This window comes from Toxorhynchites rutilus, chromosome 2 (assembly GCF_029784135.1).
Source record: "Toxorhynchites rutilus septentrionalis strain SRP chromosome 2, ASM2978413v1, whole genome shotgun sequence".
Lineage (NCBI taxonomy): Eukaryota > Metazoa > Arthropoda > Insecta > Diptera > Culicidae > Toxorhynchites > Toxorhynchites rutilus.
In genome coordinates this window covers 266657626-266727464 of record NC_073745.1, presented here as the reverse complement: position 1 = coordinate 266727464, position 69839 = coordinate 266657626, and the positions used below count along the sequence as shown (strand labels likewise).

General features: G+C 38.5%; 5 protein-coding genes and 1 long non-coding RNA gene across 14 annotated transcripts in view; 5 read left to right on the top strand and 1 right to left on the bottom strand.

Annotated features, from left to right (window-relative positions):
- The first annotated feature begins 12776 nt into the window (after nt 1–12776).
- On the top strand, nt 12777–14540 carry LOC129771015 (nuclear pore complex protein Nup98-Nup96-like). Of its 3 annotated transcripts, none has more exons than XM_055774248.1 (3): nt 12777–12939; nt 13877–13989; nt 14061–14540. In XM_055774248.1, exons 2-3 carry the CDS (start codon nt 13984–13986, stop codon nt 14337–14339), a joined length of 285 nt encoding a protein of 94 aa, XP_055630223.1. In that variant the 5' UTR covers nt 12777–12939; nt 13877–13983; the 3' UTR covers nt 14340–14540. The 3 variants fall into 3 exon arrangements, with proteins under 3 accessions (XP_055630223.1, XP_055630224.1, XP_055630222.1); XM_055774249.1 differs by having other exon boundaries at nt 12777–12943; XM_055774247.1 differs by lacking the exon at nt 12777–12939 and having other exon boundaries at nt 13864–13989.
- Nucleotides 14541–16578: 2038 nt separating this feature from the next.
- Nucleotides 16579–17844, top strand: LOC129770700 (uncharacterized). Its single transcript, XR_008742180.1, has 4 exons — nt 16579–16755; nt 16823–16929; nt 16987–17413; nt 17482–17844. It is a non-coding gene; the product is annotated as an uncharacterized LOC129770700 (long non-coding RNA).
- Nucleotides 17845–19721: 1877 nt separating this feature from the next.
- On the top strand, nt 19722–20559 carry LOC129769439 (FAD-linked sulfhydryl oxidase ALR). Its single transcript, XM_055771718.1, has 2 exons — nt 19722–20212; nt 20271–20559. The coding sequence occupies exons 1-2, from the start codon at nt 19848–19850 to the stop codon at nt 20431–20433; spliced, it is 528 nt and encodes a 175-aa protein (XP_055627693.1). The 5' UTR covers nt 19722–19847; the 3' UTR covers nt 20434–20559.
- Nucleotides 20560–30574: 10015 nt separating this feature from the next.
- LOC129766868 (uncharacterized) lies at nt 30575–31714 on the bottom strand. Its single transcript, XM_055767470.1, has one exon. It carries the CDS (start codon nt 31712–31714, stop codon nt 30575–30577), a length of 1140 nt encoding a protein of 379 aa, XP_055623445.1.
- Nucleotides 31715–33503: 1789 nt separating this feature from the next.
- LOC129766189 (centromere-associated protein E) lies at nt 33504–61283 on the top strand. Of its 6 annotated transcripts, none has more exons than XM_055766699.1 (8): nt 33504–33783; nt 43192–43551; nt 44012–45476; nt 47690–47848; nt 49852–53967; nt 54033–54313; nt 59461–60104; nt 60664–61283. In XM_055766699.1, the coding sequence occupies exons 2-8, from the start codon at nt 43413–43415 to the stop codon at nt 60787–60789; spliced, it is 6930 nt and encodes a 2309-aa protein (XP_055622674.1). In that variant the 5' UTR covers nt 33504–33783; nt 43192–43412; the 3' UTR covers nt 60790–61283. The 6 variants fall into 6 exon arrangements, with proteins under 6 accessions (XP_055622674.1, XP_055622672.1, XP_055622671.1 ...); XM_055766697.1 differs by having other exon boundaries at nt 43085–43551; XM_055766696.1 differs by having other exon boundaries at nt 33504–33831.
- Nucleotides 61284–68787: 7504 nt separating this feature from the next.
- LOC129771124 (FAS-associated factor 1) overlaps nt 68788–69839 on the top strand; it is a 17142-nt gene continuing 16090 nt past the window's right edge. Inside the window, exon 1 of one of the 2 annotated variants that reach the window (XM_055774486.1) lies at nt 68788–69253. In XM_055774486.1, coding sequence (XP_055630461.1) covers nt 69215–69253 — 39 coding nt within the window. In that variant the 5' untranslated portion in view covers nt 68788–69214. The remainder of the gene's footprint in view (nt 69254–69839) is intronic. The other variant, XM_055774487.1, reaches the window with a different exon arrangement.

Genomic DNA, 69839 nt, shown 5'->3' with positions numbered 1-69839 from the left:
TTTGTTTTGGAAACGATTATATTATAGATATGGGTATTTAAAAGACTTATTTTATCCTTTTAAAGCATATTTTTGAGATTGTCTATTTGAAAATATGCAATAATCATTGAATTCGCACCAACCAAATGTTACGATTCATTAAAATAGAAATTTGAAAAATCCGATATTTTATAATATTTGGCAGCTCTGGCATCTTCATGTCATGGCTTCGTTTTTGGACGACGAAGAAGAGTAAGAAGCCAGTTGTCTGGTCTTGTCTTAGATACCACGTAGACAATATTGAGGGGAAGGATGGTATCAAAATGTCCACGCTTGCCCACGGAGAGGGAGGAGGGAGTATAGACTATGTCCACGTGGACATCAAGAATAAATATTTTTTTCGAATATAATCACCGATACATTCTAAATTAAAAAAAACTGTTCCGTATTCAAGAATTTTGAAACTCCGCCCAACCTGAGTATTCCGTAATCATCAATAAACTGATTTAGTTGTCTGAGAGTACTCCATATATTTTACTAAATCATTGGATTCCTTCACTGAAATCCATATTCTGAAAAAAAAACTCACGTAAACTCCAATGTAACATTTTCGTCAAATCGAGAAGACCCGAACATTATTCCGCGAATTGTCTTAAAAGCAATCGATCTTTATCGCTACTTTCACCACTAGCAGTCAAGAATAACTCTGAAAAACCAATCGTAACTGTTGTTCCGTGATTTCAGATTAAAGTTGAAGTCTCGGAGCGAAAAATGTTACAACGGACGTGTCGACTGCTCGCGTTTGCACATTTATTACGTTGCGCGACCTGAAGGAAACAAAAACTCAAAACGACCGAAGTAGGACTTCGTGTTGTTTTTGACTGCTTTGTTACTTCGGACGTTTCGGGCGTCTGAGGAAAGTGGAGTCCGAAGTAACAGCCGGGTGCTTAAATTCCTAATCTAAACATGGATATTTTTTGTATCGGCGTTAAAAAGATGAAGAAGATAGATACGTGAACGATTGTTTTTGTAATGCATTCAATGATTGAAAACTAATAGCGTGCACACATTAACTCGATTTGTTTACATTTGTTACATAGGACATTTTCAAAAGTTACGCGAGAATTCCATAACGGTTGAGTTTTCATGATATTACGAATATGGTTTTTTCATCAAATATAATTTTCTATAGATTTTTTTTTTCTAGCTCGAGAACAGTTAGTGTTAGAATAAAAATGTCTGTATAGTTTTTCATGCAGAATTACGTGTAAAATCAATTTCTTGTATTACTTTTCTCGAAAAGTTACAATTTTTCAAAGTATTGGAATTTCATCAATTCCTAGGATTTAATATTTACATTTGCGTAAGATAATCCATGCCCCACTAGTCGTCATAATTTCCTATGATCCTCTTATCTCTCTATGCTAAAAATCTTTTGTTTACATCGAGTACCATTATCTATTATCCATAGAAACTGCGTATTAATTCGGGGTCAAATTCACTAGACATTTAAATTCGTACAAAAGAAGTGTAAATTATTGCATGTGGTTGGAGAAAGTATTTAGTATGATTCCTTACTGTGGTGGCTGAGAGCAGACAAACGATCGCAAAGGGTTAATGAATTGCAGAATGATCGATAAGGATTTAAAAAATAATAAAATATTTTACTACACTTTGAATACCCTCTGAAAATTCTCCGAACTACGGCGGAAAATGTTTTGTATTGCGCTACCGACTAAAGGTGAATCGGAGATCCAGAGTGAAGATGAATCGGCATTTGCTGTGATCAATCATATTCTGGAGTGGGCAAAGATCTGCACTCAACAAAAAAAAAGACCAGAATGCGGCATCGAAAATTTTGAGTGGGTTTTGTAACGCTGTAACTCTGTCATAAAACGATGCATTTGTCAAAGCAATAACTGGGTCTTGTATAAAACATTTCAAAACTGCTCGTCGATTTGCTATGCGATCGTTATGTCATGAAATATGCATAATCCAAAATGAAAGGATAATTTTTCATTCGATTTCCAGATGGAATAAGTACACTTCTGAAATGAAGCTGAAAACTCAAATTAACATTATTGTATAAATGTATTATATGTGATATCAACACATTTCATTGCAAGTGTTTAAGAAATCCTGAACTAAAATTGTGTTTGAAAATAATTTTAAACCATTCGATTGGCGTTTGCAATCAAAATTAGTAAAGTTCAAGATCAATCTTTGAAGTTGTGTAGTTTATATTCAGATGCGGATTGTTCCTCAGCTGGTCAACTTTACATTACGAGTTTCCGTGTTGGCAAACTAGATAGCCTGCATATGTTCACTGATAATGGAAAAACAAAAAAAAATCTTGTTTACTCAAAAGTATTTCAAAATTAAATGAAACATGTACTTTGTCATGATACTTATTTCTCTACCGTACAACAACAATGAGCCACAGCAAAGCTGGTACAGCAGGGTACAGCTAAAAATATTTGAAATGAAATTTGAAATAAAATAAAAATGTTTACGTGGACAAAGGGGGGGTAGGGGTATGGAAATGTCCATTCTTATCCATGCAGGGGGAATCTAAAATCGACCCAACAAGAATTATACTGATGTCAATTCATTTATCAATTATTTTACACATCAATCTTCTTCCCATCTCGTTTGTCTCGTACGAATGAATTAATGTGTTAATGGGACGTTAACGATACCCAACAAGTATGCTTTTCACGTAGTATAACTTACTGTTGTGATCTTACGATGAACTAAATACAATTGTTAGTTGTACTTTAACACAGCATTTATTGCAATAACTTGGAAAGAATATCAAGCATAAATTTTTCTGTTTATCCGGTTCTTAGCAACGGCTCCAGAATGACAAACTGTCAAACACATATAATGCACAGGGTGTCACATCTCCCTTTCTTTTAAGAATCCGAAGGTTCCCCATTTACAACATAATCATCTAGCTTTATTGGTCGTCGACAGATACGTTTTGGTCGTTGTTCCAGGCGGCTGTCCTCAGGCGTATCCACGGGTATGTTATCCTGGTGAGATTCCTGTGGGAGAGAACAATGTTCCGATGACTGAATTGGCTCTTCTAACGAGTTAGTTATTTTCTTTAAATATGATGAATTCCGATCGTAAAATTTTCCTGTTTCCTCATTCCGTATAGTCACCCGAGATCCCTTCTTTTTGACGACTTCATACTCTGTAGGGTTGTATGTTGTAGATAGCTTATTATATGGTGTTAAATTTTGCATGATGGCCTTATCCCCTTCCTTGATAAACGATTCTCTTGTTTTCCTGTTGGCGTTCTCCCTTTGACATGCTTCATATTTCAGAGACCAATCCTTATCTTTAAAATCTTCACTCGGTGAAGCCGTCTCAATGTCTTTTAAAGACGGTATCTTGGTTCTTATAGTTCGACCCATAAGTAGCTCAGAGGGGGTCTTCCCGGTGACTGAATGGGGTGTTGAATAATACATCATCAAGTATTCTTCTAGATCTTTTCTCCAATCACGTTTAAGTGCATAGCTATTTTTGTAATCTTTTCAGCAGTGACCGGTTTTGCCTTTAGACCTCTCCATTCTGCTGCGGCCAATATGAAGTAGAATAATTAAGAAAACCCCCGTTCTGCTTACAAAAATCCCCAAAATCTGCCTTGCGTTGTCGAGTGTAATAGTGCGTGGAAAACCGAATCGTTGAAAAATTCGTTTCAATCTGTCGACCGTACCTTTTGCAGTAATTTGTCTCATCACTTACACTTCTTTATACCGACTGTAATAATCAATAATGACTAATAAATATTCTCCATTCGGTAAAGGGCCCAAAAAATCAATTGCTACATGCGTCCATGGCTCGAGGGGTAACGCGAGGGGTAACGGTCTTCGAACCATCGGTTCTGGCTTCTGTGGCAATCCAACTAAACGGCAACCTTCACATATAGCGATCCACCTGGAAATTTCTTTGTACATTCCGGGCCACCAGATTATGTCCCGCAATCTCCGTTTCATTGCAGATTCCCTCGGGTGTCCTTCGTGCGCTAGTTGTAAGAATCGTTTTCTAAGGCCTATTGGAATCACCATTTTATTACCCCTTACAATTAGTTGTCCAACCAGTCCAAGCTCATTATGGAAGGGTTCGTACGATTTAAGCCCCATGTTTTTCCAAACCCCACTGCGAAGAGCTTCTCTTACCATCATCAATTCTCGATCATTGGCCGTAGCGTTTTCTATTTCGTTGATGTCTATTGCAGTAGATTCCATTATTGCAAGTATGAGGAATTTTTCATCAGATTCCACATTCTCGGTCGGAGTGATATGGTGTTCAGTCAATCTAGAAAAAGGATCGGCAACATTTGCAGAGCTTTTCCGATATTTAACGTCAAATGTCAATGACTGCAATCGCATATTCAACGTCACTGATCATATCTTTCATTTTTAGGAAAGCTGCCCGATGAATGTCAGTCCAATGGAACTTTACGGCATTATTTATCAACGAACGAAGAGGTGCTGAAATTGTACCAAGGTCAGGCAGGAATCTTCCGACATAAGTAGCCAATCCAAAAAAACTCCAAAGTTCCTCGGTATCTTTTGGGGTCCGAAATGATTTCAGTGCTTCGAATTTGCTCTCCGCTGGTCGAATCCCTCGACTGGAGATATGATGGCCAAGGAAATCCAGTTTGGTTACTTTAAAAAGACATTTTTTCATATTGAGCAGCACATCATGATGTTTGAGAACCTGCATCACTTTGTTCAAACACCGATCGTGCTCTGTTTCGTCAGCACCGAACACAATTAGGTCATCGATGAAACTAATACAGATGATTCAAGCTGATTTATTTTCTCCTCGATTCTCCAAAGTAAAGCAATAGGTGGTCTTCTGGCATGTTGAGCTACCGGAGTCATAGACGTATCGATCGGAATGCGAAGTTTGATCCCCTTCATTTTCGGAAATGGGGTGCAGCTGTTGACCTTTATTAAAATCATTGAATACATTCATGATGGAACCAAGAACATAAATACAGAAAAAAAATCTTACCGTGAATATACTACTTTCTTGAGTCGGAGGCCCCAGTCTCAAAACGTTTAATTTTCGTGCAGTTTACTTACCGAGTAAGGGTTGATTTCCATTCTTTATTACGTAGAATCGTGCCTCCCCGTTTGCCTGATGGTCGACAAAATTTACTTCAATCGTTGCATCGAACATGCCAACTACATCCATTGGTTTGCAGTCTTTCCCGTATCCATGGAACTTATAATCTACCTGCTTCGTCGCATTTCGAATGGCTATCCTTGTGGCTTGTGCTTTCAGTCTATCCCAGGTGACGTCATCGATTATATTTTTGTTACATCCAGAATCGATAAGAGCCTGCACCATTATTCCACCAACTTTCAACCAAATAAACTCATCTCTATCACCGATTGAAAAAATGAAACTCTGCAATCCTTCTTCTTCATTCTTGGGTTCTTTTTCGTCCACAGGCATTGTTCTAATCCTTTGGGGAGCCCTCTTCATAGTTCTGTTAAAAGCTTCAACGGTCGATCCTTTGACATACAGCGTTTTACATTTTTTCTCGAAGTGACCAATACGCTTGCACTGGTTACATGATTTATCTCGAGCGGGACAAACTCTATCATTCGCCAAATGTCTCTTTCGACCGCAACGAGAACATTCCATAGTCGCTCGATTCGATAATGGCGTATACATTCGATTGACTTCTCCTGGATTCGTTGGATGCGACATTCCTGACGGACCGGCGGCCACCATTTGGCTCGCTTGACATTTAACAGACTGGTGAGATGCAACGATTTTAAATACTTCATCCAAAGAGAATTGATCTTTCTGCAGTAGTTTTTCTTTCAGATCGGGCGGAGCAAGGAGTGTAATCTTATCGATTACGCAAATGTCACGAGTTTCCTGCTGTTTTTTTTCCAAAATTACACTTATACGCCTGTTCTTACGCTGTCAGCTTGAATTTCTCCAAATTTTCTCCATTTTCAGGCTTCAACATCCAAAAAACATTCCTTTCCATTGACTCGTGGTGTTTGGAGGCAAAATACTCGTCTAGTTTTTCATAGAAACATTATGTTCTTCATCCTCTACAACATCTGCTTCTGAAATAGCTTGGAAAATATCTTGTACGTCGGGTCCTGCTTTTGCCAGTAAGAAAAACTTCAACTTTGTTTTGTTCTTTTCGTCACTGGCAGCTACGACATACTCAAAATTTCTCTTCCATCTAATCCATTGTCATCTTATTTCGTTCTGAGGTAAGGATTTGAAAAGAAATAGTACGATCTCCCATCGATCCATTATTCTGAAAAAAAACGAAGCTTTTTTCCATTCACTTCTCTTTGAATCTGATATGATACTCGTGTCATATCATAAAAGACTCCTTTTTTTGCTCCTCTCAACATACTAGTTTCTTTATTCAAACGGCATTGAAGCCACATTCTCCGGTATTAAAACCATGTTTCCGGCATTCAAGCCAACGGCATCTAAGCCACTGTTTTCCGGCATTGAGGCCTTTCCTAATAGGACTCGATTATCATAAATAAAACACTTAACCTACCTTAATTTTCGTGTAACTGAAATTCAACCGAATAAATGGATTTCGAATCATGGATTTCGTATCCTATTCTCGTCACCACTGTTGTGATCTTATCGGTACGATGAACTAAATACAATTGTTAGTTGTACTTTAACACAGCATTTATTGCAATAACTTGGAAAGAATAACAAGCCTAAATTTTTCTGTTTATCCGGTTCCTAACAACGGCTCCAGAATGACAAACTGTCAAACACATATAATGCACACAGGGTGTCACACTTATAGCGAATTCGTTTTTAAAACTGAGTCAGTGCCACACTGACTCTGTAATAAAAAAAACGTTTTCAGTTTCACGAATGTGGTGGTTTGTTGGTGTGCGTTATATAGTCTGATTTGTTGACGTGGGACTACGTCTAACCGGAGTATATGGGGGGTAAAATGAAAACCTAAACACAGAACATGCAGGAAAAAATGAAAGATTCCGAATGCTTATAACTCGAACATTTCTTGCTGGATCGTAAAGATGTTTGCATCAATTGATAGGGAATATTTCTACGTTTCTATCGCAATTAATAGAATGTTATTTTTCATTAGATAATCAATTGAATAATTGTAAAATGTTAAGCGTTATCTAAATGCCCTAACTGCCTCATTTTGATTGGCCCGATCTACGGTTTCCCTAACACAGCCATCAAAACCAAGTAGCCTTGGGGAAATCGGCATTGTAAATACATGAAAGTATGGTGACTTTTGTTCTCACCGAAATGAGTTCCCTAACACAGACTTCAAAACCAAGCAGCGTTGGAGAGATCGGCATTGCAAATACATGAAAGTCGGGGGTATTTTTGTTTCGATTGAAATGTGTTTCCCTAACAAAGACTTGAAATACATGGAGCTTAAGGAAATTGGCATTGCAAATACATGCAAATCGGGGGCATTTTTGTTCCGACTGAAATGTATTTCCCTAACACAGACTTCAAATCCATGGAGCGTGGAGAAATCGGCATTGCAAATACATGTAAGTCAGGGGGTATTTTTGTTCCGGCTGAAATGTGTTTCCCCAACACAGAACCAAGGTGTTTGGGGAAATTGGCATTGCAAATTCGTGCAAGTTGGGGGCCTTTTTATTCCGACTGAAATGTGTTTGCCTAACACAGACTTCTAAACCAAGATATCTGGGGAAATCGGCACAGCAAATAAATGCAAACTGCGAGTACTTTTGCACTCGCTTGCCTTTGTGCGAGTGCCTGAAGTTCATCAAATCAAGCAAATTCGCGATTCGAGAAATACGTACACTTGAGAGATGTAAACTTCAGAAGGAAACGTAAAATAAAATAATCGTTTGATAATTCTTGATGATTCATATTTTTTCCTAGGCATCATACCAAACGTAAAAAGGACTGTCATTAAATTTACTTGTAACAAAGAACATAACCTACCACAATGCATGAAATGACCTTATATGGAATTATTCAATATTTTTACTCACAAAGCATATATTGATTTCAATTGAATTCGGGAATTGTTTCATTCTATTAAAAATTCAATCAATACAAACGAATGATTGCTACACTAAGGTAGTCCCACGTCAACCTTGCGGTTATGTCATAGATATAACCCACCCATTTTTTTTATATTTGCGACAACAAATGTACAGTGTCGACGTCTGGTGGCGATATTAATGCTTGGGAGGTAAATTATTCTCTATCAGATCAGAAAGGCCAAGTGTAAAAATATAAAAGTTTGAATGAAAATTTTTACTTCATATTGTTTGATTACCTAACACATGTAGTTCTGACACTCACTTAACCATTTGTCGATGCATTTCCTGTTTGTTCCATAAATAATTACTATTATAATATAATATCATCATTAGACACAGTTTTCGTTTAATATGTTTCTGCGATATCGGAAAAAAACCTCTTATTTCATCACATAAAATAAATATTCGATACGTTAAAGTAAATTTCTTTCATAATTTTTATTTTGAAAGCAGGTTTATTCCACCTGAATATCCATCATTGTTTTCGCCTCCCAATGAAAGCACACATAGCTTAATGCCGTCTACTCGAATATACTCTTCAAAATCAGAATCCGAATTGGATTACGATTCCAATAATACGAAAGCAAAAGCAGCAGGTTTTCCATTTTCATAGTCTTTATTTTTAGATTTTCCAAAACAACACTCGGAACGTGACAGTTCAGTATAGTTGTATTGGTGAACCCGAGTGCCAACCCGTGAAACATCTCAGTGCGAAACAGCTTTCGCGGCGAACTAGTGCGACACTGAGTGCGAAACTGAGTGAATTACATACAAACGTACAAACATTACGCTATTACAAACAAGACTGATTCCACATATCCACACTACCGCTGCCTTCAGTTTTCGAAAATCTACGTATCTGAAAATCTGGTATCTGAAAGCATGGAACATGAAGTAACGAAAACTCTATGGATGCGAATGATATGTATCCACATCGTAGGCGGCTCCCATTTGCGCTTAATTAAATGCATTACGCTATACAATATGGAACAAATAGAGTTTGAGACTATGCTGTAAATGTCGTATTTTTATTAAACAGAAAATGAAAATTTCATATTTATATTCAAATATCCAAAGAATTTTGTTCTGTTTCACAAAAGAAACTTTAAAGTTCAGAAAACCCAATTTCGTCTTGTAGCGTCATGGAAAACAATAATTGAATAAATTAACCGGAAAAGCATTATTAGAAATACAACAACTGGTATCTGCCTAGAACTCAGCTGACAACGAAACCAGAAAAGCCAAGCCTACCATATGCCAGGAATCAATCGAAACCGATTCTTGGTGCTAGATAGCGCCAATTCTAGGAAACAACCCTTCGGTATGGAACTGATGTCACCATCTGGCTAAGGTATTTTCGAGCCATTGGATATACCCAGCAAACATTAAGTCGTATGAATAGCTATAATTGGAGGCGATATACATACAACCAAGACACATTTGTATGATATATGATGCAGATAACTAGCATATACACACAAAAGTGGAGGCGATATACGTATATGCCATATTTTGTACGCATATAAAGCCGTATATAACGATATGCGATGCTTTTTGGACTGATATGCGATTTGATACGACAACGTTACCACTCAATCCATCGATGACATGGAAAATCGTGTTTTTGCATTTTATGCGATTTTTGATATATATGATCGATATTTTGATTGATATTTTATGCGATTGTGATTTGATACGAAATTATATGTGACTTATCATGTGCAAAGTTATACGATTTAATGTTTGCTGGGTAGTGTAGGATACTCGCTTTTAATAGAATCCCAAATATCCAAAGCACTTGAGTCTTGTGTTACAATCCTTTGATACCGAAAATGTCGAAGATCTCCGGATCTACCTCCAGAGGTATTAGCCCAGCAAACATTAAATCGTATAATTTTGCACGTGCCAAGTCTTACAATAAATCAGAATAAATCATAATCGCATATAATATCAATCAAAGTATGTATCGTGTATATTTGAAATCGCATAAAATGTCAAAACTCGATTTTATATGCCATTTTCAAATTAAGTCGCAATTCGGTATAATAAACATCAATTTTATTATGTACATTGTCGTAAAACATATTTAATCCGCATCATATGCGTATATTAAGCTGATGCAGTTTGTGTGTCGTATAAGCGTATAATTTAAATCGATTCAGTACTGTAGTAAATCGTGTTGCATGCTGAGGAAAATCATGAAACAGTAAATCATATTAGATCCTAATAAAGAACATATTACATCATATTGAAATGTCAGTGAAATGCTGACGCACTCGAAAGTTTTAACTTCTGTTGAATTAAATTTCAGATAGCTGGTGGATGATAATCCAGACGACCGGAATTCGAACCCACATCGCAGCAGTTTTCACCAAACATCAATCTGTGCCATTTTAAACATTCATATTCCACTCCCAACACAAGTCAATCAAACAATTGTTATTTCTACAAACATAAATACTCATATATAAAAATGGCGATTCGTAGGCTATAATATACATTTCACGAAAATATTTTGAGCCATTTGTTTTTTTCTATGTCTGTAATAAATCGTATATGAGTATGGCAAAAGTCGTATTTGGTGCTTTGACAATTCATGATTATATTCATATTAGATCGCAATTCAATTCAACATAATCGCTATTATAGCCGGTCAAAGTTGCATATTCATCCAAACAAATTCGGTAAGCATTTGCCATGTATGTATATGGCCTCCACTTTTGCATGCATATGCCAGTTAGGCGCATTATATGCCAACCAAATTTTAGGGCATATGATGTTATATATACGCTCGTTATGCGGTTTAATGTTTGCTGGGAGATTCTTGTTTATAAAAGAAAGATATTGAAATAGTTAGTCACGTCCACGTAGTTCTGACTTTAACTAAACGATTTTCCTATCAATTTCATAGTATTTCCGTTAAACGTTATTACAGTAATTTACATTTTATGTGACATTTTGCTAATTGGAGGAACCTGTAATGCGACACGTTTAATTGGACATTTTTAGTTCTAATTGGACATTTTTGTAAACATTGAGCTCGGGGCCCAAATTATGGACGTCGACACTGCACCACTTTCATCGCAAATGTCCAATTACAGGTCAAAATTACCCCCAATGCGACACTGAGTGGTGCTTCGGCATACTGTATTATATAAAAAATATCAGACATAATGTCCGTTCATTATTTACATAAAATATTTGATTTAGAAAAATTGATTTGCATTCATAATTTTTATTTCAAAAGTGGTTTTATTCCACCAAAATATTAATAACCATTCCCTTTTTATACAAACCAAACATAAAGCTAGAATAAGAGTGAGTTTTTGAATCATTTAACACTATTGGCGATCTAACGTACAAATCTACACCTAGGCAGCGCTGTGGTGAAAGTGATGATGGTTTTAAATTTTGCCATGTGAGCTTATGGAAGGTTTGTAGTTCTTTCCATAAATTACAATGTTATAATCATAAAAGATTATTTGATTGCGATGAGTTTGTAAGAAATTTAATTCTGCGCAATTTTATATATAACATGTTATTTATTTATCAGTAGTGAAAACTATAAAAATGTTGACAATGGTTGAATTAAAGAAGGAAATTCGAGAGCACAATCAAACACAAGTAGAAAAATGTACGATTCCTGCATGTGAGAACTACCTTGGAAAGCCCGGAAATAAAATATACGTGATTTGTTTTTGAGTTTTAGGTTACATTAGCATCTTTTCTTAGTTCAAAAACAAAATCCAGATGTCTCACCGATCGTTTACGTTTTGCGTTAGATCGCCAATGAAGAAAACTTTAAAGTTTGAATACGATTTTCTTATATTTATTTTCAAGGGAATTGTTTATTAGCTCCCAAAACTATGGTTATTCATCAGTTGAGTTGCCATATGCAACAACTAGAACTGCGACACGTTTTCGGACGTTCGACAGATTTCAATGAAAGATTCCGGGTCAATTTGTCTTCAAGTAGGATTCAATGTTTGTTTGAGGCTTGTTGTATTCGAACGACATCTGGAACAGGCCTTAGGCCGATTACACATTATCCGGTTTCTGCCGGACCGGTCTGAAACCCAAATGGCAAATTTCAACCGTACCAACCTCTTTACGGCGCCGTGATGCAGCGGTCTACTGCGACTGCAATGTCCGGTGACCGGACAAGCATTATACGCGATGACAGTAGTATTGTATCGACATCTGGTGGAGACATCAGTTTGGGAAAGCAAATCATTCTCTATAACATTCTCAGACCATAAGACAGTTTTAAGTTGTTCAAGCTTTGAATGAAAATTTTCACTTCAAATTATTTGATTACTCAAAACACGTGGAACTGATTCTTACTTAATTATGTTTGTATAACGTTCTTGATGTTTTCACCAAAACTTATAATTATAATATGAAATCACTATCAAACACAATTCTTGTTCAGGGTTTTTTCACTACTTGCGAAAGAACGTATTGCTATATTACATAAAATATATTTATTACAAAAAATGTTTATTTTCATTCATAATTTTTATTTTGTATATGTGTTAATTGCACCTAAAAATTTATTTTTACTGCCACTTCCCAAAAGCAAAACACGAAACTAAATATCATCAACGCGAATTGACAGTTGTTTGTCATGTTTGTTAGTATTAGTACGATTCAGGCAATTTTTCGTCCCATGTATTAGTATGTGTGTGCTATTGACGTTTGTTTTTTTTGAAATCATTTCAAAAGTTGCAAGTGATATGGATGCCGAAAATTATATTTCGCTTTATTTCGCTGCTGTAGAACAAGTGAAGTGATGCAAATTTCTGCTCAAAGCGAAGCAATGGTCTCAGGCGCACGAGGTCATCATGGAGTGTTTTGCCATGGATTGTGTTCAACGGTGGGTAATTTTTTTTTTTTTATCCAAAATATATATTTTTATTAAGGCTCATATGGCGTCAACCTGACGGGGCCGGGAGTTCAATATTTCGACAATGTTTGCCTTATAACTATGTTAGTAATATGTAACCGATTACTCGCGGTTAGTATTACAAGTGTTTTCGTAATTGTGATGTTGCTGTCTTCAATGATCTGCACCTGTGCCCGACACGGGATACTTCCTATTGGGATGCAGCTGACCATTAATCAGCAACGCCCCCCTAGTCTGTACCCCATATCTAGCGTGGTGCGTCTTTCTCGACTCAAGGAATCCAGGATAGAATGGCGGCGCAATCATCAGCTCGTGTAGAGTTGTCATGAGCGGTACAACCTTTGGCTCTTGTTGAATGATCAGTGGACTGCACAACCTTCGGCCCGTGTATCTGTAAAGAGTGTGTGTATGTATTGCCGCGACTAAGTAAAAGTTTATCGATCGGATAGGAGGGATATGAAACGGGGACACAACGAAGGAAATATCATTAAACGTTGACATCGGTGTTTCTGAGGAACAGGTATAGATGAAGCAGAAGATCTGGATCACGGCTAGCTAAGATATCCCGGACGGGGATATCCGATTGTCTGCCTTTTGCTCTCAGTGCTCTAGAGAGCTGAGAGCGAGCAGCATGGAACCGGATACACGACCAGACAATATGCTCGATGTCGTGGTAGCCATCGCCACAATCACAAAGATTGTTTGCTGCGAGCCCAATTCGATAGAGATGCGCGTTTAGGTTGTAGTGATTGGACATAAGCCGAGATATCACGCGAATGAAATCACGACCGACATTCAATCCCTTAAACCAAGCTTTCGTCGAAACCTTAGGGATAATCGGTGGGTAATGTCAGCGACAAATTATTCATAATTCATTGATTAACTTCTGTTTTTGTTTTGCTCACAGAAAACTTCCATCATTTAAATTCGATACTGAACGAGTTCTAGAATGTCAAACAAATTTTCAACTGTTCCATCAAGGGGCAGATTTCGAGCGACTTCATCCAGCTGAATATGAAGGTGAGTGTTTGTTAACTTGAACACACCAAAATAGTTTCTCTTCTAATATTCTTATTCGGTATTTCATACAGTTCAACCTGACCCGGAACGCGATCGACGAAGAGGTGGTCAAAGCTTGGCTCGAGGAATTCAAGACCAAACTGTCCGATCTGTGCTCGGTGATCAAGATGTTTCCCTGCCCGACGCTGAAGCATCGACTCTGTCAGAACGCAATCACCCAGCTATTGGTCATCCGCTATGCGTTGATGCAAAATGCGCTCGAGGAATACGTCCTTCTGCCCCAGGAATACGTCCTCGAGAAATTGCGGCTGAGCGCGTTTCTGGACGAGGATCCGCGGAAGCAGCGATGAATAGCGTTTGAAAGAAATGTATGATGTAATTTTAATCGCAAAGCAATATTACTACAATGCTGAAACAAAAAAAAAACACTCTAGAATAAATGGATGGGTACACATCCTTTCGTACGCAAATTTCATGATGATCACAGGAAGTGAACAGATAATACATATAAATAAGTAGTGCCCCTGGCTTGTTAGGCAATGTTATTATAATTGGCTCATAAAAAATTGTTCATTTTTATCTAACTATCTGAGACTGTTAAAAAAGTATGTGGCAATAGAGCGTGTGAAATAAATCATGCTGTTTGTGTATGATTAGAAATAAAATAAATTAGTGAGTGAATGAGTACACAGCAACTGGACAAAAGTTAGTTTTTGTAATACTGTTGATGACAGCCAAGTCTTTTGTCCTGTAAGTTTTTCATGTTCATTTATCATTGCAAATTTACGTTGCCGTCGTTGTGAGAATCATTGTAAAACGAGATGCGCCTAAGATGAACGTGTGCGCTCTGCAAATTACGGAAAAGGTTTGCGAACGTATTTTGAACGCTTTGACCGCTCTGACGGCACTTATCGGTAAAAACACCGTCCTGATGTGCGCCTGCGAGGCCTGCACTCACTTTGGCCGTGCCAAACTTCGACATTCATATGTACTTTCCAAGAAACGCAAATTTGAGCAGGCTCGTGGTTGCAGCAGCAGCTGTGGTTTCAAGATTTTTCATATGCAATCTGTTCATGACCCATCCCCAAAAGGCACATCATGAGAGGGTGCTCACAAACAATGGTGGGAATTCAGAAAACACGGGTTCGATCAGCTCGGTGCAGCTGTACCACAGGTAATAAGAACAAGGTACAGATGCTTGATCTTCGCTCACTCATATGCGATCGGAAGCGAAAGATGCGCAAGGGAATTGGGGAGTTCACCGCTGCCGATAGCGATCGAGAACATCGCACAGATATGCGATCAGCAAAGCGTAAGCGGAAATGATTTTATTATTCTGCCGAGCAGATACGTCCGAATCGTTCACTATGGAATCAACAATAAATTAAATATTTTATCGGATGTTTTGTTAAATGAATACAAGTTGTAATGTTGTGAAACTGTACATTATGAATATAAGTTTTATATACCTAGTGTTTTCATGTGAATATATGTAGTTCTACCAGAACTGTATTTTGAATGAAGAGAAGGATTCTTTGATGTTTGTGCCGGTTGTTCCGCCGTTTTGTATTTACTGTCGACATTGCGTGGAGTGCAGTTCAATTTTTTGTTCGCCGAAAGCAACTTGTGGTGGGGAAAATAATTTCCCCATACAATGTTGGCAGCTGGAAATTGTGGGCTGTCGAATTGAGCCAGCCACCTAACAGCAATCAGTTGTATGTAGCAGAAATATTTGCAGCAATGTTCACCTGTCAAACCACTGTATAAACAAATGCATGTATGTGTATGTGAAAGATGTACGGTTTTGTATAGCGCGAGGTCTCTTTCACATTGTTATCCGGTTATCCGTCCAAACCCAGCGGCGCTTTTTGAAACCGGTCCGGCAGAAACCGGATAATGTGTAATCGCCCTTAGGCCGATTACACATTATCCGGTTTCAGCCGGACCGGCAAATTTCCTAAATGGCAAATTTCGACCGTACCAACCTCTTTACGGCGCCGTGATGCAGCCGTCTACTGCTACTACAATGTCCGGCGACCGGACAAGAATGATACGCGATGACAGTAGCACCGTGTCGACGTCTGGTGGAGACTTCGGTTTGGGAAAGCAAATCATTCTCTATACGCTTAGCAGATCTTAAGACAGTTTTAAGTTGTTTAAATTTTTAATGAAAATTTCTACTTTATGTTATTTGATTACGTAAAACCCGTAGTACTGATTCTTAATTAACCATTTTTGTATAATTTTCTTGACATTTTCACTAAAACTCATTGTAATATGAAATCAGTATCAAACACAATTATTCTTCAGGGCGTTTTCCCCACTTGCAAAAGAAGGTGTTACTCTATTACATAAAGAACATATTTCATAAGAAGAAGTTATTTTTCATTCATACTTTTATTTTTAAAACATGTGTTTACTGTACCTGAAAATCCATTATCACTATCATTTCCCAAAAGCGGAACACGAAACTCCATGCCATCAACGCGAATTGACAGTTGTTTGTCATGTCTGTTAGTATTAGTACAATTCAGGCAATTTTTATCCCCTTGAATGTGTGTGTGCTATTGACGTTTGTTTGTTGATTTTGAAATCAATTCAGAATTTACAAGTGATATGGATGTCGAAATTTTCATTTCGCTTCTTCGGCAACGATCTGTGCTGCGGAACAAATTCGGTGATACAAGTTGCTGCACGAAGGTAAGCAATGGTCACAGGCGCACGAGATCATCATGGAGCATATTGCCGTGGACTGTGTTATCAACGGTGGGTGGTGTCTTTCGACAAATTGAACGAGTTCTTAAATTAACTTCCGTTTTTGTTTTGTTCACAGATTCGCTACTGAACGAGTTCGATGATGTCAAACAAATTTCCAACTGGTTAATCAAGGGGCATGTTTTGAGTGAGCTTATCGAGACTTTATGAGGAGTTTAGTTTGTGGTAATTTGAGCACACCAAAAATAGCTCTCTCCTAATATTAAATTCTTATTCTTTCAGACAATTTGACCTGACTCGAGACGCGATCGACTACGAGGTGGACGTGGCTCGGCTCGAGGATCTCAAGCCCTAAATGTCCGATCTGTGATCGGTGATCGAGATGTTTCCCTGTCCGACGCCGAAGCATCGGTTCTGTCAGAGCGAAATCACCCAATATATCTGAGTCGGACATTTTTAAATAGCTGTGCGTAGATTCACGCTCGAGTAGCTACTCCTGCCCCAGGAGTACGTGCTCGATAAATTGCGGTATATTCTGAGCGCGTTTCTGGGCGAGGACCTGCGTAAACAGCAATGAGACAGAGTTCGAAGGAAAATTATGACGTTATTTTTATCATAAAGATTGTCAGTGCAATGGTGAAATAAAGAAAAAACACAAAAATATGGGCACACAATACATATAAATAACTTCATCGAGCTGATTGTGAAGGTGAGTTTTTGTTGATTTGGACACACCAAAATAGTTCCCTCTTCTAATATTCTTATTTGGTATTCCAGACAGTTCGACCTGACCCGGAACACGATCGACGATGAGGTGGCCGCAACTCGGCTCGAAGAACTCCAACCCAAACTGTCCGATCTGTGCTCGGTGATCAAGATGTCCCGGCGCTGAAGTATCGGTTCTGTTAGAACTAAATCACCCAGCTGTTGGCATATATATGATTTGGCCATTCTTCGCCCACGATCCGATGTGCGTTGATGCGAAATGTGCTCCAGAAGCTGTCCCTGCCCCAGTTGAACGTGTTCCAGGAATTGCACACATGCTCAGCGTGTTTCTGGACGAAGATCTGCGGAAGCAACAATGAGATAGTGTTTGAAGGGAAATTATGTTTTTTCAATTAATTTATTTGTAAGGCTCAATCGCGTGTGAAATAAATTATGCTATTTGTGTATGTTTGAAAATAAAATAATTTAGCGTACGAATAAGTACACCGCAACTGGACCAAAATTAGTTTTTGTAATACTGTTGATGACACCTATGTGTTTTGTCCAGTAAGTTTTTCATTTTTATCATTACAAATTTACATTGCCGCTGTTGTGGGAACTGTTGTAGATATATTATATATTATGTAGATATTGGCCATATGTGGCCAAGATAAACGTGTGTGTGTGTGCTGAGCGAATTACGGAAAATGCTCGTAAACGTATTCTGAAGTGGGCGTAAGAACACCGTCCTGATGCAGGGTGCGCGTAATGTCCTGGTTTGCCACACTCCAACATTCGGCCGTCTTTTCCAAGGGACGCAAATACGAGAAAGCTCGTAGTTGCCGCAGCAGCTGTGGTTTCAATATTTTTCGTATACAGTGGAACCCCGACTATCCACGAGCGGATGATAGTTTGCCTCATACAAACGTCTTAGATACAAACTAATGTCGTATCCAGACCATTCACCATTCCGCCGTCATCGCGGATATTTGCAGCAATGTTTATCTGTCATTCCGCTATATAAATGAATGCATGTATGTGTATGTGAAAGATGTACGGTTTTGTGTAGCGTGAGGTCTCTTTTACATTGTTATCCGGTTATCCGTCCAAACCCAGCGGCGCTTTTTGAAACCGGATAATGTGTAATCGCCCTTAGCCTTCATGGCACGCCATCCTGAGCAATCCAACGGATTAGAATTTGGGTTCCGGATATATGAATCCTACGATTGAACTAGTGATGCACTGCCATGAGAAAATACTATGTATTTTCAAAACAATTGAATAGATATTTTGAAGAAGACTTATGAAATATCTGGCCGAGCTAGAGATTATGGTTGGGATTAGCAGGGATATTAGAAACAGTTATGTTCAATTGTATGATAGCATAAGGTTTATCACTATCTACACTGGAGAAAAACATTAGTAGATGCAGCTACTAAATCTTTAGTAACCGAAACATTGGTAAAATATACACATTTTTTGTACAGATTACCAAATCTTTGTAAAACTAATATCAAATGCAATGTACATCCCTACCAACGATTCGTACATTTTACTTCATAGCATGAGTAACCTTGAGTATTTTCATGCTTAGCAACTGTGTGCGTGCATTCGCCATTTCTCTAGTGGAAGTGGAGCGGTTTGGAGGTAAACATTTTGTTTTTGTTGATTCATTGTACCTTAATATTTCTTTTTTTTCAGCTTCTAATCGTAGAAAACAAATTGCACTAAGCAATCAGCTGAACCAAACTACCAGCGCCGATTCGGACAACATCGTCTTGGATGAGGAGCAGCAGCACCTGCGTAGATCTTCGGTGTTGGCCCAACTGCCGCTCACAACAAACTTCTGCGAAAATGAAAAACTGCAAAGGTTTGTGTGATTATTAATATTAGAATATTAACAAGAATAAAATTATTTGAAAACAGCTTTCGAAAAAGATTTATTATTCGACAAAAATCGTTATTGCTTTGATTATCCCTTTACAAATGAGGGCCAACATCTTCATTGATATTGCCCCAAAATTGAGCCAACATTGCACCTACAAACCGTGATTTTGCTTGAAATTTGTGTCTATCAATTTGTTTTTGTAGAATGTACTAATCATTAGTAGGGTAGAAAATGACTAGCGAATTGGTAATATTTACCAAAAAATTTGTCATATTTACTAATTATTTCTCTTAGTGTAGTGAAGAATGCTATGTTTTCACCATGAAAAAAAAAGTAAGTCGTTGTGTACTAATTTGTTTTTTTTTTGTAGTATCGCATTCATGGACCCCCCCATGTATTCATACAACGAGAAATATTTCACCAGAGACATTTGAATTACATCACCTTTCATTCAAAATAAATCAAAACATTCCTACACGGTGCTGGTCGTATTTTTCCGGTTTAGACGAAATCAAAATCCAAATTCATTCCGTTTATTACCGGGTTCCAAATGCCAAGTGTTGAAACTCCCCAGTCCTCAGCGAAAGAAACAGCTCCTTGTCGGACGTGTATCGATTTCAAATCATGGTCCAAGCAACAACGGAAAGCATTATCCACGACATCGAAACCATCAGATGTAACCCAAACCACCAACTCCAAAGCACAATCCTCCGATACCTCAAAAAACGAATCCCCAGCGCACTGCCCATTAGATAAGGAACGATTGGGCCGCTACACCTGGGGTTTATTGCACACGATGGCAGCCTATTTCCCAGATAATCCAACCATAGAGGAACAAAGCAACGTGAGGCATTTTTTCAACGCGTTTGCCAAAGTCTACCCGTGCGAATACTGCGCGAAAGATTTTCAAAATGAGTAAGCAAGTAAATCGTGATAATTGATCCTATTTATCGTTTCCTCGGTTGTCTTCCAGATTGAAAGATTCACCGCCAGAGACGAAATCCCAGCATACGCTTTCACAATGGCTTTGTAGGATACATAATAAAGTGAACCGTAAGCTTGGCAAGCCAGAGTTTGACTGCACGAATGTTAATGAACGTTGGCGTGATGGTCCCGCGGATGGATCTTGTGATTAGAACTGCGAGGCGAGGATCTAGTTTGTGTGATAATGTAAATAAAGCGACGGAGCATAAATTCACGTTTGTTTGATTCAATAACAATATATTTGAATAACAAGTTATTAAATATTTTCTGCTATTCTACTCCAAGGAATTTTCAAGGTAAACATTTTAAGAATATACAGTAGTCATTCGCTAACTGGGCCGACAAGGAAAATGTCAGAAAAAAACCGAGGGGAACTTCAATGTATTGTTTGATTAAAGTTTACAGCATTGGACTTGATACTCCGAATTTGAGAAGCGACAATAATGGATTTTCATGTGTAATTAACCAGCTTTAAAAATAAGAATTGTGAATGAAAATTAACTTTTCCCAATCAGATTAGGGACAGAAATATCATGAGTTTGGGCACCCCCTTCGACACCGTGAACAAACGTGGACATCTTTTATACTCCATACTCTGTCATCCACGTGGAGATTCTATCATATTTGAAAAATCAAAATAAAGTAGAATCTCACCTAAATTCATTTTTGGGTTTGTTCCTATTTTTTATGCTATGTTTTTATGGATAAAAATGTTAATTTAGTTAAGCAGTTTTCCATCTATGTTGTGGTTTTATCGCTAAAATCCATATAAAAAAAAAAGTTGTGAATCTATTCTCGAGCATTGTTTATTATTAACCGACGTAAACTGGCCGAGCTGTTTGTTTTCAAAAAAATTAGGCAATGAAATCAAGGGTTATTGTTATTGCAATCTCGGAAGAAAGCAGTAGTGATATAAAAAAAATTATATCGATACCATCCCGCGGTTCTGAAAATGTCGTGTTGTGTTATGTAGTGTTGGCTTATTTAACACACGAATTGCGGCTCAAACTTATAGACGATAATCAGTGCCCAATTTCTGACGACCTTGAGTTAGGTTGGAACTAACTAAGGTTTAGAAACGAATTCCTTATTAGAAATCCGGACAGCAGCCCCGCGGAGATGGTGGTGAGTTGGAAAGAAGAAGAAGAGCCCAGTAAGCAAAGTTAAGCAGGCCTTGGGAAGAATAGGTGTAGCCCGGGATTGGAAAACTGCAGCCGTGGACCAAGTTATTTTTTTCCTTTTACACCCATACCTCGCTTTATGGCCTAGACAGGTTCCACGAAACTTGACCGCAAAGCGAAAAGCCGTATAAGGGATAAATTATTATAACAAAAATTCATACAAATTCAATCGGATCGGTTCCAAATTTGTTAAATATGTAACGTGGTTTATTATTCAAATTGCATTTTTTAAAAATATTTTCGTTTAACTAAAAAATACCTACATAGTAAGTAGGGTAACACGGGGTGATTTGGTCATATGGGGTGATTTGGACCACCCCTTTATCTCAAAAATTACGGCTCAACTTGGATTTTTTATAATGTCATTTCCTTCTATTGTTGAACCGTATGTACCTAAAGTAAAAAAACTTTGGTAAAACTTCACACAAGTAGAGGGAAATGGTAGCATAAACATAACGTCAAAAAATGTGATTTTTCCGATAGTGGTTTTAAGGTTTTTCCCGCTAATTAAACAAACTTTTCGTGTATTGTGCAGTAAAGTTCTGTTCGCCTACAGAAGAAAAACAATTTGATGTAGCGAAATTGTAATTTTGATAACAATAAATGAAATTAATTGCATTTTAATTTTTGCGTGTTGTGTGGGGTGACATGGACACGTTTCTGTGGGGTGATTTGGTCCTACAGGTTTGAGACTTTTCTTTGGTCTAATTGATTCCAGATGCCACTGAATTACAAAAAGAGGATGGACAGAAAACGTTGGAAGAAGGAGGAGCTTGAAAGAGCAACACAGGCCATCGAGAACGAATTTTCATTGACCAAGCATCAACAGTGTTTGAAAATGCTCGACCAACAGTGAAAAGATTCATGCAGAATTCAAGATGGTGGCAACCCAATTTTTCTGGTCTGGAATCTGGCCAAGACACCTGGTATCGATCCCAAAACATTGTTACTGATTGTAACATTATCCCAAAATACTTTACATAAACATAAGTATGTTTTTTTCGATAAAATACACACTGGACCAAATCACCCCACAGACGGTCCAAATCACCTCGCATCAAATTTTAATGTCCAAAAATCATCTCTTTTATTTTATGATGTATTTCGTAGATTGAAGCTTTGTATAATAATTAAACATTATTTATTGAGAGAAAACAAGTGTAGCTCAGTATACAATGTGACATTTTTTATTTAGACCGTATTGGTTTGGAAATATTAGGCAATTTGCTTAGGTGGTCCGAATTCCCCCCTTTTCCCTTTTACATTTGTGCATAAAATAATAACAGACTCAAAAAACCAACATTTTCCACGCCGACAGCTTCGAGAAGTCGCACGCGCTCTGTGTACGTTCCCGTTAGCGTGATCGGATACCGTTAGTGCAGTTGTTTTTTCCCGCATTGGTGCTTATTGGTGTCGCGCGTGAATTAAAAATAGTTTCCGCGATAGCATAAGCAGAAGAAAAACTCGCCTCAGCTAAGACTATCAAATCAGCTGAATTTTGGTTTTCACCAAATCATCGCCATTACTATTGGCATCGGATAGCAGTGTTCAATCAGTGTGATTCGACGCTCACTGACGAAAACGTGAAGAAGCACTTCTTGGTAGTGGTGGTGTTGGATTACGATCTCTCTTGTGCCGAGCGTCCAGCACGCGATCAACCGAACGACAAGTTCAGCTGCACCGGTGGGTGCGTTTAGGTATTTAAGAATTATTAGTTTTTAAGATTGGATAGTTTTAAAATTTGAAAAAAAAAATATTGTTTTTTTTAACTGCCGCATAATCATGGCAGAAGCAGGAAGAGAGTTTCCTGATATGGAAACCTCTGACTCCGAAACTAACACCCCTTCAGTTGTGCAAACGGCAGGAGGAAAATCGCTCAAGCGAAATACCACTTCGGAAGATGTTACTTCCGAAGAAGAGTCATCCCACCTCAAGAAGCCCCCCTCGAAAAAACTCGCAACCCTCGCAACTCGCAACTTCTCAATCCCCGGAACCATCCACTTTACCTCAACCCCCGATCTCGCATCCCTTATCTGTTGCTTCCGATCCCCCTCAACCATCCACCTCCTCTTCCCCCTCTATCGCCAACGTTCCCGCTCAACCATCGACCTCGTCTTCCCCCTCCGCTGTCTCCGCTCCTGAGGCACCTGATAATGGCTCGTGGGTTGTTTTCTTCCGGCCCAAACCAAACGGGAAATCGCTCAATGCTCAATTCAGATCATGAAAGATCTGTCAAAAAATTATTCCTCCGTGGTCGAAATTCGCAAAGTTAGACCGAACAAACTGCGTGTTGTCGTGGCTGATCGGAAGCAAGCTAACGAGATTGTTGTCGACAAGCGGTTCATTTTAGAATATCGCACATACGTGCCCTGCCATAACGTAGAAATCTCGGGGGTGATTACAGAAACGGGTCTGACGAGCGAATTAATAAAAAACGGAGATGGCAGATTTAAAAAGCTTCCTTCGATGCTAGTTAAAATTTTGGACTGCCATCAACTAGGTAAAGTTTACCAGGATGGGGAAAAAGCAAAATTCACGCCGTCCGACTCGTTTCGAGTAACTTTTGCTGGTTCCACCCTCCCTGACTACGTTATGGTGGACAAATTGAGGCTTCCAGTACGACTCTTCGTGCCAAAGCCCATGACTTGCAACAAATGCAAGTCAGTTGGTCATACAGCAGATTATTGCGCCAACAAGGAGCGCTATGCCATTTGCGGAGAGCAACATGTGGGGAAATCCTGCAGTGCGACTGAGCATAAGTGTCCTTATTGTGGGGGATCCCCACACGTGCTCTCAGCTTGTGAAACTTACAAGAGTCGCTGGGAGAAACAGAAGCGCTCTTTAAAGGAACGCTCGAAACGCACTTTTGCGGAAATTTTAAAGGGCGCTTCTCCACAGGCCCTACAGCAACAACATCCAATCTCCTCCCACAATATCTTTTCCACGTTGCCAGTTGACGAAATGGAAGCGGACACAGCTAACGGGGGCACACCGTTTATTTCCCAAGGGAATCCCCGGCGCAAAAATGTGACCACTCCCAAAATTCAATCACAAGTCCCTCCGGTGATATCCCTTGTTAGCTTGCCTAAAAAATCGAATGCAGCGGACAAGCAAACTCAGGTTCCTCCTGGCTTCCGTGGGAATAGTTCATCTTCGAACGACCCAGCACTCGAGGGGACATCAAAAACCCCAACTGTCCCTATTTTTCCGTCCAGCTCAACTCCCCAATCGGGATTTATAAAGTTGACTGACCTTGTGGCTCAAATCTTCACGTGTTTTAATGTTTCCGACTCCATCAGAACCATTGTCATCTCAATGCTTCCAGTATTAAAGACAATTTTGCAACAATTGATGCAAACATGGCCCCTCCTTGCAATGATTATCTCTCTTGATGTCTAATTCAAATAGAGAGGTCGGAGATATCACTGTTTTACAGTGGAATTGTCGTAGTCTTATCCCTAAGTTGGATACATTCAAATTTTTAATTCATAAGTTCAATTGTGATGTTTTTGCTTTGTCCGAAACTTGGCTTTCTTCGCGAGATGATCTATCTTTCCACGATTTTAATATTATACGCTTGGACCGTGTTGACAGATACGGAGGGGTACTATTGGGGATCAATAAGTGCCACTCATTTTGTCGAATTAACCTTCCACCTATTGGAGGGATTGAAGCTGTTGCTTGTCATGCAAACATCAGAGGCAAAGACCTCTGTATTGTCAGCTTGTATTGGCCTCCGAGAGCTGCGGTTAGCCGCAAACAACTTGTTGACATGTGCTCACTCCTTCCTGAGCCACGATTGATCTTGGGAGACTTCAACTCTCACGGAACTGCCTGGGGGGAACAGTACGACGACAATCGTTCATTGTTGATATATGACCTTTGTAACAGCTTCAATATGACCGTTTTGAACACTGGGGAAACAACACGTGTACCTAAACCTCCTGCTAACCCAAGTGCTCTTGACCTCTCGCTTTGCTCGAATTCACTATCGTTAGATTGCAAGTGGAATGTAATCCAGGACCCCAACGGTAGTGATCACTTGCCAATCAAAATTTCCATCACCATTGGGTCGAATTCTTCTGAATCTATAAACATGGCATATGACCTCACAAGACACATTGACTGGAAAAAATATGCGGACGCGATTGCTCTAGCCATCAATTCCAGAGATGGTTTACCTCCATTGGAGGAGTATAACTTCCTTTCTCGTTTGATCTATGACAGCGCGGTTCGCGCTCAAACGAAATCCATCCCAGGTTCCACTATTCGTCGAAGGCCTCCCAATCTATGGTGGGATAGCATATGTTCCAAGCTTTATGTAGAAAAATCGAATGCATTTAAAGCTTTTCGGAAACGTGGAACCCCTGAAAATTTTCAAACATATTTAGCCCTTGAAGATCATTTTAAAAACTTAATCAAAGGGAAAAAACGTGCTTATTGGCGAAATTTCGTGGGAGGTTTGTCACGAGAAACGTCAATGAAAAAATTATGGAAAGTGGCTCGAAACATGAGAAATCGCTCTTCAACGAATGAAAGCGAAGAATATTCACATCGATGGATTTTTAATTTTGCACGGAAGGTTTGTCCTGATTCCGCTCCTGTGCAAAAAATTGTTCGAGATATATCACAAGATAGGTGCGATCTTGATTCCGAGTTTTCGATGGTAGAATTCTCTCTTGCTCTCCTTTCATGTAACAATTCTGCTCCGGGATCGGATAGAATTAAGTTCAACTTGCTGAAAAACCTCCCTGATGTGGCGAAACATCGCTTGTTGAATTTATTCAATCGGTTTCTGGAGCATAATATTGTTCCAGATGATTGGAGACAAGTACGAGTTATTGCTATTCAAAAACCCGGAAAACCCGCGTCCGACTTCAATTCGTACCGCCCAATAGCAATGCTGTCTTGTATACGGAAATTGTTGGAGAAAATGATCTTGTTTCGCCTTGATCGATGGGTTGAAACGAATGGCCTACTCTCAGATACACAATATGGGTTCCGCAGGGGCAAGGGGACGAATGATTGTCTTGCGTTGCTTTCTTCAGAAATTCAAATGGCTTACGCCGAAAAAAAACAAATGGCTTCAGTATTCTTGGACATAAAGGGGGCCTTTGATTCAGTTTCAATAGAGGTCCTGTCAGACAAATTACACTCTCGGGGTCTGCCGCCTCTATTGAATAATATGTTATATAACTTGCTTTGTGAGAAACATTTGAATTTTTCTCACGGGGATTCGACAGTAAGTCGGGTCTCCTACATGGGGCTCCCCCAGGGCTCATGTTTAAGCCCCCTTTTGTACAACTTCTATGTAAGCGACATCGACAATTGCCTTACAAAAAATTGCAGCTTAAGACAACTTGCAGATGATGGAGTGGTGTCTGTCGTAGGATCAAACGAATCCGACCTGCAAGAACCCTTACAAGATACTTTGAACAATTTTTCAACCTGGGCCATTGGGCTAGGGATCGAATTCTCCACGGAGAAAACAGAGATGGTGGTTTTTTCTAGGAAGCATAGACCAGCAAAACCAAAGCTTCAACTTTTGGGTAAACCGATCACTCATGCTATGTCATTCAAGTATCTTGGGGTCTGGTTCGACTCCAAATGTACTTGGGGGGCCCATATTAGGTATCTGAGTAAAAAATGCCAACAAAGAATAAACTTTCTCCGTACAATTACCGGCACCTGGTGGGGAGCCCACCCAGAAGATCTTATAATGTTGTATCGAACAACTATTCTCTCAGTGATGGAGTATGGCAGTTTCTGTTTTCAATCAGCTGCCAGAACACACCTCATTAAACTCGAGCGAATTCAGTATCTTTGTCTCCGTATCGCGTTGGGATGTATGCCCTCAACGCATACCATGAGTCTCGAGGTTTTGGCAGGCGTACTCCCACTAAAAGATCGCTTCAATTTATTATCCCTTCGGTTCTTCATCCGGTGTAAGGTCATGAACCCATTGGTGATCGCAAAATTTGAGCAGCTGATCGTGCTAAATTTTCACTCCGGATTCATGAGTTCATACCATGAATTCATCTCCATGCAGGTTGATCCTTCTTCGTATATTCCCAACCGTGTTTGTTTTCCTGACTACATCAATTCCTCTGTGCATTTTGATCTGTCCATGAAGCAGGATATCCATGGAATTCCAGATTATCATCGATCGGGGATCGTTCCTACGATTTTCGAAGCAAAGTATGGGAGTGTCAATTGTGATAATATGTACTTTACTGATGGGTCCTCTATGAATAAGTCCACAGGATTTGGAGTGTTCAACAAATTTTTTAGCACCTCCCACAGTCTTCAGAATCCTTGCTCAGTGTATATTGCTGAATTGGCAGCAATACACTGGGCGCTGGACAGCGTCGCCTCACGACCTGTTGAACACTATTACATTGTAACGGATAGTCTTAGCTCTGTCGAAGCTATCCGTTCAGTGAGGCCGGAAAAGCACTCGCCGTACTTCCTTGAGAGAATACGAGAAATTTTGAGTGCTTTATCCAGACGCTGTTATGTCATTACCTTTGTCTGGGTCCCTTCACATTGCTCAATTCCGGGTAATGAGAGGGCTGACTCATTAGCAAAGGTAGGTGCAATTGAAGGCGATATTTATCAGCGTCAAATCGCCTTCAATGAATTTTATTCTTTAGTTCGTAGAAATACCATGGCTAACTGGCATCGCAAATGGAACGAAGATGAATTGGGCCGGTGGCTCCACTCGATTATCCCTAAGGTTAGCCTCAATCCGTGGTTCAAAAGTCTGGACTTGAGTCGGGACTTTATTCGCACCTTCTCCCGACTCATGTCCAATCACTGTTCGTTAGACGCGCTGCTTTTTCGTTTTAATCTTGCCGACAGCAATCTCTGCGGTTGTGGCCATGGTTACCACGACATCGAACACGTTGTTTGGTCGTGCGAGTTGTATCTTGTCGCCAGATCGAATTTAGAAAACTCCCTTCGGGCTGGAGGAAAGCAGTCCAATGTGCCGGTGAGAGATGTGTTGGCTCGGTTAGACCTTGATTACATGTCCCAAATATATGTTTTCCTTAAATCTATCGATCTTCGAGTGTGATTGTTCATACATCCTTTTCCCCTCCTTTTCGTCCTTCGCGAGCTATCGGTTCCCTTCCTACTAACATTAGAATAAGTTAAATTGTAAATACATATTAGATGTAAGGATAGTTTTAAGAATTGAGTGTGAAGTGTCAGTGTGAATGAGAATGTGAATGTGAATGTGAGTGCGAGTGTAAACACACATCTCCCTACATCCCATCCTTTTCCTAATGAAAATGTGTCACCCTTCTAAACTCGAGTCGACCGCGAGTAATCGGTTTCCTATTTCATTAACCATAGAATTAAGGAAACAACATGTTGATATATGCTATTTGAAATATAGTTAAGAGTTTGGCTCCATTAAACTTATGTAACTGAGCCTGTAAAAATAAACGGATTAATAAAAAAAAAACCAACAAGAATCTATAAACAAAGATGCAACAACTTCATGTTACATGAAATATGTGTATGTACACTAGAGTGCCAATGAAAATGGATATCTCGAATTTTCAAACGGGACTTTCTTAAAAATGTTGATTCCTACGAAAAACTACCATTGTAGAGTCTATGACCAATCAATCAATTGTAAGTCCACTATAAAAGTTTTACACCCCTGTGGTGGTAGAAATGAAGAGAGGAGAGAATATCGTTCTGAATCATATTTTGGACACTTTGTTCTGATATCTTGAAATGCTTAATGCACTGATGATATAACTATCAAATTAATATCACAATTGCTTCTTTAGAGCAATCCCTTGGTTTCACTATCATTTCACATGAAAACTGCATTTGAATTATCAGCCCTATTCTGTCTTCCGACGGATTTCCATTTCGTTCGAGTTATGATTTCACATACCCCATTTCGAACGTTTTTCCTATTTAATGTTCGAAGAAAAACGTATCAAACGAAATGCAAAAACAGCTCGAACGAAATACAGAATGGAGTCTTATCAAGTCATTCGAAATATTTCAAAACGATCGAAATACAGAATAGGGGTGTATAACATAATCGGCAGAACTATTACAACACTACTCATTATCGTTTGTGTTTGACGTTTTCTTAGCGTGAGCACGTAGAATTTACCCGTTCATGAATATTTAAATTTCCCCCGTGTTTCATCAGTTCTCATCATCTTTAACAGTTTACTGTGATTGCTTGGTAAGTGTTTTGCGGTTGACTATAATATATAATCAAGTGTGATGTAATTTTCGTCCAAAAAATTACAAAATAAAGTGTCCGAAATTTTAATTTAATCTGTCCGAAATTTTATTTTAATCTGTCCGAAATTTGATTTAGTGTCCGAAGTTTGGTTCTTATTCGCTTCATTTGAAAAGCATTTTATTCGATGATTTTTTTATGTTTTCAATCAAATACTTCACGGATAAAATCGAAGAATTGTCCTGCTCCAAGTATCATATCTATACGATGAGTCACGTTGAATTCGGGGTCAGCCAACGGTAGAGTTTCTGGAATTTTCCAGCACGACGTATTGAATGAAACGGGAGGTGTATCACATGTTACTCTACGTAGGACTAAGAAGTCTAGTGTTTGCTGGAATGGGAAAACTCGGGAACGTATTTCTGCCTGCACTTGATGCTTGGCATTCGTGACTGTACCATCTATGCCAGATATTGGGATGTTGATTGGTCTGCGGGCTAGGTGTAACTGCTGACATAAACGCTCGCTGATGGCATTCGGCTGCGAGCCAGAATCCAGCAACGCTCGGGCGACGTGTTCTTGTCCGTATGGATCGACGACCAATAGAACAACCGTTGACAATAATACATTCGTGTGAGTCACCTTCACTGCGGGATTCGCTAGCACTAAGCTAGTGTATGTATCAATAGTAGGTACTGCGGCAGCAACAGCAGACACCATTGGATTTGGACTCGGCTGTTGATTTTCACAGGAGGGCATTGTCATCTGGTTTCTTATGTCTGCATCAGCTTGACGATTCTCGGCCGGTCCTGGGTGAATCATCGAATGATGCCGCTTGGAGCAATGCTTACAGCTGAACTTGGAGCGGCAGCGTCTCGCATAATGGTCATTCCGGAATCAATTACTACAGAGTCGTTTATCATACACCACCTTCAATCGAGCTGCCACATTCATTCCATTGAACACAGCGCAATCCACGAGCGGATGTTTTTGCTTCTCGCAAGCAGGGCACATTGGAAATATTTTTCCAGATGCTCCGTCCGTTACTGCAGCGTTAATATTCAGGCGGGGATGATAGTGCTTCTTACTTCCTGAACTTCCAGCCGCGGGCTTCGATAATAACGACGACGGATTTGGTCGATTAATGAGAATGGTCTCCAATACACGAGCTCTTTTCTGCAGCTGCTGCAGCTTCTGTTGGCTGCTGATCCGATGAAATGGATTCTCCCAAGCCGCTAGAGAGGCGTCGTCCAACTTGTCCTCCAGAATTTCCATTAATATGGAACTGTACTGGGCGATAGGTTCGCCTAGCTGCTCTAACACCGTCGTGTGCCTCTGAAATTCATCCACTATTTTGTGTAAAGCTTCGACGGAATGATTGGGTATCTTGGGATACTTCAAAAGCGCCCGAATATGTTTCTTCCGCAACAAAATCTTGTTGGAATATCGTTGTACTAGCGTTTCCCAAGCTACAGCGTAGTTATTGGCGGTGATTGTGATCGATTGAATTAAATTCGCAGCCTCTCCTTTCAATGCGGCCCTGAGATAGTGGAATTTCTGCACGCATGAAATCTCGTTCGACGTATGAATCATCGACACAAATGTGTCATGAAAGGTAAGCCAATCATTAAAATCGCCGGTAAATTCCGGTAACGTGATCGTGGGCAACTTCACATTAGATAGCGGAGACGAAGTGGGCGGTTGTACATTCATAGAGGATACAGCGGGCGATAACGGTGTGGCAACCTCGGGCATTCTCGTCAACAAACCAGCCTTTACGCGGAAATATTGTTCCTCGATCTTAGCACGACACTCCAAGTTCCCCTTCATGAATTCTTCCGTTTCATCGAGCAGCTCATATTCAGATTGAACTGCTTCGAAGACTTCCATCAGTTTCTCCAATCGTTCCAATCTCAAACCGACTTCCCGGGCATGCTGGGTTGGATCATACTTCTTCAAGAAATCCTCTATGCGCTTCAATCCTTCTACGACGTTTTTTCGCTTTAATTCTTTGGCTTTCAGTTTCTTATCGGCCATGACGACGAATACAGTGGGATCGATTCCAATGAGCTGGTACCTCCACTCTCACGAGGCTTCTTATGCCTTCCGTAGGTATCGCTGCTTCTCGCGAGCTGAGTGTTCACACTCGTACGCGATTCGAGGTTAGATTCCAATGTCGAGCTGAAACGGTCGAAGGAAGACCCAGAAGTACCGCAAAAGAGGGATTTAAGTGTTTGGAACGGTACTAACTTTGTACCTCCGATTTCAGGAGGCCTTGTATAAATTAAAACAAGCGGGAACAGCAGTATACGACGATAGTCGTCCGACGGGATGTATACAAAATAGCGATGCTCTTAATTGGTTGGGGTTATGTTCCACATGTGAACCAAAAATACGCTGGGACTTTCCGATGGGGATCCTGGTCACGGCACCAGTAATGTTGGATACAGCTTGCCTCTCGAATGCAAATTTCGTTTTTTTTTTTTTTTTTTTGCAGTACCGGAAACTACAATATATTCAATATAATAAGAATTTACCAAGAAAGTTTGATAACAAAGCGATAAACAAAGTAGTAGAGCTTTAACGGTTGCCGTTTTATACCATGAGAATTATAGAATACCAAGATAATCTAGTACAGGCATATTTAAATTTTACTAAACCTAACAATATGTTTTGTGGGTGGCACTATAGTTGCCACTGCCTTATAAAGAGTTAATGTAGAATATTCCTTTTCTTTTCTACATTTCGTTTTCACAGTGAAGTGTATACATATCTTACATACTTTGATATCGTTCGAATACTAACAGTACTGAAATATTGATAAAATAATACATTCCCAAAATATAACATTGCGTTTATTCAGTTTTTTTTGTAGGTATGTATGCTTTATTCAGGTTCTAACATGATTTTGAATACTTTTTCTGCTGCCTTGGTTGTTATTTGTTATTTGATTCTAATATTATTGCTAACTGCTTTACGGTTGGAAAATAACTAAATGTTCTTCTCTGCTAGGCCGCTGCTATTATGCTATGCTAGATGGGAAGAAAATAACAAAAAGAAATAGGGTGGAAATTCCGATGCAATGTTTCCCTCTCTTCAGGAACTGAACACCGGACGTAATAGAAACGAATATATACAAAGAATCCATAATAGAAATTTACGCTAAAATGAAATGTGAATGCAACTATTATTCAATTATAAATATATTTGGCAACACTGTGAAAATGTTGGAAATCCCATTTTTGTATATTTATCTTTGTCAATTATTTTCCTCATCAACCAATCAGTAGCCGAGTTGCAAGTGGTCCGAGTTTGACAGAAAGAGTGGTCCGGAATCGGCCCCCTATTGTCATGTCTCGTCTCAGGTGGAAACCAAGACGGGTCTATGGTACTAGGTGAGGCCGTTTCGTCACTAAGTTGGTTAGGGGAGCGGTATATGAAAACAGCACGGAAGAAAGTAGAAGGGGAATTATTTGCTTGTAGCGTGAAAGAGACAGACTGATCACGAGCGAGCTTCGGCAATAGCGTATTGTGTTTTGTTTACAAACAAAACACAGTAGACTTCCAAGATGGCTGAAGAGTGGTTTTAGCAAGTTGGCCCACCTTAGGATATACTTCTAGGCGCCTTGGTGTAAACCAGGTCACAACATTTGACGATTCATCGAGTCACATGTTTGAGTCCAACAGAGTGAAACGTTGGACGAATCGTGTAGCGCCCGCATTAGCAAAGTGGAAATATTCCACGGTGAAATATTTCGCTCCCAGTTCAGCTTTGCCAATATTTCATTCTGACAACTACTTTAAAAATAACCGTTTGCGCTTCGCAGATCAAAACAAAACTACGGAAGATGGCTTGAAAGTAGAACAGTTCTGCGGTTGCTTAGTTTAAAAATATCTGCATTAATAATCGGTGGTGTGTGACAAGAGTAGTAAATGAAGAAATATATCGCGTTATTCTAACTTTGTCTTGTGTCGAAGCACTTCTGGTTATTGTCGGCTTGTCGTGTGCCGTGTGATCTATTGCAATACACACCGGTTGGAAAACAAAAGTGTTGACGAAAATATGCGAATACTCCGGATCATCCGGAAAAAGAGCATTCTAATGTGTAAAGTGTAGTATTCGAGGTTGACATTCAACACTTGCTGCTCAGTTGGTAGATAAAATCAAACAATAGGGTATTGTTTAGCTTTTCATGACGAAAGCAAATAATAGATGATCATAATCGAGGTCGTTCAAAAAATGCACTTTGACCTATACTCTCTGTATCTAATACATTGAGCTTTTGCAATCCTTGTGTTTGATATGTTTAGCACTTGAATATGTTGAAGGAACTGTTGTAATAAATCATACAGAGATAAAAAAGGAAATGTGATCAAGACGTTGAACGATTTGAATTGGGTGAGGTATCTAGTGACTCCTACGGCTGAGTGGCAAGCGTCACACATATCATGCCGACCTTTTCTCCCGATTTGCAATGCTACACGCGAACCTGCCTTTCCGAATGCAATCAAAGTGTGTTGCATTCCCAGAGCAATTCTCAACAAGTAATAACCAATATTTTGCAAGTTAAAATCCTACGTTGAGGCGGCGAAGTTCCTCTAAGATCGTTAGTGCCAATGAAAATTAAACAGGAGAATTATCTGGCTTAAATTGTGCAATTAGAAGTAACTGTTGATAGTTCCATGATAAAAGCAGGACATTTTATACTAGAATGTATTGATTTGTGATAACTTGTAACGAACACGGTTTGCACACACTCAATATATCGAATTGGAATCCTCTTTTTGAAGGTTTTTTCCGTTTTCATTATGATTTCATTATTCTCCCAATTTGAATTTCCGGCTTGAAGTAGTATTGCTTGACGAATCTTTTTCTTGTTCGATCTAGTCCTTTAGTTTAGTTTCTAATTTCAACAATACAGCGCGGACTCGATTATATACAGTTACGGATTTATTTTCACTGTATATAATCGAGTCGAAAAAAAATTTTTTTAATCGTTCTTTTTGCATATATTTTTCGTTCTTTGAATATAAAAAAAGAATTTAATTTTTGATTCATCCCCTTAAAGTCATAAAATACCTTTCTCATATAAAAAACCCGAATTCATTCAAGAGGTGATGGAGGATAATATTTGTTCGGTGATAGAGGTGATAGAGGATAATATTTGAAAAAAAATCCTACGCATATGTTCAAATTTGAACAATAACAGAGTTATAGAACTTTTTTTTTGTTTCGAACTCTGTTGCCTCAAACTGGCTCTACATTAAAAAGTACGCTACAGAAGATCATTCCGTTGCTTTCAGTTGAAAGATGAGAAAATTTAGCACAGGATATAGTTGCAAAACATCTAATTTAGTGGATTTAGATAACATTTTAGTGAAAATCCTCAAAGTTAGTTATTGTTATTAATTTTATCCTAAAAATGCATGCTGAACTTGATTGTTCCTATCAATTAAATTGAAGCTTTCTAATCGCTCTACAATTTGTTCTTTGACACCCAACTTCTATCTATCTTAATTTCGCAGCAATATCGATATAAACAGTTCCTGCTGAAAATTCAAGCAAAATCTTCAATAATCACGATTCTCACCCCACTGTACATGTAATAGCCACTTAAATTACACCTTAACGTTGAAAGGTTACATTACTTCTTGAAATTAGTCATATTTGAAATATAAAAATTTATCTAGATTCTCTCGGGAGATGATAGACGATCATATTTGATGAAAAAAATTCTTCTACGTATATGTTAGAATTTCAACAATGACAGGTTATACAACTTTTTTTTTTTGTTTCGGACTCTGTTACCTCAAACTGGCTCTACAATACAAAGTATGTACGCTACGGAAGACGATTCTGTTGCTTTCATTTGAAAGATGAGAAAATTAAGTACAGAGTATAGTAGTGGAACATCTGATTTAGTGGATTTCAATAACATTTTGGAAGTGTTATTATTAATTTCATTCTAGAAATTTACATTAAACTAGATTGTTTCTATCAATTAAATTGAAGCTTTCTAACCGCTCAACAATTTGTTCTTTGACACCCAACTTCTATCTTTCTTAATTTGGCTGTAATATCGATATAAACAATTCCTGCTGAAAATTCAAGCAAAATCTTCAAAAATCACGATTTTCACCCCACTGTACATGTAATAGCCACTTAAATTACACCTTAACGTTGAAAGGTTACATTCCTTCTTGAAATTAGTCATATTTTTTTTTATCCAATCCGTTTTATTAGGCTCATTTAGCAATTCAGCTGTCACAGAGCCGAATTTATTCGTATACATTTTTATGTTAAGATAACTATTGTTGTATATTATTTAGGCTTAAGATTCCTATCCATCGATAAACATTTTTTTTTATGTATAACACAGTAGCTGTTTAGGCCTAAGAATATTCCAATTCTATCGATACACAACACATGCCGAGTATTCCATTTCTATCGATACACAACACATGCCGCCTTTTTCGGCGTTAGAATATTCCTATTGTTCGAATGTTCACAGTTGGACTGTTCACAACGGGACCAATTAGCACCAATTACCGATGCAGCAGATCGTAATGTGAGCGGTAAGGGACTGGGATTACCGACACATGATGATTGTTGCGTGGACGTAGTAGCTAGAATAACACACAAAGATGGTCAGTTGAGGGGCCCTGAGTTATTAGCTCATGATATTAGTCATATTTGAAATATAAAAAAAAATCCGAACTGTATATAATCGAGTCCAAAATTGTATATAATCGAATCACATAATCGAGTCTGTATATAATCGAGTCCGATCTGTATTACCTTGTTTTTAGGGTCATTTTTAAAATTCTGTGGTGAATTGCTTCTAACATGAATCTAGTTAACATTTCAAATTCATGATGGAGAAACAGGTAAAATCAAAATTTTGTCAATGTTCAAAAAGTCATGATTCTTTGGAAAATAGATTAATTCAAATGAAACTGGTTCTATTTTTCTCTATTTCTATAATCTGTTTCTTGATTTAAAGACAACCAATTAAATCCTCGTTTTCGGGCTGAATTTTTTTTAACCAGCAGAGATTTTATTCAGATGAGATTCTCTTACAAGAATAATCTACGGTCACTCTATAACAGGTGCTGGGTTCACCGAGAGAAGTGGATGTTTAGTGATATGTCCAAACTATATCGATTTGGGCATCCTATTTCAATGTTTTCTTAAGTCAATGCTACTGGATTCGAGTGCATCAGTTGACGAGGTTAACTAAATGTGAATCTGAACCTTATGGAACCTATTAGATTTTATATGACTTATATGCTATAGGAAGTGATCACTTCCATGCCAAGCCTTACGTGACCATAAATGATTATAATTTATTTGAGTTTAGAAAAATAAAGAATGATTCACTTGCAAACTAAGAAATTTGTACGCAATTTTGAGCACATGCATCATTTTAGTTTAGTAGTGTCTTAATTTTGAAGAGTTTCGGCATTCGTAAGCTTGAAATTCATATTGTATGTGAAGGAAAGTTTTCGGTCGATTATCAGGTAATAAATGGTTTCAACCAGGTATATAAATGCGATGAATCCAGTTTACTTTTCAAAACATTAAAACATTACATTAACTCATTCGAAGAAAAAAAAGTGTTGCTGGAATCAATACTGGCAAAACCAAATCACTTTCATATCGTCTTCCTATTTCTCAGAAACTTCTTTGATGCCATGCTTTATCAATCACAATCAACAAATCTTGAAAGCGAGTAGGTGTGGTAGAAATTAAATCTCTCTGTCCAACTTGTTTAAAATTATAGCTCCTGAGACTCAGATAGTTGTACCGGTACTTGAATAAGAAGGATTGTATCACATGTTATCAGTATTGAAAATTGGCAATTAGAAAGGAATAAAGCTATTGATTTTGAGGAACATTATGAAGTAAGTGAATGCATACAGATATTAACAGGAAATAATAATTCTGAAATAAAATGATCGAATATCATCAGCAGAAGACAATTCACACAATTACATCTTGTATTACATCTCATATGCTAAATAATGTATTAAGTGTACCGGTAAGTTCCTTCGGTTTTACAAAAGAAGGCGTAACTTGATTAATATTCCAGTGAATCAAATTTCCAGACATTCGTTGGAAAGCTACTGTCATTGTCAATTTTTAAGTATTCATACCGCCTCCAGTGATCCGCCGTATCCACGTAGCTTACGAAAAGTTTTCTTAATTTGGGATTTGTAGCGAATATTGCGCATTTATTTTGAAAGCCTCTCGTACTAATTTCATAAACTCAGAATCTACAACTATGGATGATTCTGAACAACATTCTGGAATGGAATGAGATGTACGGTCTGTGCCGTTTCTCGAGTTTGACCAGTGTAAGAATCAGTAGTACAGTATTTTATTTCGTCAATTGTTGAAGTTCAATTTAAAGGTAGCTGGTGATACATTTTTGTGATAACTTTTGCGAATTAAAGTTTGTATTTATTCCTTTGGAACGACAAATAGGTGAGATAAATCTACCGGGACGTGAATCGAATCAGTTGTATGTTCAAATAAATATGAGCTTTGACTAGTTTTTGGACGATATCCAGCTTGAATGTTATAGGAAGTGATCACTTCCATGTCAAGACTTACGTGACCAGAGCACCAGAAAGTTGAACATCAAAGATAACATTTAAAAGAAACTAGAAAATGATTCACTAGCAAAAAAAATTTAAAAATTAGCACGTAATTTTGACAGTCAACGTGTTAATATGAGCTTTTTCTACAAATGCCGAATGCAGTATCTATTGCTGTACCAATGGACCACGGAATATTTCGAAATATAAAATAAATCTACTTGAAAAAATTAAAATCGTCAATCATGTTAAATTCAGAAACACTGAACAAGGCTCTAAGGAACATTGAAAGATGTATTATTTTGGTTTTTTTTTATTATTCGAGTCCACCATGTTTTCTGATTCTATGTCAAACTTTTTTATGATTCCTGCTCCTGAGAATTGAATAGTTGTACCGGAACTCGAAGAAGAAAGAATGTGTCACAGTGTCACATGTTATCATTATAGAGAACGGCCAATTAGAAAGGATTGAAGAAATTGATTTTGAGGAAGATGAATAAGTAAGTGAATACATACAAATATCAACTGGAAATGACAACTCTGAAATATGTGATCGTATAACATCAGCAGACGACAATTTACACAGATTGACAGTAAATAATTCGAGTTATTAGATTGAACACGCAGGACAAATCACTGTTATAGTATTCGAGCGTTTTAAGGAAATATATTAGAGATTGCTATGAGAAAAGCTTCGCAACAATAATCTCGATACGTTATGTTGCATTGTTGTATCATAGCTCATGTGATAAATAATGCAATAAATGAATTTCTATATATTTTGAAATTCACAGGGAAGAAAGTGTTTAAATTATGCATAATGGAGATGAAACACGATTCCATTATATCACGCTCGGGGTGTCCTGAGCTGAATAAGAAAGCGGCCATTTTGTTTGGAAGGCAAATTGCAGTCTAGGGAGGCGTTCTTGATTATTGGTTATTTACATCCCAATAAACAATGTTCCGCATCGACTATGTAAAGAAAATTTGAAAATTGTCACTTACAAATTAATTGTATAAGGTGTATAAGCGTGATTTTTTTAAACTTGTTTTTTTTTGCATTTGTTTGGAACATAAAACTCACTGTTACTTCATCGAAATATGCTCCGTCGGAACACACAACCTTTCGGGTTTCGGCTTTCGGGTTTCGGCTTTCGGGTCGGCTGTTTTTGGTTTCCCCATAAGATCGGAAATGCTCTTCAGAAAAGGACAGACACCATGAAGATAGTAATCTTGTCCATGAACATGCGGTCTGGCGTTGTCACGCTATGAAATTAATTTATATCTATACCCGATTCCGGTCGTTTTCTCTCCGGAGCTTTGTTGAAACGTATTAATTGTAATCGGTACCTTTCACCAGTGCTAGTTTAAGACGATAGGTCCTTACACTTATGTGTCATGAGATTTTTTTCCGTGACTCTACCTTACCTTACAACTTCAGAATTGCCTTATTTTTACGTGTAACTTTTCACATATGCTCTCTGATAGAGCATATTCTCTGTATGGTTACGTAAGCTTCGTTGTGTTATTTCATTCGACATTCGACACATAAACCCGTAAAGTCATAACTGTATATTAGAGTGCCAATGAAAATGGCCATCTCGAATTTTCAAAGCGGACTTGATTAAAAATGTTGATTCCCACGAAAAACTACCCTATGCAAAATTTCAGCTCAATCGGACTTCATTTACTACTGTCGCACAGCGGTCAAAGTTTGAGTTTTTTGAAAACCGAAAAATCACCCAAGGAGTTTTCGAAAAACAAATTCTGATGCCAAATGTCTTCAAATTGCATTAAACGTCGAGATCTATTGTCATCTCGAAATTTTTTTTGGTCAAAAATCGACACTCTGAGACTTAGTTTTTTTTCGGAATACGAAACGAAACGTATGGTTATAAGTGCCAACTTTTTTCCCATACATCCATTGGCACTCTAATATTGGGCTGGGGAAAAAGAAATGTCGTATTTCTGATCGAAATTTGACGCTTTATTTAACATACTTAAAATTGTCAAATTTAAGTCAAATATGCGCTTTTTTGTTCGCTAACTTGTTGCCATTGAGAAGGTAACTTCATTATCCCCCCTTAAAAAACCCCCCTCCTTATTTGCAAAAAAATTAAAAAAGCCAGTTTTAGCAAGCCTCTTTTGAGGCCAATTTAGTATCACCAAGAGCGTTTTGCGTGGACCGGAAGAGATGATAATCACTTGGAGCCATCCGAGCTCCCGTAGCTTCTGGCGGGTCATCAAAGATGTGTGAGGCCAAGCGTGGTCCTGGTGGAAAACAACACCATTCCTATTGATCATTTCTGGCTACTTCTGGTCAATCGCCAGCTTCAAACGGTCAAGCTGCTCACAGTAGAGAACCGAGTTGAGGTTCTGCCCATAGTTGAACAGCTCATAGTGGATGATTCCCTTCCAATCCCATCAAACACACAGCAAAACCTTCCTGGCCGTCAATCCGGGTTTGGCGATGGTTTGGGCCAACTCACGGCGCTTCGGCCACGACTTTTTTCGCTTTAGGTTGTCGTACGTGATCTACTTTTCATCACCAGTCACCATCTTCTTCAAAAATGGGTCGAGTTCGTTCCGTTTCAGCAGTGCATCGCAGGCGTTGATTCGGCCTAAAAGATTTTTTTGCGTCAACTCGTGTGACACCCATACATCCAGCTTTTTTTGGAATCCAATCTTCTGCAAATAGTTCCAAACAGTTTTATGGATTTATACCCAGTTCCTAGCCAATCGAGCGAGTGCTCACATGCCGGTCTACTTGGATGATTTGAACGATTTTATCGGTTTCTACGACGATTGGCCTACCAGTACGGGGTGTATCATCGACAGAACGAAATCGATCAAACCAACACTGTGCTGTGCGAATCGTTACAGTATCGGGTCCATAAACTACACGATTTTTTTCGCCGCCTTCGTTGCAGTTTTACCTCGCAGGTGGTAAAAATGTAAAATATTGCGAATTTCTTGCTTGGTGGACTCCATCTTTGACGCGCTATAACTTGAGACTGAAAAGAACAATCACAACACTGTCAAAATGACACAAGAGACGATCAACTGAAATCTTACGACACTCATCGAGGGATTTTTAATTCTCTATTGCACTGACCGCAGTGAGTGGCTCACTCAGTCTCGTGTCGATTTTATTTTGCTGTCGTCTCCCGCCCGATAAACAGCAGACGGGTAATGGATGCAATTGATTAATTTTATTACCAGCAGATTTGGGCGAATCTCATCCCGCCCAAAATCGTTTTTTAGATTCCAATAATTCTGAACATTCACATTTCTCTCCAAATAATTTTTCCAATAGTAATTCAATTAGTTACTTCACGAAACACCTTTCGAATTCGATTGCATTTCAAACCCTTTTTTATTTTGTAGATAAAACGGATCACATATTTGATTAATTCAATTCTGTGTGGTTACGTTTTTCGTTGCGAATAAATGTAATGAATTAGTATGGACGTATGTTATTCATATATCGTGGACTTCCGACATATGTGGCAGTAGATTGATCGAACGACTAATGTTTTTTCTTATATCCCTTCAAACTTGTTGCATCTCTCAAGTGTACATACTGCTTTGACCGCAGATTTGCATGGTTGAATCTGGTTAATTTCAAGTATTCAGTCTTCATATTGTCGAATGAATACTGTTGGAACAGTAGGTATCGCAGCAAATGATTATCAACGTCCTACCTTATCATCAAACGGTATGCGAAGAATTTCAGTGAACTGACGGCATTGGAATATATGCTTTGTGAGGACCACACAATTATTATCAGAGCGAATAAACGTCCGACTGGAAGTCATGAACATCTATTCAATGTGCCCAAGATAAATTTATCCTTTGAATGTCATTAACCTTTCTAAAGATGATCAGATGGAATATATTCCAATGTCGTCTGGAATAACCTGTCCAAACCTTAGGCGGCGGTTACACTGGATGCAGAAAAGTGGTCGTACGAATTGTATGGAATAGTGAAAGTAAACAACCACATTGAGTTGTATTGGTGTGGTTACTTTGCTTCCTCCTTGCTTCGTTCGAATTCGTCTGCTTCTATCGAACAAAATTGTTTGTTTCTCTTCGTACAATCGAATTTTCGTGCGTATTCCTATCCAAAGTAACCTTAGCCTTATGATCGTAATATTGTTTTTGTTATTATTCTGATGTTTCATAACACGGCACTCTATTGATTATGATTATTCGCCGAAAATGAATAACAAATATCCTTGAAGTTAGCCTACGGTTTTAGTAGCAGTGCAATATGGTGAGCCAGTCTCAGGATAAGAAAACATATAAAAATAAAGCTTTTTCTTTGAATGAATCAATAGTAAAACAAAACGTCAAAAAAATTCTCAGCTTTGTGATAGCAGATAATCATTATCCATTTGAGTTGTATGAGATCCAATGGAATTTATTCCATTATAATTGTATTGAAGTCGGATCTCACTTCGAAGTTCCTTCTTTCAGGGTAAATCTATAACAAAGTGACCGTAGGCTATTTATATCCACGAACGTTCCTCCAGAAACATCGTTCCGAGAATGGACATTCTGGACAGTCCAAAAAGTTTGAAGACGATGAATTGAGAGCATCAACAAGAACAAGAACCGTGCAAAAAGCATGAACCAGGCATTTGTTGGAATCATTAGATATTACCTATTTTGAAAGTGACAGTGGGGTTCTGCATCGAAACATCCACTGGTCAAGCGTTTTAGTATGTGGTTATTAATTGCAAAATATTAGGTTGGGGAAAAAGTTACCCACACATTTGTTTCCTACATAATCTATTATTTCAGTCATATCCATCAACATTTTCTGTTTGAAGAAAAAAAAATCGTATAGTTCTTTTTCGCATTAAACCTGTAGTAACATTTCCCCCTTATTGTTACGTGTAACTTTGAAGTGTCGGCAAAGAGACAAACTGAAGTGCCTGAAACTATTGTTTTATATCGATGCGTTCAACATGTGCAATGTTATTTGTGTTGGCAATAGTGATGAAAAGTGCTACGGAAAGCATAGTAGTGTGAAATAGATCGCCATTCGAATGTTATATGAACTAGATTGTCATACTGTTAGTAATTTTTATTGAGTGAATTAAACACTTAGGGTGTCCAAGTTGGGACAATGGCTGACAACATAACAGTCTCCATCAAAGTTCGACCTCTGATCAAGCGGGAGAAAGATACCAAGCTGCCGAAGTTATGGCGCATCCACGAAAATACGATCGCCCAAATAGACGGAACCGGGGAACCGTTTGTGTTCGGTAAGCGTTATTTTATAGGTTTAATCTCAATTAATTTAAAAAATCATCTTCAATATAGATTGTTAGCATTGCTATAACGAATTAGAATTTAGGAGCAGAAATCTAAAAAAAAAGTTTGAGGATGCACAAAATACATCATTTTGCTTTTTTCTCTTTTACATCATTTTGCTCTTTGAAAATTTAGATTTTTAAATTTCTCTCTTCTACACTATACTGAAACAGGTCCAACATAATACAGTTAACGTGAAAACAAAGAAAAAAATTCTGAGAAAGTTCATATACTTATCAATATCACAGAATTGATGACGAAAAAAGCCAATTGCTTTCGGGTTCTGGTTTGGGAGAACTTTTGCCATTTTTCCATCAAAACCACTTTTTACTGGTTCCAATGCAAATATTGTTGTTGTTCGGATTCATAAAACAAGCTTCCATTTTTCTTGATTGATAATTCACTTTACAGATAACATCTTCGATGAAACCGTCTCAACTAGGCAACTGTTCGATAAAGTATGTCGCCCGATCGTAGAATCTGCACTTAACGGCTTCAACGGTACGATATTCGCGTACGGCCAAACTTCGTCCGGTAAAACATACACAATGATGGGCGATGAGCAGGAACTTGGAGTGGTTACATTGACTGCGCGGGAGCTGTTCAAGAAGATTGAAAACAGCAGGGATCGCCAGTTTTTGATTAGGGTGGGATATATAGAAATCTACAACGAGAAGATTTTCGATCTACTCGATAAGAGCAATGCTAATCTCAAGATTTTCGATAACCAGTGTGGTGGGGATGTATTACTGAATTACAAAGAAGTGATCACAAATTGTTCCGAGCAAATCATGCAGCTCCTGGAGGAGGGCAATAAGGCGAAGCGTATTGGTGACACGAACATGAACGAGCGATCGAGTCGTTCCCATACGATCTTCCGAATAACTATCGAGTCGCGAGAAATTGGAAGGAATCAAAACGAGGACAATGATGCAGTGCACATAAGTACACTGAATTTAGTAGATTTGGCAGGAAGTGAGCGAGCGGACCAGACTGGTGCGACTGGATCTCGCTTGAAGGAAGGTTCGCATATAAATAAAAGTCTCCTTTCTTTGAGTTGCGTTATCCAGAAATTAAGTGAAAATGCTGATAACTTGAAGTATATCAACTACAGAGATTCAAAACTAACACGAATATTGCAAGCTTCCCTAGGTGGAAACGCAGTAACTTCCATGATTTGTAACATTACACCAGCTGCGTTGGAGGAGAGCTATTACACCTTATCATTCGCTATGCGAGCAAAAACCATCAAGAACAAGCCTAAAGTGAACGAGGTATTGTCCGAAGCTGCAATGATGAAACGTTTAGAACAGGAAATCAAACGCCTTCAAGAGGAACTCAAATCAGAACAAAGCAAAAACAGTAGAATAAAGACTGTTGAGCTACAGAATGCGATTGAAACGAGGGCAAATCAGATTATCAACTCGCAGGCTCACTTTCAGTTTGATAAATCCCGTCGTCGAACGTGGTGTCCGTCTAATTCAGCTATTCCCAAACCAACTGCGTATACATCAATCGATGCATACTCAATGCCCCCTCCACCACCATTCCTCAATTCAGTTAGCAGTCTAACACCATCATCTGCTAGTGGAGATGATACATCGCCCACAATACGCCCTGAGCTAGCAAACCACTGCTATCCGGATATTTTGGCGAGAAAAGTACGATCCACAACACCGAATCGACAATATTTGGCGATTAATCCATTCGATGCGGGTGACGAGTTTATACCGGGTGAGCTAGCGGATTTCGGTGAGGGATCCCCTCAAAGACTTGCCAGAGATATCCACACTCCCCTTGCATTGAAGAACAAGCGAAGATCACGCAGGTCATCGACGGGCGATTCTCCGGCGAATTTCATCGATTACGAAAATAGGTAAGTTTTGAAAACTTTGTGATAAGAGTTTAGTTGGGCAATTTAACCCTTTCGCGACGGGGCAGTTACCTGGTGTATCACAGCGGTTGACGCCGTCTAGATTCGGCAATCACATGACGGTTTTGTAAATGAATGCATTGGTGGTTTTTACGTTTTCGCGAACGATGAAAAAGTATGGGCAATTGACCTTTGACTGTCGTGAAAGGATTGAATTGAGATTTATTCTAACATCTATATGCATAACACGTGTTAAAATTCGAAACTATAATGTTACACGCTGAAATCGATGCTGTGTAAAAAGTTTTCCTATATACTATACTATGTTGTGTTATTTGCCTTATGATTGCTTGCATCATCACGTCCATAGTTTGTGGCTATGTTTCATTCACCCTTCAACAAAGCATCGAAACGATGCTTTCAACACCAAGTCTCTTCCAATTGGGCAGTAGGCTACTCTCTTTCCCTGTCCATTATAGGGACTAGACATTATAGGCACATTATATCAAATTGAAGCCGATCTAGTCTTCTTCGAAAAGATATCACATTTGCCAAAAATTTGGATTTTCGTTTTAGTTATTATTGATTGTGTTAGTTTTTTATAGTTCTCTCGGTTAGAGGTAGAGGGCGCTACAATTTTTATAATTTTTTCTGGAAAGTTGAGGTTTTTTACACAACATATCCAAAAAATCAAAGATGTGTCTTTCTTCGTTTTTGAATTATATATTTTTCAAATTTAAAATGTTTTCAGTCTCAATATTCCTATGCAACTTGATTAAAAATGTTGATTCCCATGAAAAACTACCCTATGCAAAATAACAGCTCAATCGGACTTCATTTACTAGCATTGCACAGCGGTTTTTGTTTTTTTCTTTTTCTCTTTCTCTTTCTCTTTCTCTTTCTCTTTCTCTTTCTCTTTCTCTTTCTGTCCAGTTGCAAAGCTGTAAAAATTATATTTTTCCTCACGATCTTTCTGTGCTTTTTCGTAATTTACAATGCCAATTTTTTTTCATGTAGAGGAAGAAGCATAAGGAGATTTGGACAATACTGATCGATAGTAATAATATAATCAAATCTCGCACGACCAAACAACATGCTCGATGTCGTGATAACCACAAATGAGCTAAACGAAATTCCATGCTTCATGCTGCTTAATGGACAGATCAAAATGCACAGAGAAATTGATCTAGTCAGAAAAACAAACACGATTGGCAACCAATGTGGCAAAGACAGTTGCGCGTCGCAGCTGGAATTTGCTATCATTATGAATTCCATAATGGTTGCATATATTATGGTTGCATTATAACCTATCCTTTTGCTTTTGCTTTAGCAAAGATCATCCCTGTCCTGAAAACATACTTAAAGATGTGGGATCTGTTCATCGCCATGAATCATCGGCCCCTCAGCTAGCTCTCTGTCCCCTCCAAATTGTTTGGAAAATCAATCTAGAGAAAATGACATCCCAAAGCAGCTCGTCTATCGAATATGAAAATATGTAGAGAGGTGCATTAGAAACAGCAAAGAAAACAAAAGAGAAGCAAACTGCTAAACACTTAGGATATATAGAAGTTGTATGCAAAAATATATGAAAACAAAAATACATTTATTGAAAAGAAAATATGGCAAATTACCGGTTGGTGACAGGCGAGTGCACTCGCGAAGGCTAGACCATCGAATCTCAATTTGATTGTGAATAATAATCATTTATTTGAGCTCTAACGTTATTTCATTATTTCGTCGTATATTTTGAAACATTTTCCCACAGTGAAAAGAAACATCGTGTATTCATTTTGTTATTTGTTTTTGCTCTTTGAATATTCTCCCTCCTCAGCTGCATTGCGCAACTGATGGAGCGATAAGATGCAATGCGAAGCATTCAGAAGAGAGTCAGTAGACTTAAGTATTTTGTCGCATCTAGTTGAACTCACTCGCGTTTAGTGAGTACACAAAAGAGTATGTCATTTTATACTAAGGCGATTATGTTGCCGTGGCATAAAACATCTTTCCGACAGCGCTTTTTAGCTTAACTCGGGAGAAGTTCATCAACCGTATCTTCGAGGGGAAATGTTTTTTTTTCTAAGTTTACAAAAATCACCGCACTGCAAGACTGGTTCCTCCTGTGTGTGATGTGTGTGTAAATCTATTTTTGTATTCAAATTCTCTAAATTCGCTGCAAACTAGTTTCATCCTATGCTTGTTTGGATCTATTCTTATAGATGCAGGGAACTGGAGCAAGAACTTCGTGAACTACAGGAATTCACTAACCTGGAAAAGAACCTTGATTTGGCTAACATCAAGCAGCAACTGCAATCGCATGAAAATATCAAAGATACGTTGAAGTTGAAGGCGGATCGCGCTGACGAGATCGAGGAACGGTGAGTAGAAATTATTTAACTGTCCGATTGATATGTGCAGTCAAAGTGATAAATGAGGACAAATGAGGAATGTTTATTTAACCGGGGTCAGCTGGACAGTGAGTGGGTGAGGGTAGTTATCGACTTCATTAGAGAATGAACAAGTTTTTAGCAACAAGCACCAGCAGTCAATTACCGGGTGAATGAAGTTAGCAAATATTAAATCATTGGTAGTTCGAGTAATGCATTTTATAAATAGTTGTTTAAATCAATTTTATGTTATTAAATGTCTGTTGATTGCGTTGCATTAGATTGTTAACCCCTTGCGGTCGGAATTAATTTTCCTTGAAAGAAATTCTCTTGTCTTTCCACGCTTATAATATTTTGTTTATAGTGAGTACCGTTACCTATTATTCATGGATCATCGTATACATCCGTGAAAAGTTCAAAAGACATTAAAATTCGTTCAAAAAATGTAAACTAATACATCGTTCAATAAAATATTTAGTATTATGATGCTGATTGTGATCCTTTGGGCTTTGTTTTCGATATTGCGTTCTTATCCCACAGTTTTGTCTTCAGGAACTTTTCTGCGTAGTTATTTTACAGTTTGTCCGTCGTTCATAAACCCATGTGATAGCTTCAATACTACCATGTTGTTGTTGTTATATTTATTCTTTTCACTCGCAGTTGATACTCAAATTTTGGGAGTGCTCACCCCAAGTCCAACTCCTGGAGATCATTTTGAGCCGTTCAGATATCTGATCTCGTGGGACCAGTGTAGCCTTGAAATGTTCTAGCAGACCAGTCGAGCTCACCCCGGCTAGAAAGTTGTTAGAGGCGAATGAACTGCAAAGTTCAAAGCCTCTTAAAAACAAAGAATCAATCAATCTAGGAAGTTGTTCTTGATACCGTTGCCCACGGGAACAGTTGGGAACCTCCAGGAGATTGGAATGCGTCGCCCACTGCAGGTTCGTGTTGCTTAGGGCAGTCAAGTGGAGGCCTACCTAACACCGCCCCCCTCCTATCGCTGGTTTTTTACAAAAAACTGGCAGTTCTGGATACGCTTACCCAATTTTAGCGCAGACAGAGGTAGCCGAACATTTCGTATCGGTCTGCTTCATTAACGATTCGTATTGCTTTGTTTTCCTATAGACACTGTCTTTTCGTGGAAGGCGAGGTCTTCAATTGTGCCATTCTCGCACAAGTTAACGTATGAAATCGTTGCATCGTTGGTCATACATTCTCATTTCTGCCAATTTTCTTGTGCTTGAATTCGTTCTTTTTTATTTTTCGACTCTTATTGCTGATCTCGAGTTTGTTCGATGTCATGAGTCCTGCTGCGATCTAGACTTCCAGTGTCTTGATCTTTTCTTCCATTATTTTTGCTTGTCTGGATTTTCTAATCTTTAGAGAGTGCAACCGTACTGGCTTAAGTTCATTGTCCATTCTTCGGGCTGCCGGATACGAGAAGGATTGGTCGATGCGAATATGTTGAATATTGTCTTCAGTTTGGTGGGTTGCATATTTTCGGCTACTGATCAAATATTCATAAGATTTGCATCATGAACAGAAAGGTTGATTTGTGCATGGCATGTCGTTGTTTATATTATTCTGTTGACTGTTCGCCTGATTTTCTCCATGATTTTTGTTGCTTGGAATTCCCAAAAAAAATCACTTTTCCCGCCAGTCAGTCGCTCTTCTATTTTTGGATATCCATTTGATGGAAAAATCACTTCCAATTATACCAGCCGAACAATTTTTCGCAAGTTGTTTTTCCGCTGATTATCTTTTTTTTAGCTAATTTTCTCTTTAATTTTTACAAACCATTGCGTTGCTATTTACCTAGAGGCGAATGAACTGCAAAGTTGAAAGCCTCTTAAAAACAAAGAGCTGATCTGAATTACGATTCACCAATTTCCCGTATGCTTAGAGCAATTGGTTGGCGAATTTCGATTTCACATTTACACTCCTGGTATATCCATTCGATAACTTTTGTGTTTTGTTTTCTCCGCTGGTTCCAGATGTAAAGACTTCGAGATCGAGCTGCAGCAGAAGCGCGAGCAAATCTTCGACATGGAGAAGGAGCTGATTGTGGCACGCAAAGAGCGCGAGGCAGCCGTGAAAGAGGCCGAGCACTGTCGCAATCTGCAAAGCAGTGTCCAGGTCGAGTACGAACTGTTCCAGCAGCGTGCCAAAAATCGCGAGAAAGAGCTAATCGAGTCACTCCAGGAGGCAAGATCCAGTGGTGTTGCCAAGGGCGGTGACAACCACAAATTGTTGGATGCTACCAGAAAAGAGCTCAAACAGCTCGAGGTACACAACTACGAATTGCAACTGCAGTTGGAGCGATGTAATGTAGAGCTCGATCAACTGAGAAAAGCCAGTCAGGAACAGATGGGAAAGCTCCGAAAGATTGACGATGTGCTGGCGAAGGACGTCGCTAGGAAGGATGCAAAGCGGCTGTTTCGTGTGGTGATGAAACTGAGGGCAATCCTGGCGGATGAGGATTTGCTACTGATCAACACCAGCATCGATTCGGATGAGATGCTGGACAATTTAGGCGATTCGATCCTGAACGATAGCCTGGACCGTGATTCTCCGACCAAAATAGTACTCACTGGTGTAGCGGGTCAAACGAACGTAATCCATGAGAATGGTAACAGTCAAATGCTGGACATGGATATTCTAAATGGAGAACTGCGAAAGAAGGTAAAGACGCTGGAAGACAAAATCTGTGAGATGAAAAAACTCCTTGAGAAATACGACTACGATTGCCGTAAGTTAGATGAGAAAGAGAGACAGATGGGAGAACTCGCGAAACAAGTTGAATATGAACAAGCGAAAGCAAAAGAGTTACGGAAAATGCTTGAAGCCAGAAACACTGAGTTCGATAAGCTCACTGCCGAGTATGATGAGCTTTCGACGCAAGTAATAGACAATATTCAGGACATGGACAATTACAGAAGTCAAATCGAAGAGTTGGAAAGTAAACTGCTGCAATCATCTTCGGCCACTGCAAAACTCACCGAAGAGCTAGAATCGCTAAGGGAAACCTCATCAGAACAGGTCAAGATAATACTGAGCAAAACCATGAAAATTGATGAACTAGAGGTTACTTTGGAACGATCATCGGTAATAATAGATCAACTGAATGAAGATTTGGAATCAATTAGAAAAAAGTCCACCGATGGATCTGATGTGGTGCACGAAAAGAACAAAACTATTCAGCTTCTCGAGCAGAAGCTGGAAGATTCTTCCGGTATGGTGGCCAAGTTGAACCGTGACTTAGAATCACTTAGAAAAATATCAGCAGATGAGATTGAGATATTGAAGGGAGAGAACAAAATCATCCGGAACCAGCTTGAAGAGGTTAGTGGTCGAATCATTGCTCTGGAGACAGAATGTGAAGCTTTGAAGATGTTCAAAACTAAGTATGAAAGCGCTGCAATCCAAATTGAAAATTTGGAAAAATCCACTGGAGAACACAGCAACGAAAAACGATTGCTGGAACAAAGATTAACGGAACTGAGCGATTTGCGACAACAGTTGGATTTTCTCAAGACAAGAAATAACGACTTGGAGGAAGCAAAAATAGAATTGGAGAAAAAGTTGCAATATGCTGAAATAGAACAGGAGAAGCAGGGACTGCTGAAAACACACATCGAAGAGCAGCAGCTCAAGTTAAGTCAGTTGTATGGCGAAAATCACGATCTGACCGTAGCTGTTCAGGAGCTTTCTGCCAAAATTGTTTCGTTGGAGGAACAGATGGTGAAGGATGAGAACGAATCGATCAATGACTCAATCCGATCCAAACACGATTCAACTCTCCAGGCGTTTGAGGAAGCTAATCCAAGTTTACAACAGATGGAGGCCACTGTCAGGGCCTTGGAGCAAGAAAAAGAACAACTGTTACGACAGTTGACTAAAGTCCAAGAGGGGCATGATGATCTGGCGACAAAACATGAGGATGCAATCGAAAGTCACAAATCCCTTAGAGCCGAACAGCAAAATATGGTGGCGGAGCTCGAGAAAAAGATTGAACAGCTAAATGAGCAGAATGATCAATTGCAAGCATCCAAACTGGAACAGGAAAGCTTTTTTCAAAGTCTTTCCGACAAGTTCAATGTGCTGGAAAAAGAAAAGTCGGACTTACTGGAGCAAATTAAACTGATTAGAGAAGACCTGGAATGCAAACTGAACCAGGCGGACAGCAACAAACTTGAATCACAAGTAAGCTTACAAAAATCTCAAGAAGAGCTCCAATCGATAATTGAAGAGAAAAATCTTCTTGTGCAGCAGATCGAATCAATTAAGCAAGAGCACCAAACTATGATGGCGGAACTCAGTAAACAAATTGAACAGCTGAATGAGCAGAATGGTAAATTACATGAGTCCAAATTGGAACAGGAAGGTTCCTTACAACTACTTTCGCACAAGTTCGATGCTCTGGAAAAGGAAAAATCGGTCTTACTGGAGCAAATTAAAATGGTTAGAGAAGAATTACAAGCAAGTTTGCAAGAATCTCGAGCAGAACTTCAATCAATAATTGAAGAGAAAAATCTTCTTGTGCAGCAGGTCGATTCACTCAAGGAAGAAGTCCAAACTGTGTTGAATGAAAAGAAGAAAGCGGAAGAGAAATGTGAGAGTCTTTGCAATGAGCTGTCTTCGCTCATAACTGAGAAAGAACAACACGATGAAACCGATCGGATCGCATTGAAGAATGAAATGAATATATTACAACAAGCAAAACTTGATAAGGAACAAGAATTCAACGCGTTGAAATCGCAGGTGATCAATCTAGAATTGTCGCTATCGGAAACCTCTGATCAGAAGGAGAAACTTGCAGCAAAACTTCAGTCTGTGGAGAGCGAGTTGGAAGAATCCACCAACATCAGGCAACGTCTGGAAAGAGAGGTGAAATCATCGAAGACTGACTTCGAGAATCTTGAACTACAGATGAAGGGGTATATCGAAAAAGAGGAGTACTATCTGAAGCAACTATGTGAGTACAAGCAGCATTTAGAGGAAAAGACTGACACAATTGAGCGCGGATCTAAGGAGCAAAGTGAACTACGAAATACAATCGTACAGCTGGAACAGAAGATGGCTTTGAAGCAACAGGAGAGTACCGAGCAAATGTCCATAGTTAAAGGCGAACTGATGGAAAAAATAGAAATCGCGGAAAGGTGTAGCGAGGAACAGAAAGCTGTTTTGAGCGACTTACGTAAAGAAAAAGATGAACTATCGAAGCAGCTGCATGAAACTTCGATTGAACGTGAAGATTTTGCGAAACAAATCGCAGAGAAAAATGCACGATTAGAAAACATCAGTCAGCAAGTACTTTCATTGGAGGATCAGTTAGTCGATGTAAAAATGCAAAATGCACAAATAATACTTGGTCGTACGCAAATCGAAAAAGCTAAGAACGACTTAGAACTAGAAGTATGCTCTCTGAAACAGAAATGTGAACAGAAGGAACTCGAAAACTCTGCAAAATTAAACGAAATTGAAATGATGAAAAAGCAGATATCGAAGCTGAACGAAAGCATGGAAGACATCCAGAAGCAGCTTTCCGAGAAGTGTGTGCAATTTCAGTATAAAGAGAATGCAGAATCAACTGCCAGAAAACAAATCGAAGACACGATTGAGCAAATCGAAACACTTGAACAGTGTAAGGCGCAGCTGCTGAGTCAGTTGGATGCGGAGAAGAAAAGGGTACTGTTTTATGCAAATGATGAACTTCCATCACTTAAGACTACAATAAAACAACTTTGCGAAAGCGAAAAAGAATTGAAGACCAAATTAGCGGACAGTGCGGAGGTAATAACTCATCAATCTCGTGAAATTCAGCGACTAACTGAACTTTGTGAGCAAAAAAGATCCACCAATCAGAAATTGTCAGAAGAGCTGGAAGAAGCAAGACTATCACCACCGCTACAATCGGACGGGCGTCCGTCGCTGGGAGATAGCAGAGTGGCCCAAGCGCTCCGCAAAGAAAACGAGGACCTGTTGAAACAGCTGAATGAGGTGCAGAAGGTGAACGCGTTGAAGATGAAGCAGCTGCAGGACAAGTTGGATGAAATGAAACATTTTGAGGTGGAAAACATCAAACTCAAGGAGGATATCTCAACCATGCGGTAAGTGTGGAAATTATTTCGTTAGCTTCCAGAATAACGAACTATTTTATTCCGTCCCTCTTCAGACACGATTTAAGTTTCCAGGAAAAAGAAACCCAAATCGTTGAGCTAACCGAGAAGATAAATCACTACGAGTTGGTGTGCGAGGAAACAACCACTCGACATAGGTCGCTTCAGCGACAAAATGATGAACTGCGTGTGAAGCATCAGAACCTGGTGATGGAGATGGACGATTTACGAAGAATAGCGGATAAGGATCGAAGATCACGCCGTCAGAGCACTCACGACGATCGACGCGGTGTGCTTTTCAACACAAAGGATAGATCCACCATGACGGATCCCAGCTGTAAGTATAGAGTTATTCCATGCCAAACCGATATAGTGGTTCTCGGATTTCCGTGAAAATTGCTAGTTTTTGTTCGTTATAGCAAAATATTAGACCCATATTTTTTTGTTTTTCATTGGGGTGCTCATTTCCATTTTAGGGTGGTCCAAAAAATATTTTTTCCCCTTCTTTCCAAAAATGGCCTTTTTCATAATTCATAATTTTTGAACTACTAGAGGGGACTGTCCACGGGGGTGTCATACCACGTGGATAACTTTAGGGTGGGTATGGAAACGGGAATATCCACGCTTGTTTACGGTGGGGGAGGGGGTACAACGTATTTCCTATTGGACACGTTGAATAAATGTTATTGACCCTCCTATACTCGCGCATACGGTCTGACAGATCGAGACTCAATGAGGTGGTTGAATTAAATGACTATTACAACCAGTGCCACAAATTATTAAAATTTATTCACGAATGAAGAAATTAGTTTTTTCCCAGTATCTCTTCTGTTGACACACAACACCATACCTGTTATAATATGTGTAACATAAGAGTCGAGACGCGTGAACTTTATCCGGTATATTTAACGAAAACAGAATGAACGATTTTCGCAAAGCTTGCTAAGCATTTCTGTCAATAATTTCAGGTGATTATTACGAATGTTAAGTTGATCATCATCGCTTGCAGTGAATTTTTATTGAAATCGTGTTTGATTTTCATATTCAGAAAAGAAGAAAGAACCAGGAATCCGGATAGGCAACATTAGTTTTCGCGTTGAGCGTTGACCGTAGTGCGGTGTTGAGCGGCTGAGTGACTTCGTCCCGCCCAAAATTTGTTTTTGTTATCAATACTATCAAACATTCACGTTTTCTTACTAAGCGCAAATTCATGTGTCCAATCGCAGAACTGTTCATTGATTGATCTTCTAATCGACTCCGTTGAATTTACCTTTTACTAAAAAATTCCTAGTACTTCTACCAAAACTCATCATTCTAATATGAGATTATTTTCAGACACAATTCTTGTTCAAGATTTTTCAACCACTTGCAAATAACATGTTTCTCCGTTACATGGAATAAATGTTTGATACAGAAAATATGATAGGAATGTCCATTCACCATAGAAACGTTTCGTGCCCCCCAAGATCTTCACATGCCAAATCTGGCTCCATTTGCTTGATTAGTGTTCGAGTTTTGCAGAAATTTGTGTTTCACTTCGTACTGTTGATTAAAGCTTGGTTCATTTAGAATCCGGAATCACAAAATCAGCTGTATTTTGGGAATGCTTAAAGGTACAAAACATGTTTTAGCATCACAATACCGATAATTCATTGTCTTTTCAGAAAAAAATATTAAAAAAAAAATCCTTTACACTCTAGAAATGTGTACGTTATATCGAGGTAAAATATACGTTATATCGTTATACTCTCAATAAGTTGACGGTGAAATTTATGCTTTGATTTTCACTAACACGCAATGATCTTCAATTTCGGCGTAACGAATATCATGACCAAAATGAAGACGCAAATGAAAAATGAACTTCATGGAAAGCTGAAGTTGCTGTTCATTCCACTGGTGTTCATTTCAATATTTCCGGCACTGATCGCAACTAAAAGAAGTTAAAGAAAAAAATATTTTCTGGAATTTTTTCATTCAATTATATTTTATTCTTTAAACAAATTCCAATAACGCCTCAAAATACAGCACTAGCAATACTAAAGAGATACGCATAGTCTGTGAATCACGATTTTGCGCGCGAGTACAGGAGTGCTAAATTTTTTTTTGCATTCTCAAGAATTTTTAAACATTCCGCCACTGTCTAGCCGTACATTCATAATTTTCTAATACTATTGAACATCTCTAAATTCTGAAATTCTGATTCTGAATTCTAAAAGTAACTGAAATTAGCGCAAATCGGCATTCCTCAATATTATTCCTTTACAAACTCAATAAGTTCTCTAGTATAATACGCAGAGTGTTAGGTAGCTTATCGAGGGTCTCTTGTACAGGGATAAAGAATTAAATTTGACAAAAAATACTACATCGCATATGATGCGATCTCAATCATAACATATTCATGGAATAGTTTCAGATTATGCATGTCTAAATCTCTTGTTCTCAATATGAAAAGCTACCCTCACATTACCCTCCATGTTGAGTAACCGCGAGCGGAATAAATCGCCCCAGAAAACAACTGCAACAGAAACAACCTCTCAAAAAAAATTATAGTAGGCTAGAAATAGTGTGGGAATTTCGCGGGAGCCTTCAACGAGTGCAGACAGGATTCTCGGTCGATAATAACGAAGTATATCACCGGTTCGATCAATTTCAACGAAATTTTCTCGGCTTTTTCCCAACTACACTTTTTTGCCGCCGCGATTAGATTTCGATGATAAGTAGCTACAATAAATAATGAAATAAATCGTCGGTTCGATTAATTTGAGAGGAATATTCTCGGCTACCTTGTTAGGTTTTCCAAGAATAATTCTCCATCGCCGCGATTGGAGTTCGATGAAGAGTAGGCACGATAAACAATCGCCGTTTCTTTTGATTTTCGATTTTTTTTGTTGGTTACCTTGTGAGGATTTCCAAGAATAATTTTCCGTTGATTGGTGCGAAACATAATATTTTCGAAATTTCGTTTCCCCGAGTAGTCGATAGTTCGCGTTTACAGAATCAAATCACTTACCTCAGTAAAAAAAACATTTACCTCAGTAAAAAAAAAACATTTACCTCTTCCCACTAACAACTATCACCTCCATGATAATCGCTAGAGAATCAATATAGAGACGATCCTTCGGGCGGCGAATGTCATACTAACATTCCTTCCCTTCCCTTGGTGACTAAGGACGTGGCCGGCGTCATTATTGACTTTTTAAAGTTCGAATCACCGAAACTTGCACAATGAGAATGGTTTGCTACAGATCAGATCAGATGTTCAGATCAAACACGGAGAGAAACTGTGTACAGTTTATCCAAGCTCAAGTAGGCTAGAAATATTGTGGCGCGAGAAAAACATCATAGGTATAAATGCCTCACAGAAAAAAGTATAATTTATATTATAAAATATTTTTTCGTCTTCGTTTTTTAAAATTTATTCTGAAGTCAATGTAATGAATGTAATGTAGGGGAAGTCCCCATTTAACGAGGATAAAAAGGCTGCCCAAGCCGCCAAGATAACGCGATCCGAATTGACCGCCGTCGGAAGCACACAAACCTGTGTTCCACTGATTACCCGGTTGGTTTGAAACATAGGATACGATCCTTTAGCGAGGTCCAACTGAGCTTCAGCGAGCATCGGTTGAATAGGAATTCTCTTACGCCTAAATGGTTACTGTGTAATAGATAAAAATGTGTATCGATAAGACAGGAATACTCTTACGCCTAAAAATGGCTAATGCGCAATATAAAACATGAGAAAAAAATGTACACGATAAATTCGGCTCTGTTACAGCTGAATTACTAAATAATGGCTAATAATGGCGTTGGCGTTTTTCTGTGATTTTCCTTGGTTTTCTTCCTGAATTTCATAATTGACCTTATTGTCTTGATCGGCATAATTAATCATTCCCTACTGATCGTCACTAGCGTTGCATTAGATAAAGCATTTCGTAAGCTACACTCCACATTTATTAAATTTGGAAAATCTTCCATACAGCAGAAACAACGGGTCAAAATTTATATGATTGATCAAAGAAACCCGCTCATAGTATGCAGTCAAAGCGATCCAAGTACCTATGAACCATGGCGATATGGCTCGATATCATGTGCAGGCAGAGTGAACCCTGTGTCATTCAGTTGTATATTGAATTAAAACGATTTCAATCAACAAATTCAAACCAACCTAGTTTTAAATGTACTTAAATCCGTTTGCGTAGAAGGTACACATTTTGATTATATTACAATCCGAACTGGGTTCAGTCTCACTGAATGGATCAGTGAAAAATATTGGTCTTCAGTGTTAGTGATCGCAAAATGTACTATTTCAGAGTGCGGTTTGAACTGTAGGATTCACAATGAATTCGAATTTGACGATTCTTTTGAGGAATACTGCCTAAATGATTAAAAATGGGAAGTATATGCTTTAACTTATAAGCCATGCAGTCATATTCATACCTGTAATAGATGGCAGAGACTATTATGCTGAACGCAACCAGATTTTTATGCAGTTCCAATCTCACACCCATTCTCGCTCTAATTTTCATAACAGAATGGTACACTTTGACTCACAACTGTTAATTGATTGAAAAATAATTCGAAATTGTTCAGTCGTAGTGAACCATTGTTCAGTCAGAGTTGACCATGTACGTATGGGAAGCTGTCTGTTTTGGGCATGAGACTTGATTTTTTTTATTATCGTACGTCACAGTATTGTCAGAGAGTTGCTCTGGGAACAATACTGAATAAAAAAAATAAAGCTTAGAAAATTGCAGAACACTGAATTTTATGTTCGTTTTTCTCGAAATCATATAAATATTACATCTGACTAAACACCGATCATATCAGGGTTATATCTATATTAGAAATTTGATACTTTTTTAATGGTTATATACTCTATATATAGAATAGTTCAATCTCAACAATACAATACAAGCAGAAAAGGGGCCGAGCCACCCTCTCGCCTACCTTTTATTACTAATAACTGCCTACTCAGCAAAAGCCGTACGTGTCGTCGTGTCCTTCACTGATGGGCGTATACAGGTGGCATGATGTTACATAATTTTTCCTAACTTAGATTGAAGCCAATGAGCTAGTCTGCTTTGAAAAAATATTACACTCGGGATAAATTCGGATTTTGTTTTTGTATATATGTATTTGTTTGTATGCAGTTTACATTGCCCTGAAACGAAGGGCGATTCATTTTTTTTATTTTGAAAAAGTAATTTCATTGCCATAGACTAGCTAATTGACCTCAATATGATAAGACAATCGCCTCAATCGGTTATGAATTTAAAAAAAAATCTTTTCTGGAAAAAATGGGAAATGATTTTGGAAATGGTCACCCTAATGGAAAAATAAAAAAAATACGGATGTAATATTTTGCGATAAGAACAATACTATCAATTTTCACGAAAATCTGAGAACCACTTTATCGGTTTAGGTTGTTTAAACCTAAAAACTTCAAGATGGATACTACCACAGCGAATCTTCTACTCTCCACAGCTACTGATTGCGGATGCATAGAAATGGACAACCAAATTAGGGAACTAAAGAGGCAGTTAACGATTAAAAATTGCCAACTTAACACACAGAAAATGATGGCGGCAACGAATCCCCTCAAGAATGATGTCATTGAGCTGCGTAACTTGGTCAAGGATCGGGAAATGGAAATCTTCAAGCTACAGAATGAAATTCAAACGCTCTCGGTGACGGTGCAGAATGAACGGAAGCTGGCCGACAAGCGTTGTAGCAATTGTGTGCGCCAGGAACGTATGCGCTCGCTCAGAAGTGATAAGGCAGTTCTAACGGATCGTGACGATTCCATGGAAGCTTTGAACCAGACCAAAAAGCTGGAAGAAACCCAGGAGGAGCTTAGGAACTTGAACGAGAAATACCAAAACATGAAACGATTATGTAGAATAAGGAATGAGAAAATTGCTAGTCTCAGTCAAGACATCATGGAGAAGGAGAACGAGAGCAACTATGCGAACAAGAGTGTTCAGCAGGAGATATACCACCTCAAGAGTCAGTTGAAAGAGAGTGAGCACAAGGCGCTGTGCATGCAGCGAATGCTCCAGGGAAAATGTGGAGTGCCGAAAGTGGATAAACTGATGCAAACTGAACCATCCAGGAATGCAGTTGATAATGTAGGTATTCTGAAATCAGAACGGTTCAACTGCACTAGATTCTACGAAACTATATATAAATTTTGAAGGATTTTTTTTCGACATGTCTTCTTCAGTGCACAAGATATTTTTTTCTCATAGATCAATTTCAGGACGTGTTTTACAAAAGGACTTCTCAGAAAATCATAATTCAAAAATTAAACTAGTGAGATCGGTTCTATTATGGAGCAAAACGCTTAAGATAATCTAGCATTTTCTTAAACTTATTAAATCGAAATACTTTCAACGGTCAACTTCCTGAGTAATGCTAGTTTCCAGATTTTTTGAAAATTATATAAAGTGCTAAAATCTAACAAAAATGTTTTTTTTTTCAAAAATTCCATGTAAATGTATTTTTATACTGAGTTTTAATGATCAATTGACATGTGGGGAAAAAATCTCATGTACTGAAGACAAGTTGTAAATTGCTGCATTCCAATTGGAGAAGTTCAATGAATTTTTTAAATTATTCTGCCATATTCAAAAATGCTTAAAATAATAATATTTGCTTAGATTCAGTAAAATAATCTTTCTTTTCCAGGATGAGCTTGACACGTTGCGTACGAAGTATGAGAAGTATAAAAACATGGCTATTGCACTGTTGGAACAAAACGAGGATTTAAGGAGGAAGCTATCGTCACCGTTGATAAACAGTAGCAACACCTAGAATTTGTTTCCCAACAGTTCCATCCCATCGAGATTGGAGTTAATTTTTCCGTCCAGATAATTTAATCATTCTTGATTCACCAGTTGTTTGTTTGGGCATTTTGTTTGTGATATTTTTTTATCTTCGGTCTGTGTAAATGAAACCAATTCCTCCTGCATAGATGACGAATTGGAGAGACCGATTAGAAAAATGTTCATGTAGAATTAATATATTTAGCATCCCGTTAAAATATTCGATTTTCCTGCATCGTTGCGTTCGAATCGTTTATTAGATGTAAATTTCATTATCTACCTATTATTATGTAAAAACTTTCTTACTACTAATCATGAATTATTTATTCGTACTGTGTACAAACTAATATTAAATTCTTTAAGGAGAACGCATTATAAATGTACATTACTTAGTCTAATAATACGAAGTTTGTGAAAAGGAAAACAATCGGGTGCAGATAATGCGAGTGTGGAATACAAGCCGATTTTTTCATTCAACATGTATATTATAGTGTATATTAGTATGGCAAATACCACTTCCGAAAATCATAAATAACAGGGTACAGAGTACATGCACCTGTACGAACCAGGGCCGTGCTACCGCCTATCTCTCCCTATGTACTCGGATGATACCAACATCTCAGGCTCATAACTATAAAAATGTCTGTACCTCAGCTGGCTTAGAGGCGAATGAACTGCGAAGTTTAAAGCTTCTCAAAAACGAAGAATGGAATCTCAGCTGGCGCAGCCGTCAGTAGGGATCGAAACGTGCTCAAAACCGCACACATCTCAGCTGTTTTGTTCTCGAGATGTTGGCATCAAAAACATGGCCGACTAAGACGGGGCCAACGTGATTTGATATACAGGTAAACCTTTTTTTGTGCGGGGATAGAGACCGCACAAAAACAGGTTTTACTGTACACTACAGTTGAACTAGTTTTTTTTTTGCATCGTACACGAACACTACTCACGCATATGAAATAGCGTGCAGTGTTTTGTTTAGAAATTCCAACAATGGGCCTAGCTGGGTAAGGAAGTAAAAAGTGCCCCCAAACCAAATCAACCGCTCTATGGAAAATGTTGTATAGGGTACCAAGTAAGAAATTTTGACTAATTTTTTGAACCCCTATAAAGTTAACCATAAGATCTATGGTAAAAAACGTATTTAATTTTTTTGCACGCCATTTTATATAGACTCGAGATAAAAATTTGAAAAAAATTCATCGTGTACGCCATGGCACAACTTTTTTCAAACCCCCTCATTTCATCAGCTTGTAACTATTATAGTTATGAATTTTTTTTTCCGTTCAATTTTTGTTTTATTGTTCAAAAACAGATGAACAAATAGTGTTATAATGCATTGTTAAAATATTCTTTCTTTTATTTCTACGGAGCTCCAAAAAACGTCTGATATTCGTGTTTATTGCCTTAAAGATTTTTTTATTCTTTATTTTGAGAGGCTCTCAGTCTCCTGAGCTTGTTTGTATTCTTGTATTTAAAGATTCATTACTACTCTAATTCGTATTTAAATGTGTCTCTACGCCTTTTCTGGACATTTGCTTTTTTTTTGAGTACCGCGCAAGTACAAAAAAAATATCTTTCCAAATTTTGATATTTTTTAGAATTTTGAAACTCATTACGGGTTGAATTTATATTTACATATGTATGCTTATTTTTTTGAGTATATTTTTTTTGATATTGGTGATCTTTTTTCAGAATATTTCGGGAACTGCCAGGTACGAAAATATATAATAAATTTATAATAATTTATTTTATTTCTATTCTTTATAGTTTTAATTTTTTTTTCTAAAATCTATTATTGTATTGTATTCGTGAATTCGTAAACAGAGCCCAAACACTTATCACCCAGTGCTATGGAAAGTATTGTTGCAATTTATAAAATTAAATAACTTTTCTGAATTCCTATATTATATAAGAGCTATGGCTAAAAACGTAGTTTTCTCTTTTTTCCACGACATTCTCAACAGCTTGGAAAAGAAAAAATGGAAAAATATTCATAGTGCATCTTACTACGATAAAATTAACATCGAAAATTCATTTTTTTGCATTTCGAATTTTTTTTCTGCGAAATAGGATAGTTCTATAAACAGATCAGATGTTCCACGATTTTATTAATCATCGGTTGCATAAAAATAAAAAAAAATGCAGACGGTGAAAATGTGAAAAAAATCAAATGTTTGATGTACTGTAAGCTGCTGTTACTTCTGCTCAGTCTTTTAACAAAGACGCGGAAGCCTTGTTGGGAGATGCTCATGCGGTGCGGACCTGATTTCAAGTGGATACCCCCTATCAGTGACTTTTTTTTATCAGATTAAGGAAATCAATTAAGTATTATTTTTTTACAAATTTTGTTACATTCGTGTATAGGTGTTATATTACATTTGGTTCGACAATATTTTAAATATTTTTTGTCACACAATTTTCATCGCTCTACTATAACAATTGGAAATAATCTTTGTTTCGAATTTTGATTTCACAACTCTATGTTCACTAAATAGATACTCTATGTTCACTAAATAGATAACACATCAAATTTGTTCCGGGAATTTGTATTTTTAAAGAAATTAATATTATTGCCTTCAAAATATGTCGCTTCTGAATCAATATACTTTTTCCAAAGAAAAATCCAGCCATCGAAACAATTTTTATTACTATATTCAGGAATTCGATGACTATTATAGCATTGGGTTGATACGAACAGGAAATAAAGAATGCTTTTCAGATATTTTGCCTTTTGGAAACTGAGTTAATTTTGATAACTAAGCTTTGAAATAAAGAATGCTTTTCAGATATTTTGCCTTTTGGAAACTGAGTTAATTTTGATAACTAAGTTTTGAATTAATTAAAAAAATTAATTCGCGAATTGGCGAAGTTAAAATAACTTCGCCAATTTAAAATCGGTAAGTTTTTTGTCCAGTACAACGCTCCTAGTTGTCGATTCTGGAATCTGTAGAAGCAGTTTGTTTATTAAGATTTTCTGTTGAAACCCTGTGCAAAAATTTCAGAAAATCCTAAAATCCCTCCGTAGGACCTACCACATTTATCAGATTTGAAAAATCATGCGTACGGCAGGAATAACGTATCGAAATTGATTTGAATTCTCAACGAAAACCACCAAACTTCAAGTTTTTCTCGAAATCATAAAAATGTCACCAAATGTCCGGTCTAACTTAACACCGATCTTTGATTTCGATGGATATAATAAATCGGTGGATATGATAATAAATAAATTACCCTGGATTGCATGTGGAAGGTAATCCAAGATCCCCACGGTAGTGATCACCTACCAATAATTTTATCGATCGCTAATGAATCAAGCTCTCGTGAGTCAGTCAATATTTCATGACCTCACGAAGAATATTGACTGGAGAAAATTTGCGGAAATAATATCTGAAGCAATTGTTTCAACGCATGAACTCCCTCCACTAGAAGAGTATAACTTCATCTTCTTCTTCTTCAATGGCACTAACGTTCCTAGAGGAACTTCACCGTCTCAACGTAGTATTACTTGCGTCATTTTTATTAGTACTTAGTTGAGATTTCTATGCCAAATAACACGCCTTGCATGCATTCTGAGTGGCAAGCTCTAGAATACGCGTGATCACAGTGCAAGTCGGAGGAAATTACTTTGACGAAAAATTCCCCCGACCAGAACGGGAATCGAACCCGAACACCCGGCATGTTAGTTATGACGCTAACCACTCGGCCAAGGGAGCACCAGTATAACTTCATATCGAGTTTGATTTACAAAAGCGCACTTTAAGCTCAAAAGAAACGTGTACCGGCTATCACTTTCCGACGTCGTCCTCCATCACTTTGGTGGGATAAGGAGTGTTCAAAGGTCTACCTTGAAAAATCATCCACTTTCAAAAAATTCAGGAAAACTGGATTGGTGGAATGGTTTCGAAAGTACCAAGCTCTAGAAGCCAAACTAAAAGGTTTGATTAAAGCAAAAAAGCGTGGATATTGGCGGAAGTTCGTGAATGGTTTGTCAAGGGAGACCGCTATGAGCACTCTTTGGAATACGGCTAGGAAAATGCATGGCTGGAACCATACAAACCAAAGTGAGGGGTACTCTGACCGTTGGATTTTTAACTTTGCACGGAAGGTTTGCCCAGACTCCGTTCCTGCACAAAACGTCGTACGCGAAATTCCACTTCAAAGCAATTATGAGAAATTTTCGATGGTGGAATTCTCAATTGCCCTTCTCTCATGTAACAATTCAGCTCCGGGGTCGGACAAGATTAAATCCAACTTGTTGAAGAATCTTCCCGACTTGGCAAAACAGCGTTTGCTGAACATGTTCAACAAGTTTCTGGAGCTGAATATTGTCCCGCATGACTGAAGACAAGTGAAAGTGATAGCCATACGAAAACCCAACAAGCCGACTTGCGATCACAATTCGTTAAGGCCGATTGCAATGTTATCCTGTATTCGTAAATTGTTAGAGAAAATGACTCTACTTCGTTTGGACAAGTGGAAACGAACAATTTGCTGTCAAATACGCAGTTTGGCTTCCGCCGAGGTAAAGGGACGAACGATTGTCTCGCGCTGCTATCTTCTGAAATCCAAATCGCATTTGCTCGCAAACAACAAATGGCTTCCGTTTTTCTCGATATCAAAGGGGCATTTGATTCAGTTTCCATGGAAATTCTCTCAGAGAAGCTTCATAGTTGTGGACTTTCACCGATTCTCAATAATTTTCTGTGCAATTTACTGTCAGAAAAGCACATGATTTTCTCTCATGGCAGCTCGAAATCTTCTCGTTACAGTTTTATGGGCCTACCGCAAGGCTCCTGCCTAAGCCCCCTCTTATACAGTTTTTACGTCAATAATATGGATGATTGTCTAACTAGAAACTGCACGCTGAGACAGCTTGCAGACGATGGAGTCATTTCCATCACGGGTACTAATCCCGTCGTTCTGCAAAAGTCGTTGCAAGATACCCTGAACAATCTGTTCATGTGGGCCCTCAAGCTGGGTATCGAATTCTCTACGAAGAAAACTGAAATGGTCGTTTTTTCTAGGAAGCACGAACCCGCCCAATTCCAGCTTCAACTATCCGGCAAAACGATCCAACACTCTATGTTTTTCAAATACCTGGGTGTATATTTTGATTCCAAATGTACCTGGGGGAGACACATTGCGTATCTGAAACAGGAATGCCAGCAAAGAATCAATTTTCTCCAAACGATTACCGGAACATGGTGGGGTGCCCATCCAGGAGACCTCATTAAGTTGTACAAAACAACGATATTAGCAGTGTTAGAATATGGCAGTTTTTGCTTCCGATCAGCTGCCAGGATTCATATTCTCAAGCTGGAGAGAATACAATATCGTTGCTTGCGTATAGCCATGGGGTGTTTGCATTCGACACATACAATGAGACTCGAAGTTTTGGCCGGAGTACCCCCGCTTACTCTTCGGTTCACAGAATTATCCTACAGATTTCTCATCCGTTGCAAGATCATGAATCCATTGGTGATTGATAACTTCGAAAATCTACTCCAACTGACTCCTCAGTCAAGTTTAATGTCTTTATACCATGAATACCTTACCCACGACGTGCACCCTTCACCAGGCATCTCCAACCAAGTTTGCTTCCCATACTTTTGCACATCTTTGGTCATTTTTTATCTGTCCATGCGACAAAAAATCAATGGAATCCCAGATCACCTACGCTCCGATTCTATTCCGCCGATATTTTCGGCAGAATATGGGAAAGTTAGATCTGTCATACATAAACGGCTCCACTGGCTTCGGCATCTTCAATGAAAATTCCAGTGCCTCTTTCAAACTCAAAGATCCTTGTTCCGTGTATGTCGCTGAACTGGGTGCGATATACTACGCACTAGGGATCATTGAAACATTACCCATCGACCATTATTTTATTTTTTCAGACAGTCTTAGCTCAATAGAGGCAATCCGCTCAATGAAAGTTGATAAACGCTCATCTTATTTTCTAACAAGAATAAGACATCTATTGAGTGTTTTGGTCGAAAAATTATTCAAGATTACCTTAGCATGGGTTCCCTCTCATTGCTCGTTTCCGGGGAATGAGAAAGCGGACTCGCTAGCTAAGGTGGGCGCATCAGAAGGTACACTTTTTGAAAGGCAAATTGCTTATAATGAATTTTTCCACATTCCTCGTCAGCACACGCTCGTAAGTTGGCAGCGCATGTGGAGTGAAGATGAGTTCGGTCGTTGGTTACACACGATTATCCCTAAGGTTTCGACGAGTGCATGGTTCAAGGGATTGAATGTAGATCGTGATTTCATTCGCGTAATATCTCGGCTTTTGTCCAATCACTACAACCTAAAGGCGCATCTTTATCGCATTGCGCTCGCAGCAAGCAATCTTTGTGATTGTGGCGATGGCTACCACGACATCGAGCATGTTGTCTGGTCGTGTATCCGGTTCCATGCTGCCCGCTCTCAGCTCTCCAGAGCATTGAGGGCACAAGGCAGACAATCGGATATCCCCGTCCGGGATATCTTAGGTAGCCGTGAACCTGATCTTCTGCTCCATCTATACCTGTTCCTCAGAAACGCCGATGTCAACGTTTAATGATGTTTCCTTCGTTGTGTCTTCGTTGTTTCATATCCCTCCTATCCGATCGATAAACTTTTACTTAGTCGCGGCAATACATACACACACTCTTTACAGATACACGGGCTGAAGGTTGTGCAGTCCACTGATGATTCAACAAGAGCCAAAGGTTGCACCGCTCTTGACAACTCTACACCAGCTGATGATTGCGCCGGCTAGTGATCATTCTATTCTGGATTCCTCGAGTCGAGAAAGACGCACCACGCTAGATATTGGGTGCAGACTAGGGGGGCGTTTATGATTAACGGTCAGCTGCATCCCAATAGAGCTGCAACACCCCATTTATGAGAACACTTGTAATACTAACCTCGAGCCAACCGCGAGTAATCGGTTACATATTACTAACATAGTTGTAAGCAAACATTGTCAAAATATTGAACTCCCGGCCCCGTTAGGCTGACGCCATATGAGCCCTAATAAAAATATATAATTTGGATAAAAAAAAAAGATGACAAATCTGTTGAATTAGCTTACGACATTCATTTCCTCTTCGACTTCGTCAACTTTCTGTGCATCCGACAATCATTGGTCAGGATAGTCACAAATTTCATCGTAATAGCCATCCTATTTAAATCTAGTCACCGCTTGTGCCGTACATTGAAACTTTTGCAACATCAAAGTTAAAATAATTGTTTATAAATACAAAATTGTCGAAAAGTTCCTCTTATGAACGATAATGTAATGTTACAATAAATGTTTGTTCAATGTTATTTTTATCCCATCTGTTTATTTCATTAGGCTCATTTAGCCTTCCAGCGTTCAGCGTTTAGCGATGTAACAGAGCAGAATTTCTTCGTGTACATTTTTTTATCTAATTGATAATTAAGTTCTATATTACACAGTAGCCATTTAGGCATAAGATGTATTCCTATCTCATAACATTTTCGTAAATTACACAGTAGTCGTTTAGTCGTAGTATTCCTTCGGTTCATGGCTGTTTACAGCGGGACAGTTGATATGAAGTTTCGATTGTTGTGTTATTAATAGCACCAATTACCGATGCAGCAGATCGTATGTGAAGTAAGAGGCTGGAATCACCATCACTTGATGATTGTTGTGTGGATGTAGTAGCTAGAATAACAAACAAAGATGGTCAATAAAGGGCCCTGAGTTATGAGCTCATGATCGTTCGCTTAGTAACGAACACGCAATCAATAAGGCTACGAAGACTCCCCATAGAATATACTTTACAAATTAAGTAAAAGTTTTTCTAACCAAGAATGGAAAATTAATTCAGTGTACATGCTCTTCCTTTCCGACCATACTCGAAATCTATCTCCTCTTCAATCCAAAACAAACGTTCTAGTCCAACAAATTGTCTCATGCCCTTTCCTGAATCAGTGTTTGTGCCACCACAGTTGGCTCTCAGCTGTCAAGCTCTGCCGCACGCGTCATAGTGTTTGTGATTTTTGCTGTTCCTTTTTTTTGCAGTTCATCATCGTGTAGCTCTTGATGAAATTCGACCATCGTCAGGTCAATTCATAGCAGTGAAGAAAGAAGTTGTGGACAGAGCGAACAAACAAAGAAGAGTTTTCCATCAGGTGTAGATGAGGCTAATGGATGAATTTTCCGCAAACTATGTAGAATCAATGGTTGGCGATTGGGTTTATGTTTAAATTTGCTTTGGGACTGCAAGAAGTGTGTGTTATTTTGATGAGAACGCGGAATTGAACGACAAAGTCGCGAAGAAAGGAGTACTGTTTCTGCTGTCATTGCAGTACAGTGTGTAAATTCTCTTTATTCGTCTCGCAAGAAGCAAGAAGGAAATTTTGTTGCGCTCGGTCTATTCGAAAAGAAACGCAATATGTCTGAGAATCGGGAGGAGATACTAGCGAATTTTCAGGTAAGACACAGCTGAATTCTACGTTTCGTGGTCTGTTTATTTCATAGTTGATTGTTGGATGATTCGTAGTTATTTTTAAAGGTTATACTTTCGATGTTGACTTGTGCCTTAGTAGGAAATGTACTGACATACGCATTATTTCCGCACCAGGGACATATAATTCACGTAATATTTGATGTACTCAGTTCAATTAACCATTGAATGAAAATAGTTTTGGTTTTCAAACTACTAATCAAAGAATTCCTCCTATTTGGCATAAATCCAGGTGTTACTATTTTCATGAGTAAAGTTTAATATAATCCATGGTTTAGTGTTGCGTCTATATGGTAGGTTCCTTAAAATTGCAAACAAAATGTTTATAAGTATGAGTGGATAACAGAAAGGTGATTTATAACGTAAACATTACTTATAGTGTATTGATCGGAACACTAGTTTTATTATACCTGTTATACCAGATCTTCAACGTTCATTATGCCTACTTTACGTTTATCTATCTTCTACAGTTCCTGTAATTGAGTGAGTAACAGTATCGTGGTTACTCACCACAAGACATTTTTTTTTACCAATACCAAGCGGAAGATTCATT

Bases quoted from the DNA above. Each gene is read 5' to 3' on its own strand.
- LOC129769439 (XM_055771718.1), top strand. From the start codon at position 19,848: ATGCCAAGTGTTGAAACTCCCCAGTCCTCAGCGAAAGAAACAGCTCCT. The intron at 20,213-20,270 runs GTAAGCAAGTAA...GTTGTCTTCCAG, and splicing joins GCGAAAGATTTTCAAAATGA to ATTGAAAGATTCACCGCCAG.
- LOC129766868 (XM_055767470.1), bottom strand. From the start codon at position 31,714: ATGGCCGATAAGAAACTGAAAGCCAAAGAATTAAAGCGAAAAAACGTC.
- LOC129766189 (XM_055766694.1), top strand. From the start codon at position 34,127: ATGCCGACCTTTTCTCCCGATTTGCAATGCTACACGCGAACCTGCCTT. The intron at 47,849-49,851 runs GTGAGTAGAAAT...CGCTGGTTCCAG, and splicing joins GCTGACGAGATCGAGGAACG to ATGTAAAGACTTCGAGATCG. The intron at 54,314-59,460 runs GTAAGTATAGAG...TACTCTCCACAG, and splicing joins CACCATGACGGATCCCAGCT to CTACTGATTGCGGATGCATA.